At 34.5% G+C, this 72089-nt stretch overlaps 3 protein-coding genes across 4 annotated transcripts; all 3 read right to left on the bottom strand.

Moving 5' to 3' along the window:
* Positions 1–15965: 15965 nt before the first annotated feature.
* Positions 15966–17239, bottom strand: LOC127079104 (uncharacterized). 2 transcript variants are annotated; one of them, XM_051019522.1, is made up of 3 exons: positions 17079–17239; positions 16374–16998; positions 15966–16298 (listed from the first exon to the last, which is right to left on the bottom strand). In XM_051019522.1, the coding sequence occupies exons 2-3, from the start codon at positions 16989–16991 to the stop codon at positions 16086–16088; spliced, it is 831 nt and encodes a 276-aa protein (XP_050875479.1). In that variant the 5' UTR covers positions 16992–16998; positions 17079–17239; the 3' UTR covers positions 15966–16085. The 2 variants fall into 2 exon arrangements, with proteins under 2 accessions (XP_050875479.1, XP_050875480.1); XM_051019523.1 differs by lacking the exon at positions 17079–17239 and having other exon boundaries at positions 16374–17072.
* A 25705-nt stretch (positions 17240–42944) lies between these two features.
* Positions 42945–49031, bottom strand: LOC127079102 (beta-galactosidase 10). The gene is made up of 18 exons (XM_051019520.1): positions 48780–49031; positions 48609–48704; positions 48406–48518; positions 48231–48297; positions 48017–48113; positions 47796–47935; positions 47517–47605; positions 46916–47021; positions 46671–46758; positions 46472–46590; positions 45788–45952; positions 44974–45170; positions 44502–44611; positions 44093–44202; positions 43867–43974; positions 43627–43737; positions 43243–43457; positions 42945–43133 (listed from the first exon to the last, which is right to left on the bottom strand). Exons 1-18 carry the CDS (start codon positions 48945–48947, stop codon positions 43022–43024), a joined length of 2211 nt encoding a protein of 736 aa, XP_050875477.1. The 5' UTR covers positions 48948–49031; the 3' UTR covers positions 42945–43021.
* Positions 49032–64369: 15338 nt separating this feature from the next.
* Positions 64370–69211, bottom strand: LOC127079103 (beta-galactosidase 6). The gene is made up of 18 exons (XM_051019521.1): positions 68848–69211; positions 68230–68325; positions 67904–68016; positions 67742–67808; positions 67552–67644; positions 67310–67453; positions 67137–67231; positions 66947–67052; positions 66789–66873; positions 66511–66629; positions 66247–66411; positions 65973–66154; positions 65788–65879; positions 65600–65709; positions 65389–65496; positions 65178–65291; positions 64767–64912; positions 64370–64660 (listed from the first exon to the last, which is right to left on the bottom strand). Exons 1-18 carry the CDS (start codon positions 69025–69027, stop codon positions 64504–64506), a joined length of 2172 nt encoding a protein of 723 aa, XP_050875478.1. The 5' UTR covers positions 69028–69211; the 3' UTR covers positions 64370–64503.
* Positions 69212–72089: the final 2878 nt, after the last annotated feature.

Below are 72089 nucleotides of genomic sequence, written 5' to 3'. Positions count from 1 at the left end.
GGATTTGATGAACGGCGAGGTTGAAGGTTACCGGAGTGTTGTGTGTTTGTGGCTCGCGTGGTGGACGGATGGAGAGGGTGAGGAGACGGCGCGGCGGAAGGGTTATGAGGTTGTGAGGGTCGTAGAGAGGCGCGTCGGTGGTTGTTTCACGATGAAGGTGGTGCGGCGCTGAAGAAGAAGAAGTTTTGTTTCTTTAGTTTTCTTTTGACAGTGACTGAGTGGTGGGAGTGAGGTAAGTGACTGAGGGATGTGTTGGAAAAAAAAAAGAGAGATCACGTGTGCTTTTATTTCTCTCTCTTCGTTACCGTTGGAGTGTGTAGAGAGGTAACGTGTGAGTGTATTTATGAGTGAGCTGTCCAATTGCCAGGAAAACAGAAAGAATCCAATGCTGATAAAATATCTTTATTTGCAAGCATTTTTATTATTTATTATTAAAAATTAGTTATTAAAAAAAAAATTTAAAGAGTAATTTAAGTTAGATAATAGTAATAATAATAATAATGAAAACTCTAATTGTTTAATGTGATATTTTGAATAAAGAAATAAAATGATCTGATTAAAAATAGAAATTGAATAAAAATTGACTCAAAAAAATAGATCGAACACACTAAAATAATCAGCACAAAATATACTTATTAAAAAATACAGCGTTTTCTCAAATTCTAAAATAAATTTTCACCGGTTAAAAGGCTCAGGCGGGTCAAAACGCAACTGAAACAGCTTCTGAAAATTACAACGAGCACACCAGGTTAAACTACATGAACTGTAGATTAATAATACTGGTGTCTGTAATTTTAATTCTGAAACTTTTTACCCGCTGATTTTACATGTTCTTGAGAAATGATTTAACCAATTTGTCTGTATTTTCAATAAATTTATTCTGACTGATATTTTAGTTTTTATTCATGATGAAATGCATGTCATGCTGTGCGTATGATGTAAATTAAAAATAAAATCAGATTTACAAAAATTTAAATATGGCCGGACAAAATTGGGGTATGACAATTGTCAAAAAATAGGTGATGACTTTCTTAGAAAGTTTATTAATACCTTCGAAGTAATAAAATAAATATTGTCTCCACAAGGATTGTAAACTTAACAAGGTTGTAATCGTGTGATTTAAAGTACTTACGGGGGCTTTCCTGACTGGTTTTGTGGAAAATAATAACGCAAATAAAATTGATAAACGTTACGATAAAGAGAAAGCAATTAGATCTTATTTGAATCCCTTAATTTTTCCCTATTGACGATTGGGCATTACTTGAATCGAAGTGACATTATAATTCCATGGAGAATTAATAATACAAGTGTACCCAATTCCTTGGTGTACAACTCACTGGTTTATACAACAACTCCCTAATTCCTTAGCCGAATTCAAAGTAAAACTAGGAAATCTACGTGCGTTAATTATCTTGCCACGACTTATAATGACTTATTCCCAGTTAATTGCTAGGTTGAACAATTGCTCTGTGTTTGATCGTTAGATTTACGATTGATAGTCCCTGCTAATCTAATTTCCTTCGTGCGCTTGTCAACACCCAAAGAGCATTAAGAATAAAAGCAATTGAATATAAATTATTTAATCAAAATATTAAAATATCATCAAAAAATCATATGATCCAACAAAGTAAAATCAAGTTCATCTACTAAGACCTAATCAAGATAAATCTAGTTACTCATAGTTAAACAATGAAACATCATATGTTTAGATGAAGAGAACATGAAAATATATGAAGAATATTGTCTTCAATGGCTACAAAACTCTTAAAATCCTTGTGTTTTCTACTCATGGACGTCACTTTCTCTTATCAAAATTCGGAACCCCTGCAAAAAGTCCTTTTTTTTCTCCTTTAAACAACTAAACCGTGTCCATAAAGTAACTTATCGTCCACACGATTTCCAGCCAGCTCACCATCGTGCACACATTTCCTTATAGTATGCATACAATACCTTTTTCTTTGATCTCATCAATATCATATGCATGATACCACACGATTTTTCCAATAGCTTTCTTGCTTTTTGCTTTCAAATATTATACTTTTCGTCTATGTTCCTTTATTCTTCACTTGATCAAATATTGGTCATTTATTTTCCAATTTCCTCTTGATTAACTAAAAAACATATCATATTTATAACAAATGCTTATACAAATTATGCAACGACAGAGCTTCATCACAACCCCAACTTTTTATATTTTTTGACCTCAAGAAACTCATTCATGCATGTTAATTTTCTCAAATCTTTGCACCTACCAAACCAACGACAAATACTACTTATAGAACAATTAGGACTTCCATTCCTTATCTTAATTCAGATAATCCAAAGAGATTTCTCCAACTTCCCTGTGTACTCAACATGTCTCTCATCTCACCTTTTCACTTGAATTGACAGGGTAATCACACAATCAACATATAAAAGCATTTTACCATAAGTTTGTAAAATTTATAAAAAGTCAATCAAAGTCATATTCAAACACACACTCTCGAGGTATTTTTAAGGTTGTAATGGGCTTATGTCAAAGTAGGACATTTTGGGATAGCATGCTTAAATCTTTGGAGTTAGATACCTAGTTTTCCTTTTGTTACCTTGTTTCATTTATAATAATATTTTATCTGGTTAATTGCTACTAGAAAATGCACTTTGTTGGTACTGTTCAAACATTTTTCACAATTTTTTTGAAGAAGTAATTTTAACTTTTTATTTTCTTTATTTCTCTTTTCTTTTTCTTTATTTTGACCATTTTATTTTTCTAGTACCCCCAGCCCCAAACTTAAACATTGTTAACTTCTAAGAGCAGTCCCAAACTTATTCTTTTTATATTGGATAAGGAAACTAAACTTTCTACCTAATTCCAAAGAGGGTTAAAGATTTAATCTTTCAATTCAAATGGACATATAACAGGCTATGTCACCTAAAGAAAGGACTCAGACTCAAAGTAGTTAAACAAGGGATATAAACAATTCATACAAATTGGCTTGAAAAAGGCTCAGAATTTTCACAAACAAGTGCCTCAGTGTATAATTTATCATATCAATAGACTAAGTAGAAATAAAGCAAATTCTAGAAAATAACAATTGTACGAATACTCTCATATGAAGGAAAAGTAAACAATAGATTTTTTTTATCAAACTTTACTAACTGACCTGGAGATTGAGCACATATCAGTTGAATATTCTTTTCTTAATATTTCAATCAATTTCAAAAACTTCGGTCTATACTCTACTTTCTTTTTTTATGATTTTTCTTTATGCATGTCTTTCTTTTCTTGTCATTAGCAAGACAGTGAAATAAAGAAAGAAAACACTCAACAAATTCATTCATTGATTAAAGAACAAACAAACTACAAAAAGAGAAAGTATAAAACAACTACTTAATTCGTTAATAGAAAAGTACAATAAGCAATAAATAAAAACTATAGAATGATGTAATACATCTTAATCCATGTCATCTGGCTAAGGTGGTCGGTAATGGTGCATAGATTCCAACATATCATTTAGTTCTCGGTCTTGTATAGACCAAATAGCTCTCATATCATTCTATCAATTTTCCAATGAATGATTATACTCTTCAAAATAGTTATCCATGGACAACTATGTTGCAAATCCCATCTCTCTCTCTCTCTCTCTCAAACACACACACACATATTCTCTCTCTCTCTCACTCGCTCTCTCTCTCTCTCAGACACTAAGCAGGCATATGGTTGCAGTATTCTGCAAGTCACTCTTGGAAACCTTGACTGAATTGAGGTGGTTGAGCATAAACCAACTTGACATGCCCATTGGGTGATCTTCCCTCATCTGGAAGTGTTATTCAAAGCGTTGTTCAAGACTTTACTCTAGATACGGGTGTTATTGGCTTTGGCTCTCTAGTTGTTGTTCAGGTTGTTGCTCCACTTTTTCTTAAATCCTTTGGTTGTGACCTCCAGCTTCTTTGTTCATGAATCTTGCGTTTATTAGAGTTTTTTGTAGCTATTATTTTGTCTTTTGGGTGATTAGGTACACATGCAGCCCTGCATAATTCGTTTATAACACAAAAATGACCACAAGCCCTACGTGGTCCATCAGTCATACTCTTGATATTTGCTCAGTTCAAGATCCCAACATCAATAGGATCATCGTGCATAATGGTCATCACTTCCTGAGCTCTCTTCACAATCAGCTTTGATGTGTTGGGTGTTGATTCAAGAGTTTGGCACAAAAATGAAGCTCATGCCTTTGGAATTGGATGCATGTCTGTAATTTGTTACCTCTAAGGAATTCCCAACTTTCTAATCTGCTCTACCCCAAGTGGACACATCCCATCTCTCATTTCATCCCATTGCTCTTGAGTTGGTTTGGTTGCTCTCCTTTTTCATATTCCACACTCACATGAAGAATGCAAATCAAGCAATTATTTAATAGATAAGGGCCATAATCAATGTAGTTACCTCTGGCATATAAAGTGTAATAGCCTGCCACATAGTATGATGAATTGGCATAAAATTCTAAGCTAATTTCCTTGTTTCATTCTTTGAGCATAAAATTAACCTTCGTCCAATTCCTCCTCACCATATTTTCAAGAATTTATGGATACCTGTTCAAAATTTGGAAGATTCAGGCGCAAATGAAGTAGTTGTGGCAAAAATCCGGCTTCACTTTGGTGCCATTTCCTACAACATAATTAGCTCACACAAAAAAGATAGTAAAAACAAATTTTAAAATAAGTACAATGAGAGTATGAGTGCTTAATTTGGTAAAAGTGTGTGAGATATAGGATTGAAGTATATAAAAATGGTATGTTGTTGCTTTTATAGGTACTGCTACGCACCCATCATGCACACGATGCCCCCAATTATGCACACAATGCAGCATATATTTTCCAACAGTCATGACCAACAATCTCTTTTCATCAACAATCATAAACATTCTCATCGTGTGCATGGTGAAACTGATCGTGCACACGATGGCCACACGTTGCACACGATTTTCCAGAACCTTTTCTCTTCTTTTCTCACCTTTATTCCCAATATCTTATCCCATCCAACTATTTTAGGAATCTCATTTATTATTCATCCTACTACACAAAACCAAACAATAATCAAACATATCAATAACACAAATTCAAAATAATTTTTAAATGCATACGACTTAAAAAGATTTTTTTATGATAGGTCACCTCCCATTAAGCACTACTTTAAAGTCATCAGCTTGTCTTTATTCTTCTAAAGTTCTGTGAGTATCGGCGACACCTTTCTAGTTGTTATATCTCCTCCTAAATAAAATTTCAACCTTTGGCCATTCATTGTAAACGTGTGAGAATTTCCAGGATCCTGTATTTCTACCACACCACTCGCAAACACTTTAGTAATAATAAAAGGACTAGACCATTTAGATTTTAACTTACCTCTCAATCGAGAGTTGTAAAGTAAAACCTTTTGTACTGGTTGAAAATCTATTTTCACCAGATTCTTGTCATGATAACTTTTAGTCTTTTCCTTGTAGATCACAGAGTTTTCATATTCTCTAAGTCCCATCTCTTCCAACTTGAAAACATTTTCCTTCCAACTGCTTTCTCATCAAAATCCAAGAACTTTATTGCCCAATAACTTTTAGGTTCTAGCTTGACCGATAAGTGACAAGCCTTTCCATATACCAATTAATATGGAGATAATCATAATTGAGTCTTAAATGTTGTTCTATACGCCCATAAAGTCTCATCTATCTTTTTCGACCAATCTTTCATAGATGTGGCAATTGTCTTCTCCAAAAATTATTTCAATTGTCAGTTAGATACTTCTACTTGTCCACAAGTTTGAGGGTCATAAGGTGTGGATACTTTATGTTTTACATTGAATTTTGTAAGCAAGCCTTCTAGATACATGTTGCACAAGTTCGTCCCCTCATCATTGATCAAGACTCTATGGACTCTGAATCTAGCAAAACATTCTTTTTTTAAAAGTTAGAAAAAGTTTGGGCATCATTAGCAACATATGCAATGACATTAACCCATTTGGTTATATAGTCCATATAAACAAGAATGTATACCTGAGAGTTAGATGGTGGAAAAGGAACCATTGAGGCAGTTCCCCAACAATCAAAAGGTTCTATCTCTAACACACCATTAAGAGGAATTTCGTCTTGTTTCGAAACGTTACATGTTTTATGTCATTTGAGACATTCTTCAACATACAACTTACAATCTTTGAATAGAGTCGAAAACCAAAAGTCACTTTAAAGTACCTTCGTTGTTCTTTCCCCACTATGATAACCTTCATAGGTTGAGCTATGAAAGTGCCACATATTTAGGAAACTTCTCACTCTTTTAACATTTATGGGAGGGAGTAATTTTTCAATAACCTCAATCTTGGCTTGATCAACCTAGTCTCATTCGATGAGATTTTATATCCTAAAACGACACCTTTAGTGACATAAAATGACATTTTTTCCAATTCAAAACAAGGTTCGTTTCAGTATATCTCTCCAACATAACATTAAGTTGAGCCAGACATTTATCAAAATCACTACCAAAAATAGAAAAATCATCCATAAATACCTCGATAGAAGATCCAATAATATCAGAAAATATAGAAAGCATGCACCTTTAAAAAGTGGCAGGAGTGTTGCATATCCGAATGGCATCTTGAGATAGGAGAACACTCCAAATGGCATGTGAAAGCGCTCTTTTCTTGATCTGCAAGATCTACATCAACTTGATTGTATCTCGAATATCCACCCAAGAAACAACAATAAGCTTGACCTGCTAGTCTATCTAATATTTGATCCATAAAAGGTAGTGAAAAATGATCTTTTTGAGTTGTTTAGTTTAACTAACGGTAATCAATACACATACGCCATTTGGTAACTATTCGAGTTTGGATCAACTCGTTCTTTTCATTTCGAATAACGAACATACCTCTCTTCTCTGGGACTACATGCACTGAACTTACCTAAGAAATGTTAAAAATATGATAGATCATACCTCATTCAAGTAGTTTCAGAACGTCTTTTCTCACCATTTTTTTATGATAGCATTTAGTTTTCTTTGAGGTTGAACTACAAGCTTGAATTCCTTTTCTAATTTTATCTTGTGCAATAAGTTGGGCTAATACCATTCAGATCATTCACACTACAACCAAGTGCCTTCTTGTTATCTCTTAGAACTCTCAACATTTTTTCTTCCTCTAAAATTGATAAAGAACTATTAATGATGGCTGGTTGTAACGCTTTCTCACCTTAAAAGACATATTTCAGATGTTTTAGCAATTCTTTCAATACAAGATCCTTTTGAACTAGTATTGGACTTTGTTGCTCAGTACCACCTAATTCTTCAATTTTTCTTGTTGCTTTATCAATTTGTGTTTCCTGGAGTTGAAGTAGACATTCTGCTACCTTAATATTACATTCATCATCAAAATGCTTAACTGAATTAATAATAACTCAATCCATCGGTGGTGAAGGTGTTTCCGCTATAGTTGCCTCTTGAAAAAACTTCAACCACCATGTCAATTCTATAACAGTGAGGAATCTCTTTATGATTCATGTCTCATGGCTTCAAACACATTAAACACAACCTTTTCTTGGTTGAATCTCAATATTAACTCACCTAGTTCTACATCAATGATATATCTACCTATTTCTAAGAAAGGTTTGTCGAGAAGTAGTGGTGTTTCAGAGTCTTATGGGATGTAAATAATCATAAAATATGTGGGAAATAACAAATCATCCACTTTATCCAATACATCTTCAAGAACCCCATAAGAATAGTTAATTGAATGATAAATTAATGTCAAAGTCATCTGAGTTGGCTTTAGTTCACGATAATTTAACTTTCTCATCATGGACAACGACATCATATTAATGGTAACTCCTAAATGATACAAAGCATGAGCAATAGTTAGTGAAACAATAGAATAAGAAAGAGTAAACCTACCTGGATAAGTGAGTTTGGGTGGAAGCTTATGTTGAATGTATGTGTTGCACTCTTTCTCCAAAGCGATACTCTAATCATACTTCAATTTACACTTTCCCGATAAGAGCTCATTCATGAATTTAGAATAAACTAACATATGTTCAAGAGTTTCATAAAAAAATGAAATGTTAACTCGTATTTTTGTCAGCATATCCATAAACCTTTTTAATTGACTCACTTGCACTTTCTTCTTTGGTTTCTTTTTCAAGATCGGGTAAGGTGGTCTGATGTAGTCAGACAATTATGGGTTAGGTTCATTCAGGATTTGTTTCTTTGTCATCCTCAAAGGTGAGTTCCTATCTATGAGTTTGTCAAGGGTATCCCCCCAAACCTAGTTTTCACTTATTTCCTCACTTTTTTCTCCCTCTAATTTTTTCTCAACCTCTTTTTCAACTACTACCTCTTTTTAAATCTTTTCATCAACCTCACTTTGTTCTTTCGTCTCATCACTCCCCTTTGGTTTTGAAGTTACCACTCTATTTCTCAAATCAATGACTTTGAAACTCTCATTTTTCAAGTTGTCGAATGTGTTTCCAACAAATCCCCTACTTTAATTAGATTATGCTGCCATTTTTCGGGACAATTGACTGGTTTTCATTTATAATTTTTTTATTAAAACTTTGGTATTTTTTCTCATGGTATCTTTACTCTTTTCCATCTCCCTTTGGGTATTAAACATTTCTTCTTGATTCTTTCCAACTTGTTCAAAACTTGTTTTAGTGGCTTTCATGAATTTGGTTAAGACTTCCTCGAGTGGTGATGGTTTCCTTTGTAGTGCTTGAGGAACATATGAGACTCCCTGATTTTCATTAAAAGTCTGATTATTGCTCCGCCTAAAATTTGGTTGATCTTTTCAACCATAATTGTAGGTGTTGGAATAAGGATTATTTTCTGAAAGTTTGGATACTGAGCTTCAACACTAGCTCCCTCTTGTAGACAATTTTCATTTGCATGTCCTTCCCCATATAAATCCCACTTTAGTGTCTGAACTTGACTCACATTTTCCTGTTCGAGTGAGGATGCAACTAACTGTTTCAAAATTACCTCAAGTTGAGCTAATGTTATTGTATTTAAATCTATTGTAAGAATACCATTTGGTTTCATAGTTCGATCACTTGAGCGATATTCATTTTGGAACATGTTTTCAATCAACGCTTTTACTTAATCTTCATTCTTAATTCTTAAGGTACCTTCTGTTGAGGCATCCATAAGCATTATTGTTGGAGTTTTAAGACCGCTGATAAAGTGTTTCATCTGTTCCATAACACTCATATTATGATTTGGACATCTTCAGAGTAACAATTGGAATCTCTCCCACGCATCAGATAATGACTCAAATTCCCCTTGGTCAAAGTTGGAAATTTCATCTTTCCTCTCTATAAACTGAGCATTAGATAAATACCTCTCCATAACTTTGTCCTTTAATTCCTTCAAAGTCTGGATAGTACCATTCGGAATGCATTGCAACCAATCTTTAGCTCAACCTATAAAAGAAAAATCAAACAACCATAGTTTTACATAATCGTCGGTTATATCATTCGGATTGCAAATCAAACAAGTATCGTAAAATTTAGCCAGATGCTCCCAAAGATCTCTGATAGCTTTCCCATCGAACGAGTTATCTCTCAAGCCTGAAAGCACCGAATTTTCGATATCAAACATTACAAAGTTAGCTGGTTGAAAACCTAATTATATATGTCCAGCACCAGTCCTCTTGTAATAATCCCCCATCGTTTGTCATGGTGTATTTTCCATATCATGTATCTCTTCTTCTAGTTCTTCGTTAGTTTGCAATGCTTCTCTTTTTGCTTTTCGAATTGTGCATGTCGTTCTTTCAATTTTTGAATATAATGATATTAGTGTCTAACTCAAACATCGCATAAAAAAATAAGTAATACCTCAGTAGCACTGCACCAAATAGAACTGAATAAGTGTAGAGAATAAAAATAAAAATAGACAATAACAAAATAAACAAAATTTAAAATAAGTAAAAAAATGTCGCACAAAAATTACCTTGTTGAAATTATCAATAATCTCCTGCAACGACGCCGAGAAATTGATAACTTTCTTAACAAGTATACTACTATAGTTGATGTAATAAAGTAAAGATTATCTCCACCTGGATTGTAAATTTAACAAAATTCTAATCGTGCGATTTAAAGTAACTATGAGGGGTTTTCATTTGATTTTGGAGAAAATGATTACTAGAATAAAATTTGAGAAAAGTTACGTTAATGAAAAAGTGATTAAATCTTATTCAAATCCCTTAATTTCTCCATTGATGATTATGCATTAATTGAATTGAATTTACTTTATAATTCCATGGTGAATTAACAATACCACCGCACCCAATTCCTTGATGTACAAATCATTAATCTAGACAACAACTCCTTAGTTCCTTTGGAGAATTCGAAGTATAACTAGACGATCTACTTGCATTAATTATCTAGACACAACTTATAATGACTTATTCCTAGTTAATTACTAAGTTGAACAATTTCTCTATGTCTGATCGGTATACTTATGGTTAATAATCCATACTCATCTAATTTCACTTTGCACACTTGTCAACACCCAAAAAGTATTAAGAATAAAAGCAATTGAATAAAAATTATGTAATCAAAACATTCAAATATCATCAAACAATTATATGATCCAACAGAGTAAAATCTAATTCATCTACTAAGACCTAATCTAGAGAAATCTAGCTACTCATAGTTAAACAATGAAATACCATAAATTTAGATGAAGAGCACATAAAAATATATGAAGAATAATGTATTCAATGGCTCTAAAACTCTTAAAATCCTTGCTTTTCTCCATTTAAACAGCTGAAACGTGTCCACCAAGTAACCTATCATGCACACGATGCTCTAGATCATGCACACGGTGCTCCAAATCATGCACACGATGCTCCAACCAGCTCACCATTGTGCATGTGTTGCCTTATATCGTGCACACAATACCTTTTTCTTTGGTCTCATCATGTCCATGATGCCACACGATTTTCACATGATTTTTTCAATAGCTTTATTAATTTTTGCTTGTAAAATTTGTACTTTTTCATCTATGTTCCTCTATTATTCACTTGATCAAATATTGACCATTCCTTCTCCAATTTCCTCTTGATTAACTCAAAAACACATCAAATTGATAACAAATGCTTATAAAAATTATGTAATGATAAAGTGTCATCAACAAGACACCTACAAAAGTATTGCTATCAATGAAAAAGGAATAACAATAGTAAGAATGGTAAGTCTAAACAAAGGGATCATGAATATCATGATGATGATTGCATTATATTGCTACTAGTGATGATCTTATTATTCTTAATGATCATAAGTATGTTAATCTCATATCAGAGGAGATCATGTAGCTAGTTGATAGTGGTATTACATCTTATACTTTTAGTAACTTTAGAGTGTTAAAGATGGGTAATGATGACGTATTTAAGGTAATTGATGTTGGTGATGTTTGCTTTCAAACCAAATGAGAATGAAATTGTTTCTTAGATGTGTCAAACATGATCCAAATGCCCACTTTAATTTTATTTTTGTGCATATGCTTGATGATTCTGGTTATGACAAACACTTTGATTATAGAAAATGGAAACTCAACAAAGGTAACTTGGTTGTAGGTAGAGGGTAAAAACTTTCTAAACTGTATTGGACAAAAGTTTTGGTTACTAGGGATAATTTGAATGTTATCAACATGGAAACGTCTTTGTGGGACCGAAGACTTAGTCATTTTAGTGAAAAGGGTGGAATGTTTTGGCCAAAAAGGATGTGTATCCAGGATTAAAGAATGCAATTTTGGTTAAGTGTTCTCGTTTCATGGCTGATAAATAGACTAGAGTATCCTTTAAGATACATCCTCCCTCAAGGAAGTCAAAGTTGCTTCAATTGGTACATTCTGATGTTTGTGGTGCATTAAAGGTAAAATTCTCCAGTAGTGCACTTTATTTTATAACCTTTGTTGACGATTGTTCCAAAAAATTACGGGTTTATACTTTAAGGAGAAAAGATCGAGTTGTTAGAAAATTTCAAAGAATTTCATGCTTTGGTTAAGCGGCGAACACGTGAGAAGCTGAAATATGTTCGTTCTTATAATGATGGTGAGTATTGTGGGCCATTTAATGCCTATTTCAAGAAGTAGGGTATTACACATGAAAAGACTCCTAAAAATCCTTAGTTGAATGGTTTAGCAGAGAGGACGGATCTAATAATAATTGAGAGAGTGAGGTGTATGCTCTATAATGCTAAGTTACCCAATCATTATTGGGGTGAAAAACTTTACACAATGGTGCATGTTCTTAATCTCACTCCTAATGTTGCTTTGAATAGTGAAGTTTAAGATAAAATAGTTTAGTAGAGAGGATGAATGGTTTATCATAGAGGATCAATATAACAATAATTGAGAGAGTGATGTATATTCTCTCTGAATCTAAGTTGCCAAATCATTCTTGGGGTGAGGCACTTTACACAATGGTGAATATTCTTAATCTCACTCCTAATGTTGATTTGAATAGTGAAGTTTTAGATAAAATTTGGTTTGGAAAGAAGTAGAGTAATACACATGAAAAGACTCCTCCTAAAAATTCTCAGTTGAATGGTTTAGAAGAGAGGATGAGTCTAACAATAATTGATAGAGTGAGGTGTATGCTCTTTGAAGCTAAGTTGCCCAATCATTATTGAGTGATGCACTTTACACAATGATGCATGTTATTAATCTCACTCCCAATGTTGCTTTGAATAGTGAAGTTTCAGATGCAATGGTTTAGTAGAGAGGATGAATGGTTTAGCAGAGAGGATGAATCTAACAATAATTGAGAGAGTGAGGTGTATTCTCCCTGAATCTAAGTTACCCAATCATTATTGGGGTGAGGCACTTTACACAATGGTGCATATTCTTAATCTCACTCCTAATGTTGCTTTGAATAGTGAAGTTTTAGATAAAATTTGGTTTGGAAAGAAGTAGGTTGTTGCACATGAAAAAACTCCTCCTAAAGATCCTTAGTTGAATGGTTTAGTAGAGAGGATGAATCTAACAATAATTGACAGAGTGAGGTGTATGCTCTTTGAAGCTAAGTTGCCCAATCATTATTGGATGGGGCACTTTACACAATGGTGCATGTTCTTAACCTCACTCCTAATATTGCTTTGAATAAGTTTCAGATTAAATTTGGTTTGGAAATAATGTCAAGTATGATTATTTGAGAGTCTTTGGTTCTAAGGCTTTTGTGCATATTCCAAATGATGAAAGATCCAAGTTGGATGCAAAGTCAAAACAATCTATCTTCATCGACTATGGGCAAGATGAGTTTGGTTACATGTTGTATGATCCTGTAGAGAAGAAGCTTATCAGAAGTCACAATGTGGTGTTCATGAAATACCAAACTATTGAAAACACTGATAAGTTGGAAAAGACTACATCCAAGAAACATATTAGTTTTCGAATATTGATCTAGTTCGATTACCTATTCATAATCTGGATATTATTGGTGGTGGTAATCAGGATGGTGAGCCGCGTGATTATATTAATGATCAAGAACTTGGAGATGAGGTAAATATTCTAACTATTTATGATGAATAGAAGAATGGTATGTCGTAGGATGACAATCTTGGTGAAGCTCTATAATTTATATGAGTATGTGATCTTGATTGATGAGGTGAACCTGGGTATTTTCAACGGGCCATGAAAAGTGATGAAAATAAAAAATGGTTGGATGCAATGCATGATGAGATAAAATCATTGCATGATAATCACACGTATGATTTAGTGAAGTTTTCTGAAGACAAAAGGGCTTTGAAAAATAGATGAATTATAAAGTTAAACTTGAGAGAAACTCTAAGTCTCGAAGGTATAAAGCAGATTAATGGTGAAAGGTTTCCGTCAAAAAAGGGTGTTGATTTTAATTATATTTTCTCATGTTTTGTAAAGATATCATCAATCAAAACCGCATTGAGTTTGGCTGCTACTCTTGATTTAGAGGTTGAGAAAATGGATGTTAAAATGACTTTTCTTCATGGTGATATGGAGGAAGAGATCTACATGAAACGATCCAATAATATTCAAATTAAAGGCAAAAAATATCATATGTATAGATTGAGAAATAGTCTATATGGGTTGAAGCAAGTTCCAAGGCAATGGTGCAAGAATTTTGAATATGTTATGTGTGATTAAGGATACTAGAACACTACTTTAGATCATTGCATCTTTGTTAGAAATTTTCTAATGATGACTTCATTATCTTGTTGTTATATGTGATGGTATGCTTATTATAGAAAGACTATTTCTAACATTAACATGTTAAAGAACCAGTTGGGTCATTTGTCATAACATATATAGGAGCAGTTAAACAGATTCTTGATATTAGAATCATGCGTGATAGAAAGGAGACAAAAGTTTGAATGTCACAAGAATATTATATCAAAAGAGTGTTGTAGAGATTCCATATAAAAAATTCTAAGTCGCTAAGCATCACTCTTGCTACTCATTTCAAGTTGAGTTCTAAGCAAAATCATCCAAGAAAAGATAAAACATTTGATATGTGGCACATTCCTTACGCGTTTGCTACGGGTAATTTTATGTATACAATGATATGTACAAGACCAAATATAACACATGTTGTTGATCAATTAGTAGATTTTTGTCAAATCCAGATAAAGAGCATTGGAATGTTGTAATGGGTTTTAATTTATCTTTGTAGTACTACTTTTATGAGACTTTGCTTTGGAGGCGATAAGTCTAATCTAGAGAGGTACTCTTACTCGGATATTAGAGATATTGATTCCAAAAAAAGTACATTTTGGACTACGTGATTAAATTTACATGTGGAGTTGTGATTTGGTAGGCTAGACTGCAAAAGTGTGTAGCATTGCCTACTACATAAGTAGAGTTCATTGTCATCACTGAAACATGCAAAGAGTTACGATAATTAAAGAAATTTTTGCAGAAGCTTGTTGTATTTGTTCAAGAAAAATATATGTTACTCCCTCCGTTCCTTTTTAAGTATCATTTTTTGACTTTTTACACATACCAAGAAATCTAATCATTGTTGTTACTTTTCACACAATAATTCTTCTTTTACCTATAATATCCTTAATTATATATTATATTCATTTTACTTTTTCTCTTTCTCTGTAATAATTACCTAGGGGTAATTTTGACAAAAAAAACAATTAATACTACATTGAACTTAACAAGTGACAATTAAAAAGAAACATATTTTTTTTCAAGAAAGTGACACTTATAAAGGAACGGAGGGAGTATTTGTTAATAGTCAAAGTGAGCTAACTTATTGGAGCTAGATAAAATAACAATTTTGATATAATGACTAAAACAATTAGGTTTGTGTGAGAGAGAAAAAGAAGGTAGAAAAATCAGTATGTGACTACCTTTTGACCGTTGAGAACTTTAAAACAAAGTTTGACATAAGAGATATTTTCTTCACACTAAAACTTTTTCAACTTAGTTCTGACTGTTATTAAAATTAACTTTGTATCACTTTGGCATGTGATTTTTCATTTCTATTGAAGATTTTTCACGTGATCTCTTGTGTCTTTTACTACAATATATTTGTTATCCTCGCAAGTTCTTACGAATTTTAAGAATTTTGTTATAATCCCACGTTATTTAAAAAAGTGAATGTTAATACTTAATACTCTTATTATGTACGGAGGGAGTATATTTATATATTCAATGCTTTAAAGTTATTTAATGTCTCTATCTAGTATGTCTTTGCTCCTCCTCATGACTGTTCATCTGATGTGTCCAATCCATTAGTCACTTTCTTCACAAGTGTTGTCATATTGAAATAGTATTTGACGATTCAAAAGTTATAAAAAAAAGGATTTATAGCCGGATGGAATGAAAGACTATAAATCTTCTCTTCTCTTTTGGCAATGACCACATGTGAAAGATATAGGTCTTGGTTTGATATAATGTTTGACTATTTGTATAATGATATTTGTTTTAGCTAAAAGCGATGCTTGTTTTAGTTAAAAGACCAAACATAAAACTCAAAACCAAAGCTGCATATAATTTCCATATATTATGTAATGAAGTGCAACATTTAAATTCAAAGCTTATATATCATATACATCGAATAACATCATAAAATTGAATCTGCAAAACTAATCTATCTTCTTCTCAGACAATTGTGGTCTGTTGAAAGACACGGATTTCTTATCCTCTGCTGTCTTAGCATAAACCTCACCTCTCTCTTGGAAATACCTCTCAAAAGCTCTTGGAAGGAACCTTGGTACCAAGAAACCACATAGATTGATTGAGAAATAAGCCAGGTTTGCCACTGCCAGTCCCTTCCCAAACCAACACCATGCTGTGTCCTGCAATATCCAACAATAAACACACAAACAATAAACCAAAATAAAACCAGTAACAAAAAGTAGTGAAGAAATGACCTGAATGCGAGCATTGGCAGGCAAAGTCTTGTTGAGCCAAACATCACTGATCCAATCAATATCAACAAAGATTCTTCTAGTAGTATAAATCATAGGAACCAAAGCTCTAACAGGAGGTGAAAACAAAGACAAACCACTAATAACATTCTCAGTCAATATCTGAAAAGAAAGCAGAAAAAGATGCGGTGTCGCAGAACGCACTGCATGTTCATCACCTCTTGCAAATCCACCAAGAACATAAGCAAGTGGCAGAAACAACCCAATGGTTGTTCCAACAATAACATACATTCTAAACATGGTACTTCCTTTGAAAATCTCTTGTTGTGAATGTGAATCTTTAAAAGAGGCAGAAGAAGTTGGAAATGCGAAACGTGCAAGTGCTAAGATGTATGCAGAAGCAAGAGCTGGAAAAACTAGATCAAGAAGTGGAACAAGACCACTTGCGGATAAAACTAACACAAACGCAACAAGTTGAAGCTCTATTACACGTAATGAACCCATCATTCCACCTGCAGAAGGTACTTGGGTTTTCTGTTTTGCATTTGCATTTGCATCTGTGGTTGCACCTGGTCGTGCTGTTTGTTCTTGAGGAGCCGTTGCTAGAGATACACCAGACATTTTTTCACTGATATCAAAGGTTAATTGATTAATTAAAACGAAGAGAAAAAGAAGAGAAGATGAAATAAAAGAGAGAAGAGTGCTTACAAGTGAAAATGGAATGGGAATTGTTGGTTAAGAAAACAAGGCGTTGGAGAAGGAGGGTTTGTGATGATCCTAAATTTGCTGCACAAAAATAAGATAAAAACATTGCCGAACGTTGTAACGTGTAATGTAGCATGTAAAACACTTGTTTCACTTAGATTACTATGATATGCACGTGTTACGTTCTAGTTTCAGATGATTTTTGTTTGATAGCAACATGTAATTATCTTTGTGAGAAACATTTGATCCCGCGAGTTCTGATATTGCCGACTCAACCTGACACTATAACATGAACATCACTCTTAAAACTAAACATACAATTCATGATCATGTTCTATATTTAATATTTTAACATGGATCCAAAGACACAAATTAGTCTTTCTCTTCTCTTGTTTTTATTTAATTATTTATTACGTACTATAGAATAAAATATAAATAAGATATAACATGTCTTGTAGATTATGTTTAGATGGATGATTTGAGAATCTTTTACGAAAATATTATTTTCAAGAAAATTTTCAAAATAATTCTGTTTTAAAAAAAATTCAAAGTACCCCATTTTAGAAGGAGGCGACAATCCAATTAATGGCTCCTCTTAAAAATTAAATGGAAGCGTAAATTGGATTAGTTAGGGTACATGGTGCAACCAATCCAATTGACGCTCATGTGTATCAGTTGAGAGGAGACGCCAATTGGATTGACACCTCAGTGTAAAATGCAATTTCTTTATTAAACAGTCTACGTGATACATAATTTCGAAATAGGACCAATTGATATTAATAAAAATCCCCGTTGACACAAAAATGCCTAATGGTGATGACTAGGATCACCTAACCGACCTCCGGTCCCACATCCCCTAGCTACCCTAACCCGTGGTCCTAACCCGCGTTGATGATTCACCACTGATGTTTGAGCATCTGATATAGTCATACAAATCGGCATAGTCTTCAGTATGCATCGAAGGTGTACCGCCATAGCTTAGTTCATGACCCATGCCAGAGTAGTTGAGTTGTGTTTGACTTATTGGTGGGCGACCAGGACGGTTGAAGGGAGACATGGGTGTGAATGATGTGTCGAGGAAATGTTGAAAAGATTGTTGGGGTGTTTGGTAGAGATAAGGTTGTTGGAGGTTTTGGTTTTGTGAGGTTTGGGTTTCTTGGCTATGGTAGGAGGAGGGGCGGTTGGTGTTTAATGATCGTTGAGTGTTCTGGCTAAGGCGGTTTTGGTGGGGTGATGTGTTGGATGCGAAGCGATGTTGGGTCTCTGGTTGATGATCAATTTGTTGGTGGTGGTATGGGGTATGCTCTTGGTATTGGGGTTGGGTGTATGGCATGTTTTGGTTGTATGTTTGTGTGTTGGTGGAACGGAAAGTTTGACGGACAGGGGGTTGTGTGTATCCGGTCTGACAATGTTGTTAGGGGTTAGATGTTGAGGTGTACGGTGTGTAAGTTTGTTGGTGTGGGTCGTACAGGTACATCCTCGACGATGAACTGAAAACCAACCGATCTGTACCAAGCCATATAAGTACGACTTGGTTTTTCTTCATTTGGCATGACTGCGTCAGTTAAGACATGGTCATGGCGGTGCTTCCATTTGCGACACTCAGATCTTGTGAAGCTTTGCCATGGATTGAAGTTCCATTGGTCGTTAACTTTGCGTTGATGTCATTCTCCTAGGCTTGCTGGGGGATCTGGGATGTTTTGGGGCATACCGAACTGCAACTTCACACGGTCACTGTTGTGCATCTCCGCAGTTGTAAATCTTATTATCAGTGTGCATGCAGTCTATACGGCCGCATCTTTAGCGTTGACCTCATGGTCATGATCCAAATTTAGGTATGGACGCGCCAAATGAACTAAAATGTGAGAGTAACTTGGATTATAAACCTCGTAGAAGAAATTAACAAATTATAACGAAATAATGAGGTTATTATCCTTACCTCTGTCGGTCGAAGGTGATCCAACAGATTGCCATACTGAGTAATACAGTGTCTATGACATCTGTTATAACTTATACCACGTGCCGACCATCTGAACCAAAAAGGTAAAAATATTAGTTAGAGATAATAGTCGTTAAAGAAGTAAGTAAATATATAGCAATTTAAACAATTTACTTTTGTGCATACGGGAATGTGAAAAGGTTGTTCTTGACGGGTGCTAGAGACGGTAGTCTTGACCAACCCCATGCTTGGAGCAAAACAACACATCCAGAAAAGATAGATGTGTCTTTGTGTGAGTTTTTGCATAAAGAGCTATTGAGATAGGTCAGACAAGCGAATTCCTAACTGTAACTTCTTATTCTATCTACATGTCTTAGTAAAGGTAAATACATAATATGCATACTATAACCACTACCTTCGGGAAATAAAAAAGAACCAATTAAAAGCATAATGTAACACCTAATTTTTATTATTCGAGCATCTTCTATAGAATGCTCATCTAAGTGTAAACTGTTATAGTATGACTTAAGGTGTGAAAGGAGTATACCTTGACCTCTTGAGTTATCATCTAACAAATCAGTCTCCAAGAGGTCCATGCAAATTGAATTTGCATAGTTGGTTTTATCATTTACAGTCTTACCTTCAATGGGCAGTACCAAAAGCATGTAGACATCTTCTAACATCACGGTACACTCACCGGTTGGGAACCAGAATGTGTGTGTCTCGGGATGGCATCTTTCGCATAAAGCAAGAATGAGTTTATTATCCATCGACCAAGACATAATTTTGCTTATATGTCCAAAACCGGCGAGTTCAACATAAGGTTGAATCATCGGCCCATGTGGACATATTCATGGACCCAAGTACGGAACCTTGAAACATCCTATAAAAGAAGGAACAAAAAACTTTCCTAAGTTGATATGTTATTAAAAGGTACTTGTAGGTGTTTACTTGGTTGCATTATATGGTAAAACACTAGCTGGATTCTAATGTCTTGACTGATGTCATGACATGGTGTGTATGTGCGACTGCATTGTAGGTTAGAATATCTAACTGTACTCTAATGTCTTGACTGATGTCATGACACACTTGAGTAGTTACTGCAGGATTAGCTAATACAGGATTTATTGAATGTCAAACTGGAGTCTGTGACATTCATCCCTGTCAGCAGCTACTGAGGAATAGAACAGTTGGTGTTCTGTTAGAGCTCAGTATTCATTTGCAGTCTGGTTATCAAGGAAGAACCAGACCTGGCATAAGGCCTACTGTATGAATGTCAAATTGGATGTTATGACATTCATCATGGACAGTATATACTGAATAATAGACAGAGTGGGGTTCTGCTACACTTCAGTATGTTTCTTAGTTTGTTCTCCAAGAGGATAACAGAACTGACTTAAGGCTAAATGTGTAAATGTCAAATTGGATGCGTTGACATGTATTAATGTAAGTTGTTACTATAGAATGGACAGTTTGGTCCTGTACAGTTCAGCAAACTTGTACAGTCTGTTTTCAGGAAAAACAGACTTAGCATATGGTCCTTGATGTCAAGCTGAATGTTGTAACATTCATTCCTGACAGCATATGCTAGATTGTAGGTTGTTTAGTTTTTCTGTTTCAGCATTTTTCTCAGGCTAAAATCCAGGCAACCAACAACCAAGCTACAATTAAGGAACCTAACAACTAGCCTATTTGTTAGCACACTAATATGTGGAAATTAGTTAGAATCCTATGTGGCATTATTTGTGGAGGTCTTGAGATATTTTAGGAACTAAATATGGAGATATTTTAGGAACTAAATATGGAGATATTTTAGGAACTAAATATGGAGATATTTTAGGAACTAAAAGATTGAAGACCTTGTTTGTAGCAGAAAGTTTCTGCTGATGTTGTAACAGCAAAGGAGAAGTTTGCTGCGATTTCTGAAGGCCCAAATCCACTTGGGTGATTAGGTTATAAATAGCATATTGTAACCTAGTTTTTGTAAGCCTCTTAGAATGAAAATTTAGGGGTGTGCGTGAGGTAAACCTCCCAATCTGTGGGAAGGTTACCATATGTTTCTCAGTGGTAAAAGCTGAGAGTTTTGTAACTCAAAGCCTGTAGGCAAGAGTGATTTTGTTCTTGAATGAAGCTGTGAAGCAAGTTCAAGGTGTGTTAACATTACATTGTATTTGTAGTGATAGGAATGGAAACTGGAGGTTTCTATCTAGGAGTTCCTAGGTATAGATTGCATTGGGTGGGGATTAAGTGAGGAGTTGTAAACGGGTGAGTTTAACTCTGAATTGATACTACTAATAGTGGATCTTCTTCCTGGCTTGGTAGCCCCCAGATGTAGGTCATGTTGGACTGAACTAGGTTAACAATTTCCTGTGTTTGTTTTCCTTCTGCATGTGTTTTTATTACTATCATAACTCAGTAGGTATTCCAGTCAGCTTATCAAGATGATAACAGACCTGGCATATAGCCTTCTGTTTGAATGTCAATCAGAATGTTGTAACATTCATCATGGACAGTAGATACTGAATGATAAGCAGGTTAATTTCAGTTCAGTATTTATTTAAGTCTGTTCTTTTCAAGGATAACAGACCTGGCTGAAGGATCAATCTGAAACTGTCAAACTGGATGTTTTGACACTTGATACTGAAGGTTGATACTGAAGTAGAGACTAGTTAGTCTTTTACAGTACTGCAAACTTAGCACAGTACAGTTCCAAGAACATAACAGAATCAACATATGTTCTGGATGTCGGACTGAATGTTGTGACATTCATTCCCAACAGCAGGAGCTAAAGTGTAGGATGATTGGTTTTTCTGGGTCAGTATTTTTCTCAGGCTATTCTTCAGGGATTCAACAGCTTAGAGAAAAACCAGGAAACCAACTACTAACCTACAATTAATGAACCTAACAAGTAGCCTAGTTGTTAGCAATCTAATAAGTGAAAATTAGATTAACGTGTTCAACCTTTAATTCAGGAAATACAAGTAAAATACAAACACACTAGAACAATGTAACAGCTGATCAACAGTAAGACATCAGACTGATAACTGTGGAAGAAAACAACAGAAGTGAGTGTTAGGATTGATTTCTGTTGAATCTGTATTCCTGATGCACAGCACCAGGTGTTCATACATTCTAGGGTGACATAGAATGAGATGTCGTGACATCTGTGAACGTGTGCATATCAGTACAGTGATTAATAACTATCTTGCTGTATTAGTTACAATGTTAGATCAGATGTCATGACTTGGAGTAGAACATCTGAATTCTGACTACACCAGAATTTCAAATGGTATCAGAGCAGGCATCCTGTTCTGCTTCTGGATGAGATCCATGGGTGATACTTTCTAGTATCTTGCAAGAAGTTATGTTGGAACCAGTGGAAGGTTCTGTAATTTCCCTGAATGGTCCCTTGAAGTAGGTGGATGGACTGTTCATGACAGGAATAATGTGTACCTGTATCTGGAGGTTGGCAATTGGCCTGTGTGTGGGACAGTTGTGCCAGTATTGAATCACATTCAAACTTGGTATGGTCTTTGAGGCTGATCTGGTGAAAAGTGTGCTCCTAGGTTGAGTTGTATTATGATTTCCGCTGCATAATACCTGGCAAAACTCAAACTCTGATGTAGTTTCCCCTCATGTGGATGAAAGGCTGCTGTGTTCAAGAGTTCATCAAAACCTCTGAAGATGTCAAAGCTACTTGAGTCCCCTCAAGTCCACTCATCATGATGTCCTCACGTCAGGATGGTAAGAATCACCTGATCACTGATTCTTTTACACTCTTGGGTAGTGTATATGAAGACCTTGAAGTCTTTCAAGGAGGGTGTGTTCCAAGGAGGTGGAACCAATGTTCTATGTGATGTTAGAACATATTGTTCAACAAGTATGCAGCTGCTGGTTGAAGAACAGATGTTTTTAGGTGTCAAACAAAGGGATACTCTTGTTTGGAACCTACTCCTGACCGGGAAGAGGAGACACCTGTGTGGGCTAAGTTGACAAGGGTAGGGTCAACTGTGTGTATGCTCAAGAAGGTCACATGTAGAGGTCTGGTCTCTAGAAGTGGAGTTGGGTGAGATGTGACATTGAGCAATTTCCTGCTGCTTGTCCTACTCCTGTAGATTGATCAGGGATGGATGGATGTTCTCTGGAGTACTATGGAGTATTGGAAGACAAGTCCTCTGGATGTTAGCAGTCAACAATGGGGTAACCTGACTGCTGCTTCAACTCAGAGGATTGGGACCATGAATCTTGTTATTCAAGCACCACGATCAGAAGTGGCAGTTCTTTCAAGGAGTGAGAATATGAAGATTCATGGGTTGGTTGATGAAGTATGCTCTGGCAATGCATATCTGCTATTGACTGGTGTTCCTCTAGTACTTATGGTCAGCTAAAGTCTGATTGGTGTGGTAGGAGTATGCGTAGGTAGGGACGGAGTATGTCTGTACAATGCATGGATAGTGGTGTGAAGTTTCCATGATTGTTAATTTGAGGGGGAGTTTTGGTTAACCTCCTCACATTTGGTCAGCCTAGGATCTGGTTGGCTGTTGACCCGTGTCACATGGGTTCTGGTAGTTGTGTGACACAATTTGCAAGGAAGAATTCATCTCTCTCATTCCTAAGGGTGAATTTAATCTGGGAAGACTATCAAAATTGTCTAGGTGCTTGCAAGCAGAAGATGTTGACACAAGAAGAGTACTTTCAAAGTAGTCGTATGGTGGAAGTATCTGAAAGGATAATTGGGAAAGGATTTAAGATCAATGTCTACTTGTGCCAAGTACAAGTGTTTAATTGATTATCCTTGGAGCTCAAGATAACTGATGTTATTAAAGATGTTGGAACATCACTTCTTCAAGACCCTGTGCAGAATCACAGGAAGGAGAGTACATTGGCTTATGATCTATCTCTTTGGTGGCAGCAAAAGCATATGATCTCTGAAAAGGTTTCCTGGCAAGAAACATGTTCAGCCTTGGTATGTACAAGAAGAAGAAGACATCATAGTCTTGATGGTGGTTACTTGGATCAGTTTATTTCTGATCTAGGTAAGGAAGTGCATTAGCTTATGCACACTGTGGAGTCAAGATCAAGTGGTAGCAGTCTTGACATCATGGTAACAGCCTTGCCTTAGGATATGGATTCCTTGGTAGAGCTGAAGGGTTAGTTTCTAACTGGTCCTTCTGAAGACTCATACATCAGAGTGTCTGATGTCTTTGGAGAAGAAGCAGGGATTCATCAAGGTGTGAGCTTGGATGACTTAACTGCAAACCTGCAGGATGGAGGTTGTTTACTCAAACTTGGTTCCACAATCAAGTCTATGAGAACATTGAACTCAGTTCTGTGAAGGGAGGAAGTTCTTTCAAGTGGCAGAAGAAGGAGCTGAATTCAACAGCTAGATGTCAAAACACAATGTTGTGACATTTGGTTCAACATCAGATTCTTAGTTGGTGAGGTGGCACATCAACTTGAGATAGAAAGGTCTACAGGGTTGTAGATTGGATACTTCAAAAAGCTTGAAGTTCTAGTCTCACTTGGAAGGTCAGAATATCTTTGGGAGAAGTCTGATAAACTTGGGGAGGTCAAAAAGCAGCTTTTGACATTTTCATATGAGGATTCATGAAGGAGGTAATCAACCAGTGGCAATTGGGTTACCTCAGAAGTGAGTTCGAAGAATCAAGATAATCAACATATGGCAGCTGATTATTCTTGAGGAAAGTCTGAGACAAATTACTCTTGAGTAGAAAAGTAGTAAGTTGAAGACTAAAGGAGGTGTTTTCTATTCATCCCTTGGAGCTTGTGGTAGGAGTTCTGAGCCATCTATGGAAGATTATCTCTTGTAATGGGACGAAAATGTATATGTCCCAATGTATGTCTGGGTTCCTCTTGATCAAGTCGGTGACTCAGTGATATCTGAAGACTATCAGATGGTGTGCCTTGTCCTGTTATGAAGGATGTCCCAGCTGATGTTAGAACATCTTGTGAAGTGGTCTTCTGTTCTGGTTAGAAGAGAGATTGACACAGAGTGTGAATGTGTTCAGCTAAGAGGGTTGAACAGAGGGTGTGCTCTTGAAGACATGAAGATGCGTCTTATGTTTTCCATTCATCAAGTGGTTTGGATTCTCTTTGAATCAGGAAGTATGTGAAGGTCCAACCTTGGGATGTTGGATATGATCATGTATGATCTCCCAGTTTTAAGAGGAGAGTGGGTTGTTCATGACAGGGGGAGAAGAAGTACCCTTGTGCATTGTACATTTGTGTGTCTTACTAGTTGCATCCATAACTAGTAATTCTGATTGTTGCAAAGATTTAGGGGGAGGAGAAGTACCCTTGTGCACGTGTGTATTACTAGTAGCCATAACTAGTAATCGTTTTTGCTTCTGTTGCTGATTAAACTACTATTATGTGGTTTAAACTGCTGATAGAACAAAAAGGACAGAGTATTCACAAGATGTCATATGTGATGTCTTAACATAAGATATCTTATGTGCCTGCTGGAGTTCAAGAAAGTGTTCATTAAAGCAAAAGTGGGTCAAGATGTCAGACTCAAAGTCATGGAATCTGATATGGGTGTACCTACAGTAAAGCAAAAGTGGGTGATTACTTGATCAAAGTTGTGAAGCAAGATCAAGGGGGTGCTAACTTGGTTGAAACTGTGAAGTAAAACCAAGTTTGTAAGTCTGTCAGTTGTTTTCTGTTTATGTTGTTGTCTTTGGCAACATTTTTGACAAAAAGGGGAGTAACAGGTGATACCCCAGACAACAGATTGTTCTGTTAAAACAGACGTTCATGACAGATTCGAAGATTCCCTCCCCTGCAGCTGATGTGTGTTGAAGTTTTGTAATTAACTTCTGCTCCTCTGTATGTGTGCTGCCACTCTGAGTGTATTAGCTAGGTTTATTTCCTGCTAGTTGTGTGATTCCGCTGCTATGAACTCTGTTATGGGGATCAAAGTGTTTTAGCCAAAAATTTGCCAAAGGGGGAGTTTGTAGGTGTTTAATTGGCTGCATTATATGGTAAAACACTAGCTGGATTCTAATGTCTTGACTGATGTCATGACATGGTGTGTATGTGTGACTGCATTGTAGGTTAGAATATCTAACTGTACTCTAATGTCTTGACTGATGTCATGACACACTTGAGTAGTTACTGCAGGATTAGCTAATACAGGATTTATTGAATGTCAAACTGGAGTCTGTGACATTCATCCCTGTCAGCAGCTACTGAGGAATAGAACAGTTGGTGTTCTGTTAGAGCTCAGTATTCATTTGCAGTCTGGTTATCAAGGAAGAACCAGACCTGGCATAAGGCCTACTGTATGAATGTCAAATTGGATGTTATGACATTCATCATGGACAGTATATACTGAATAATAGACAGAGTGGGGTTCTGCTACACTTCAGTATGTTTCTTAGTTTGTTCTCCAAGAGGATAACAGAACTGACTTAAGGCTAAATGTGTAAATGTCAAATTGGATGTGTTGACATGTATTAATGTAAGCTGTTACTATAGAATGGACAGTTTGGTCCTGTACAGTTCAGCAAACTTGTACAGTCTGTTTTCAGGAAAAACAGACTTAGCATATGGTCCTTGATGTCAAGCTGAATGTTGTAACATTCATTCCTGACAGCATATGCTAGATTGTAGGTTGTTTAGTTTTTCTGTTTCAGCATTTTTCTCAGGCTAAAATCCAGGAAACCAACAACCAAGCTACAATTAAGGAACCTAACAAATAGCCTATTTGTTAGCACACTAATATGTGGAAATTAGTTAGAATCCTATGTGGCATTATTTGTGGAGGTCTTGAGATATTTTAGGAACTAAATATGGAGATATTTTAGGAACTAAATATGGAGATATTTTAGGAACTAAAAGATTGAAGACCTTGTTTGTAGCAGAAAGTTTCTGCTGATGTTGTAACAGCAAAGGAGAAGTTTGCTGCGATTTTTGAAGGCCCAAATCCACTTGGGTGATTAGGTTATAAATAGCATATTGTAACCTAGTTTTTGTAAGCCTCTTAGAATGAAAATTTAGGGGTGTATGTGAGGTAAACCTCCCAATCTGTGGGAAGGTTACCATATGTTTCTCAGTGGTAAAAGCTGAGAGTTTTGTAACTCAAAGCCTGTAGGCAAGAGTGATTTTGTTCTTGAATGAAGCTGTGAAGCAAGTTCAAGGTGTGTTAACATTACATTGTATTTGTAGTGATAGGAATGGAAACTGGAGGTTTCTATCTAGGAGTTCCTAGGTATAGATTGCATTGGGTGGGGATTAAGTGAGGAGTTGTAAACGGGTGAGTTTAACTCTGAATTGATACTACTAATAGTGGATCTTCTTCCTGGCTTGGTAGCCCCCAGATGTAGGTCATGTTGGACTGAACTAGGTTAACAATTTCCTGTGTTTGTTTTCCTTCTGCATGTGTTTTTATTACTATCATAACTCAGTAGGTATTCCAGTCAGCTTATCAAGATGATAACAGACCTGGCATATAGCCTTCTGTTTGAATGTCAATCAGAATGTTGTAACATTCATCATGGACAGTAGATACTGAATGATAAGCAGGTTAATTTCAGTTCAGTATTTATTTAAGTCTGTTCTTTTCAAGGATAACAGACCTGGCTGAAGGATCAATCTGAAACTGTCAAACTGGATGTTTTGACACTTGATACTGAAGGTTGATACTGAAGTAGAGACTAGTTAGTCTTTTACAGTACTGCAAACTTAGCACAGTACAGTTCCAAGAACATAACAGAATCAACATATGTTCTGGATGTCGGACTGAATGTTGTGACATTCATTCCCAACAGCAGGAGCTAAAGTGTAGGATGATTGGTTTTTCTGGGTCAGTATTTTTCTCAGGCTATTCTTCAGGGATTCAACAGCTTAGAGAAAAACCAGGAAACCAACTACTAACCTACAATTAATGAACCTAACAAGTAGCCTAGTTGTTAGCAATCTAATAAGTGAAAATTAGATTAACGTGTTCAACCTTTAATTCAGGAAATACAAGTAAAATACAAACACACTAGAACAATGTAACAGCTGATCAACAGTAAGACATCAGACTGATAACTGTGGAAGAAAACAACAGAAGTGAGTGTTAGGATTGATTTCTGTTGAATCTGTATTCCTGATGCACAGCACCAGGTGTTCATACATTCTAGGGTGACATAGAATGAGATGTCGTGACATCTGTGAACGTGTGCATATCAGTACAGTGATTAATAACTATCTTGTTGTATTAGTTACAATGTTAGATCAGATGTCATGACTTGGAGTAGAACATCTGAATTCTGACTACACCAGAATTTCAAATGGTATCAGAGCAGGCATCCTGTTCTGCTTCTGGATGAGATCCATGGGTGATACTTTCTAGTATCTTGCAAGAAGTTATGTTGGAACCAGTGGAAGGTTCTGTAATTTCCCTGAATGGTCCCTTGAAGTAGGTGGATGGACTGTTCATGACAGGAATAATGTGTACCTGTATCTGGAGGTTGGCAATTGGCCTGTGTGTGGGACAGTTGTGCCAGTATTGAATCACATTCAAACTTGGTATGGTCTTTGAGGCTGATCTGGTGAAAAGTGTGCTCCTAGGTTGAGTTGTATTATGATTTCCGCTGCATAATACCTGGCAAAACTCAAACTCTGATGTAGTTTCCCCTCATGTGGATGAAAGGCTGCTGTGTTCAAGAGTTCATCAAAACCTCTGAAGATGTCAAAGCTACTTGAGTCCCCTCAAGTCCACTCATCATGATGTCCTCACGTCAGGATGGTAAGAATCACCTGATCACTGATTCTTTTACACTCTTGGGTAGTGTATATGAAGACCTTGAAGTCTTTCAAGGAGGGTGTGTTCCAAGGAGGTGGAACCAATGTTCTATGTGATGTTAGAACATATTGTTCAACAAGTATGCAGCTGCTGGTTGAAGAACAGATGTTTTTAGGTGTCAAACAAAGGGATACTCTTGTTTGGAACCTACTCCTGACCGGGAAGAGGAGACACCTGTGTGGGCTAAGTTGACAAGGGTAGGGTCAACTGTGTGTATGCTCAAGAAGGTCACATGTAGAGGTCTGGTCTCTAGAAGTGGAGTTGGGTGAGATGTGACATTGAGCAATTTCCTGCTGCTTGTCCTACTCCTGTAGATTGATCAGGGATGGATGGATGTTCTCTGGAGTACTATGGAGTATTGGAAGACAAGTCCTCTGGATGTTAGCAGTCAACAATGGGGTAACCTGACTGCTGCTTCAACTCAGAGGATTGGGACCATGAATCTTGTTATTCAAGCACCACGATCAGAAGTGGCAGTTCTTTCAAGGAGTGAGAATATGAAGATTCATGGGTTGGTTGATGAAGTATGCTCTGGCAATGCATATCTGCTATTGACTGGTGTTCCTCTAGTACTTATGGTCAGCTAAAGTCTGATTGGTGTGGTAGGAGTATGCGTAGGTAGGGACGGAGTATGTCTGTACAATGCATGGATAGTGGTGTGAAGTTTCCATGATTGTTAATTTGAGGGGGAGTTTTGGTTAACCTCCTCACATTTGGTCAGCCTAGGATCTGGTTGGCTGTTGACCCGTGTCACATGGGTTCTGGTAGTTGTGTGACACAATTTGCAAGGAAGAATTCATCTCTCTCATTCCTAAGGGTGAATTTAATCTGGGAAGACTATCAAAATTGTCTAGGTGCTTGCAAGCAGAAGATGTTGACACAAGAAGAGTACTTTCAAAGTAGTCGTATGGTGGAAGTATCTGAAAGGATAATTGGGAAAGGATTTAAGATCAATGTCTACTTGTGCCAAGTACAAGTGTTTAATTGATTATCCTTGGAGCTCAAGATAACTGATGTTATTAAAGATGTTGGAACATCACTTCTTCAAGACCCTGTGCAGAATCACAGGAAGGAGAGTACATTGGCTTATGATCTATCTCTTTGGTGGCAGCAAAAGCATATGATCTCTGAAAAGGTTTCCTGGCAAGAAACATGTTCAGCCTTGGTATGTACAAGAAGAAGAAGACATCATAGTCTTGATGGTGGTTACTTGGATCAGTTTATTTCTGATCTAGGTAAGGAAGTGCATTAGCTTATGCACACTGTGGAGTCAAGATCAAGTGGTAGCAGTCTTGACATCATGGTAACAGCCTTGCCTTAGGATATGGATTCCTTGGTAGAGCTGAAGGGTTAGTTTCTAACTGGTCCTTCTGAAGACTCATACATCAGAGTGTCTGATGTCTTTGGAGAAGAAGCAGGGATTCATCAAGGTGTGAGCTTGGATGACTTAACTGCAAACCTGCAGGATGGAGGTTGTTTACTCAAACTTGGTTCCACAATCAAGTCTATGAGAACATTGAACTCAGTTCTGTGAAGGGAGGAAGTTCTTTCAAGTGGCAGAAGAAGGAGCTGAATTCAACAGCTAGATGTCAAAACACAATGTTGTGACATTTGGTTCAACATCAGATTCTTAGTTGGTGAGGTGGCACATCAACTTGAGATAGAAAGGTCTACAGGGTTGTAGATTGGATACTTCAAAAAGCTTGAAGTTCTAGTCTCACTTGGAAGGTCAGAATATCTTTGGGAGAAGTCTGATAAACTTGGGGAGGTCAAAAAGCAGCTTTTGACATTTTCATATGAGGATTCATGAAGGAGGTAATCAACCAGTGGCAATTGGGTTACCTCAGAAGTGAGTTCGAAGAATCAAGATAATCAACATATGGCAGCTGATTATTCTTGAGGAAAGTCTGAGACAAATTACTCTTGAGTAGAAAAGTAGTAAGTTGAAGACTAAAGGAGGTGTTTTCTATTCATCCCTTGGAGCTTGTGGTAGGAGTTCTGAGCCATCTATGGAAGATTATCTCTTGTAATGGGACGAAAATGTATATGTCCCAATGTATGTCTGGGTTCCTCTTGATCAAGTCGGTGACTCAGTGATATCTGAAGACTATCAGATGGTGTGCCTTGTCCTGTTATGAAGGATGTCCCAGCTGATGTTAGAACATCTTGTGAAGTGGTCTTCTGTTCTGGTTAGAAGAGAGATTGACACAGAGTGTGAATGTGTTCAGCTAAGAGGGTTGAACAGAGGGTGTGCTCTTGAAGACATGAAGATGCGTCTTATGTTTTCCATTCATCAAGTGGTTTGGATTCTCTTTGAATCAGGAAGTATGTGAAGGTCCAACCTTGGGATGTTGGATATGATCATGTATGATCTCCCAGTTTTAAGAGGAGAGTGGGTTGTTCATGACAGGGGAGAAGAAGTACCCTTGTGCATTGTACATTTGTGTGTCTTACTAGTTGCATCCATAACTAGTAATTCTGATTGTTGCAAAGATTTAGGGGGAGGAGAAGTACCCTTGTGCACGTGTGTATTACTAGTAGCCATAACTAGTAATCGTTTTTGCTTCTGTTGCTGATTAAACTACTATTATGTGGTTTAAACTGCTGATAGAACAAAAAGGACAGAGTATTCACAAGATGTCATATGTGATGTCTTAACATAAGATATCTTATGTGCCTGCTGGAGTTCAAGAAAGTGTTCATTAAAGCAAAAGTGGGTCAAGATGTCAGACTCAAAGTCATGGAATCTGATATGGGTGTACCTACAGTAAAGCAAAAGTGGGTGATTACTTGATCAAAGTTGTGAAGCAAGATCAAGGGGGTGCTAACTTGGTTGAAACTGTGAAGTAAAACCAAGTTTGTAAGTCTGTCAGTTGTTTTCTGTTTATGTTGTTGTCTTTGGCAACATTTTTGACAAAAAGGGGGAGTAACAGGTGATACCCCAGACAACAGATTGTTCTGTTAAAACAGACGTTCATGACAGATTCGAAGATTCCCTCCCCTGCAGCTGATGTGTGTTGAAGTTTTGTAATTAACTTCTGCTCCTCTGTATGTGTGCTGCCACTCTGAGTGTATTAGCTAGGTTTATTTCCTGCTAGTTGTGTGATTCCGCTGCTATGAACTCTGTTATGGGGATCAAAGTGTTTTAGCCAAAAATTTGCCAAAGGGGGAGTTTGTAGGTGTTTAATTGGCTGCATTATATGGTAAAACACTAGCTGGATTCTAATGTCTTGACTGATGTCATGACATGGTGTGTATGTGTGACTGCATTGTAGGTTAGAATATCTAACTGTACTCTAATGTCTTGACTGATGTCATGACACACTTGAGTAGTTACTGCAGGATTAGCTAATACAGGATTTATTGAATGTCAAACTGGAGTCTGTGACATTCATCCCTGTCAGCAGCTACTGAGGAATAGAACAGTTGGTGTTCTGTTAGAGCTCAGTATTCATTTGCAGTCTGGTTATCAAGGAAGAACCAGACCTGGCATAAGGCCTACTGTATGAATGTCAAATTGGATGTTATGACATTCATCATGGACAGTATATACTGAATAATAGACAGAGTGGGGTTCTGCTACACTTCAGTATGTTTCTTAGTTTGTTCTCCAAGAGGATAACAGAACTGACTTAAGGCTAAATGTGTAAATGTCAAATTGGATGTGTTGACATGTATTAATGTAAGCTGTTACTATAGAATGGACAGTTTGGTCCTGTACAGTTCAGCAAACTTGTACAGTCTGTTTTCAGGAAAAACAGACTTAGCATATGGTCCTTGATGTCAAGCTGAATGTTGTAACATTCATTCCTGACAGCATATGCTAGATTGTAGGTTGTTTAGTTTTTCTGTTTCAGCATTTTTCTCAGGCTAAAATCCAGGAAACCAACAACCAAGCTACAATTAAGGAACCTAACAAATAGCCTATTTGTTAGCACACTAATATGTGGAAATTAGTTAGAATCCTATGTGGCATTATTTGTGGAGGTCTTGAGATATTTTAGGAACTAAATATGGAGATATTTTAGGAACTAAATATGGAGATATTTTAGGAACTAAAAGATTGAAGACCTTGTTTGTAGCAGAAAGTTTCTGCTGATGTTGTAACAGCAAAGGAGAAGTTTGCTGCGATTTTTGAAGGCCCAAATCCACTTGGGTGATTAGGTTATAAATAGCATATTGTAACCTAGTTTTTGTAAGCCTCTTAGAATGAAAATTTAGGGGTGTATGTGAGGTAAACCTCCCAATCTGTGGGAAGGTTACCATATGTTTCTCAGTGGTAAAAGCTGAGAGTTTTGTAACTCAAAGCCTGTAGGCAAGAGTGATTTTGTTCTTGAATGAAGCTGTGAAGCAAGTTCAAGGTGTGTTAACATTACATTGTATTTGTAGTGATAGGAATGGAAACTGGAGGTTTCTATCTAGGAGTTCCTAGGTATAGATTGCATTGGGTAGGGATTAAGTGAGGAGTTGTAAACGGGTGAGTTTAACTCTGAATTGATACTACTAATAGTGGATCTTCTTCCTGGCTTGGTAGCCCCCAAATGTAGGTCATGTTGGATTGAACTAGGTTAACAATTTCCTGTGTTTGTTTTCCTTCTGCATGTGTTTTTATTACTGTCATAACTCAGTAGGTATTCCAGTCAGCTTATCAAGATGATAACAGACCTGGCATATAGCCTTCTGTTTGAATGTCAATCAGAATGTTGTAACATTCATCATGGACAGTAGATACTGAATGATAAGCAGGTTAATTTCAGTTCAGTATTTATTTAAGTCTGTTCTTTTCAAGGATAACAGACCTGGCTGAAGGATCAATGTGAAACTGTCAAACTGGATGTTTTGACAGTTGATACTGAAGGTTGATACTGAAGTAGAGACTAGTTAGTCTTTTACAGTACTGCAAACTTAGCACAGTACAGTTCCAGGAACATAACAGAATCAGCATATGTTCTGGATGTCGGACTGAATGTTGTGACATTCATTCCCAACAGCATGAGCTAAAGTGTAGGATGATTGGTTTTTCTGGGTCAGTATTTTTCTCAGGCTATTCTTCAGGGATTCAACAGCTTAGAGAAAAACCAGGAAACCAACTACTAACCTACAATTAATGAACCTAACAAGTAGCCTAGTTGTTAGCAATCTAATAAGTGAAAATTAGATTAACGTGTTCAACCTTTAATTCAGGAAATACAAGTAAAATACAAACACACTAGAACAATGTAACAGCTGATCAACAGTAAGACATCAGACTGATAACTGTGGAAGAAAACAACAGAAGTGAGTGTTAGGATTGATTTCTGTTGAATCCGTATTCCTGATGCACAGCACCAGGTGTTCATACATTCTAGGGTGACATAGAATGAGATGTCGTGACATCTGTGAACATGTGCATATCAGTACAGTGATTAATAACTATCTTGCTGTATTAGTTACAATGTTAGATCAGATGTCATGACTTGGAGTAGAACATCTGAATTCTGACTACACCAGAATTTCAGTACTCTATTAAAACAAATAAAAAAACAATAAAACGCTTACATAAGTTGTTATGTTTTCAACTGTTCCTCTGTGCGATTCGCCCATTGTGAGGATAGACATCTTGTCGGAGATGAAAGCGGTTGGTGCAGATGAAAGAGGTTGTTGCAGATGAAAGATTTGATATTGTAGAATAAGTAGTGAGTGATGGTGTGGAAGAAGTGTTGATGGTGTGGATGAATTTATAGGCAAAAGTTTGGAGCATAGAAAATTATGTTTGCATGTGGTAGTCAAATGAATTGACGCCCATGTGCATTTTGTATATGGTGTCGCCATTCAAATTGGCGCCTCCATAGGGACATGCATGACACACCTAGGTCTGAATGCTTGGTTTTGAGGTCTTCATGCATGCAAGACATGGTGTCGCCAAATGGATTGACGCCCATGTGCAAGGATTGTAAGGAGGCGCCAATTCATTTGGAGTGTGTACTTGCATATGTGACACATGGTTGTCCTCTCTCTTGCATGTTGGACATGTCACTTATGACTAGCTTGCATATTTGACACATCATTTGGGACTAGCTTGCATGTGTGACACATCACTTCGAACTAGCTTGCATGTGAGACAAATCACTCACTAATTTAAGTGTCTTACTATCAACATCCAACACTCAACCCACATTCATCTGCAGCAAGAAAATAATTTTCATCTGCACAATGTCATCTTCACCGAAATATAGTGTCAATGTTCACTGCAATGGTGAAACATACGAGTCTGAGTTATACGGATTTTGTTTTCGAAACACCGATATCATTCGACTTACAATCAAGAGAAATGCAACCTTCTTGCATTTGAAAAAAAGAATACAATCTTGTATATGATCAGGTATTGTGTCAAAGATCACGTATAAAAATCCAACATTTTTTTAGAACAGTCAATGCAAGTTTTTCCCGCTTAAGGTACGGGATGATGAATATGTTGAATACATGTTTGTTAGTCATGAACATTCAGGTTGCAATTGTATTTTGTTGTATATTACTCTTCAACCATGTATACCATCTCAGCAGTCTCAAATAACCAGTCAGGATGAATCTGGTGAATTTGATCTACAATGCTCAGATGACGTCAACCCAGAAGCAGAAGCAGAAGTGAACGTCGTTGATGAAGAAGAAGAGGAGACCGAGATACAGGTCGATCATATGCTGAACAACGACATTGAAGATGATGATCAACCACCGCCAATACCTCCTAGTCATGTCTACAATCCGCCTCAACATATGACAAACATGCATCTGCATGACGATGAAACATACAAAAGTGTTTCCTATAACCCGTATCCACGATCAGAAGGCGAATTAAAGGTGGGAGACATGTTTCGTACCAAAGAAGAATGTGTACGAGCTATCAAAAAATTTCACATGAACAACTGTGCTGATCTTACAGTGAAACACACTGATTCGAGAAGGTATATCATCGAATGTCGTAACATCCTTTATAATTTTTTGTTGGTTGCGTCTTACAAAAAGAAAAATGACTCTTGGGAGATAGCTTCAATAGACCCACCTCACAGTTGCATTGCAACTAACGTTGAACAAGATCACCGTAAATTAAGCGCTGCATTGATATGTCAAGACATTCTTCCATTGGTTAATAAAGACCCATGAGTGAAGGTGAGTATAATTATATCCCATATCAGAACAAGATATAATTATACTCCACCTTACAAGAAAGCCTGGATTGCAAGGACAAAGACTGTTGAACGGGTATTCGGCAACTGGGAGGATTCATACAAAGAATAACCACGGTTTTTATGGGCACTAAAAACATATGTCCCAGGAACTGTGGCAATTATGGAGACATTGCCAACAATGATGCCAGACGGAACCTGTGTTACAGGTAATATAATCTTTCACTGTCTCTTTTGGGCGTTAAAATCATGCATCAAAGGTTTCGCATTCTGCAAACCTATTATTCAAATTGATGGCACTTGGTTATACGACAAATACAATGGTACTTTGCTTATGGCAGTTGCACAAGACGGCGATAACAATGTCTTTCCCATTGCCTTTGCTCTGGTTGAAGGTGAAACGGCTGGTGGATGAGGTTTCTTTCTTCGACATCTAAGAACGCATGTGGCTCCACAAGCCAATCTCTGTTTGATTTCTGATAGACATGCTGCCATTGATAGTGCCTACAACAACCATGACAACGGATGGCATGATCCTCCTTCTACCCATGTCTATTGCATTAGACATATTGCACAAAACTTCATGCGTGTAATAAAAGATAAGAATCTTCGCAAGAAGGTGGGGAATGTTGGGTATGCTCTAACTCAACCGTCATTTCAATATTATCGTGATGAAATTAGACTATCTAATGAAGACGCAATAAGATGGCTGAATAACATACCAGTAGAGCAGTGGACAAGGGTATTTGGCGGAGGTTGTCGATGGAGCCACATGACAACAAACCTTGTGGAATGCCTGAACGGGGTATTCAAAGGAGTTAGAAATATGTTAATAACCGCCTTGGTAAGATCGACCTATTATAGGTTGGCTTCTACGTTCGCAACCAGAGGTGAAATATGAAGTGCGGTGTTAATGTCTGGGCAAGTATTTAGTGAGTGTTGCATGAAAGAGGAGAGCATCAAAGCTAGCACACATGCTGTAACAGTCTTTGACCGTCATAGGCAAAATTTCAGTGTCCAGGAAACAATGAACCACAATGAGGGGAGACCAAATTTAGCCTATGCTGTTAGACTAAATAGAAGTTGGTGCGACTGTGAAAAATTCCAGGCCTTCCGCATTCCTTGTTCCCATGTCATTGCAACATGCGCATATACTCGTCAAGACGCTTACAACCATTTATCTGATGTGTACAAGGCCGTCACCGTCATGAATGTATATAATAAAAGCTTCTCGGTGCTATCAATGGAGGAATATTGGCCTCCATAAGAAAGTGATATAGTTTGGCACATCGACGAGATGCGTAGAAAGAAAAAAAGGAAGGCCAAACAGCACACATATCAGGACAAAAATGGATTCGACAGATAAAATGATAAGATTATGTAGTATCTGTCGTCAACCAGGACACAACAAGAACAAATGTCTCAATCGAGGAGCATCATCTGGGTCATAAGCTTTTTGTAACATTGTATTTCTGTAACCTTCAATTATTATATATCATAAAGTTTTTGTTACAACGACGTTCACAACAAACATCAGTACAAAATAAGCTAGCTGAAAACAAAAATATTTCTAACTGATTACAACAATCAAAGTGATGTCATCTCGACCGAACATCATTTCCCTAGCATCCTTATCAGTTTTCATTCGCATCCAACCAAAGATACTGTCGAGTCTCTCAATACTTCTAATTTTTTCTCCTTCTGGTATTTTCTCATCTAACCAACGAACCAGCTCCATCTTCAGTTGATCGAACATAGTGATGTTTCAGAACAACATCAACATCTGAGGTTTGTCTCTCGCATAAATCATGTTTCCGTATCGGCGACGAACACCAAACATGATTGTCGAATGATGAAATGAGATGTGGAAAAATGATTCACACAACACGTCTATTTATAACCAAAAAAATTGTATTTTACACTGAGGTGTCAATCCAATTGACGCCTCCTTTGTAAAAATACACATGGACGCCAATTGGATTGGCTGCACCATGTGCCCTAGCCAATCCAATTGGCGCCTCCATTCAATTTTTAAGAGGAGTCGCCAATTGAATTGACGCCTCCTCCTAAAAGTGAGGTACTTTGAGAATTTTTTTGGAACCAGTTATTTTAGAAATTTTCTTGAAAAATTGGGTTATTTTAATAAAAATTTCACGATTTGATAGAGTAAAATGAAGTGATAAATAATTATATTATTTTGTCTAAATTTATAGATAATTAATGAAAAAAATAGAATGAAATATAATGGAATCAATTCTGTTACGGTCTATCTAATAAATAATTTGTTTTATTAAAATATTATTTGTCATCTATATTTCTATTTTATAATTGTATAATACTACCTCCGTTCCTATTTGTAAGAGACAAACATAAGAAATCACACAAACCAAGGAATATTTTTTTTAATTAATTTTTCTGAAAAATAAACTTGTACTTCCAAAAATACCCCTAAGTTAAACATTTAGTAGTATTAATGTTATAATTAAGCCAAATGTTGATATAATAAAAATTGGTCAGCATTTATTCTATCCAAAAATAATTACAACAAAAAAATTGGCTTTCCACATTCTCATCGTGAAAAATTAGATGCAAATTAAATTTCCCTCTATTTTTTTTATACATCTTCCCACTAAATTTTAAAAACCAAAATAATCTTCCCACCAATTTTGGTAGTATATTTGTCTTTTTTATATAAAGAGAGTTGGTGTTTCATTTCAATCATACTAGAAATTTAGTTTTCATCTACTAGAATTAAGTCCATGGCAGATGAAAATGGTGAGCAATCTCTTTATATATTGATTACTGTGTGACACGTTAATATACTTGGTTAACATATATAGTTTTCACTTTTCTTTCATGAGATTTTTCAATCTTACTTTCATAGGTGTGATGAGAGTTCATACTCATGGTTTTCTTTGAAATATGAGTAAGATACTCGTAGTAGTTCCCTCCTTTATAACCAGTGGGAATTTTTTTCCCTCCAAATCATTAATATCAATGGAAACTGAATAGGTTTGGCTTTAGATACCCATTATGTGTATGGGGAATATACATAGCACGTTCTTTTCAAAACATTAATGTCCAATGAATAATAAATATTGCATTTTGTTTACTAAGGGTATAAATGAGATTTCTCAATTAATAAAATTTAATTTTATAATGTGTCTCTTATAAAAAGGACCAAAAGAAAGTTACAATTTGTCTCTTACAAATAGGAACGGAGGTAGTAGTATCTTATTTGTCTTAAATACCGCACATTTTTTTATATAATAATTTATTTTTTACCATTCACTTTTATAATAATCAATCTTTTTATATTGAAAGAATATACATAATTGGTCTTGTTTTTTTCTTAAATTATTTTCTCTATATTATAGCTTAGATATAAAGAGATTTAATTTAGAAAGCTATAAGCATCAACAAATTTTTATCACGGTAACTACAAATTAGTTTTATATTATATTAGTGTTTTCTTTAATCAAAAGTAACATTCATTAGGCTAACCTCATATCCAAATTGGAATGAGTTTGAATACAACTTGGAAACTCATCAATCTAAACCATATTATTTTTAGAGATAGGTAAATGTTCATTGCAATTCATATACTACTCTCAAATACTATGTAAATTTGAAAATATAATTTTGCATTATATAAAGATTGAATATGGACGCATCAAAATACAATAAATCTTTTTATTAGAAATGCATTCCATCGAATAAAAAGTATGCCAAAATTACTTAGTTCAAAATACAAATTTTGGAATACACTCCAAGAACAATATTACTTAGTTCAAAATAATAAACAGGTAAATTCAGATTTTAATCCCCAAATATTGTAGATAATAAAGAGGTGAATTATGTGTGTAACAAAAGGGGCAAGTCTGAATTTTAATATCTGGACAAATCCTTGAGATTGTATTGTATGTGTATTTTATTTATATGTGATATCATAAGGTGAATCCAAATTTTAATATTCAGAAACCCCTTTAAATCAACAAATGGATGAATCCAGATTTTAATATTTAGACAAATCCTAATACAATATTATAAATACTTGAACATTATTATAGATAAGTCATTAGTCACTCAATCATACATTATTCACACAAATCATACAAAAGTCATTCATTCACATTGTTTATATCAAACTATACATTATCCATACATTAGTCTTAAACCATGCATAATTAATAAACCAAATCATTCAAAATATTTATATCAAAATACAATTATTAGGTATATCTAACATTCACGTTCCTTCTTTGCCTCCAATACTACAAAGCAAATTATGCCTCTGATAATATTGCATTCAAAGTGACCCTCTTAAAAGTGTTTTCCTGAATCTCTCATCTAGCTATATCATCTCTTTCAATCACAACAATACGGTGACATATAGACAATAAATCAACGACATGGTTCTCCATTGCACGTTCCTCTTCTAGTATCTTCTAATGAGTTAGCCTAGATGGATCTCTTTCTAGAAGTGGTGTGATATAAGGCTGGGAAACTTATAAAACCAATAGATGTCTATATATTGTACTCCATGGACGAGTAGTTGGCACACTACGTACATCCTCATGCATCAAAGGAGATATGCTATTGAGATAATGAAAAAGTGTGAAATGGAGTATTGAATGCTACCATTTTTCCAGATGAATCAAGATTGCAATTGTCTAAGAATGAGGATGAGGAAGATGTTGATCCAACTCAATATAGGAGGTTGATTGAATCTTTGTGTTACTTGCGAAATATGCGACCAGACTTAGCATTCAGTGTCAGTATTGTGAATAGATTCATGAAGAGACCGAAGATGTCTCACTTGGCAACAGTCAAGAAAATCCTACGCTATGTCAAAGGTTCTGTTGGCTGTGGAATTTTCTTTCCCGCAGTGGATACGGGCAGAAAATGCAATTTGCTCGGTTTTACCAATTCTAACTGGTGTAAAGATAAAGATGATCGAAAGTCTATAACTAGATACATCTTTATGTTCGGTGCGACACCAATCTTTTGATGTTCGAAGAAGGAACCGGTAGTTGCACTCTCATCTTGTGAGGTTGAGTACATTGTCGTTTTGTTATGTGTGTGCTAAGTCGTATGCCTTAGGAATCTATTGGAGGAGCTGGACAACAGTGAGGGTGAGGCTGACATACTCTTAGTCGACAATATTTCCGCGATTAATCTTGCTAAGAACCCAATTGCACATGGGAAGCAATCACATTGAGATGAGATTCCATTATTTGAGGGAACTCGTTAGCAAATGGAGGTTACGATTGGGATATTGCAGGAGTGAGGACCAAGTTGATGATTTGATGACTAAGGTAGTCACAAATGATGTATTCAAGAGGTTGAAGATAAGCATGGCCATGGTATAATTGCAACACTTGAATTAAGGTGGTGTGTTGAAGTTTGAGGTGTAATTCAAGTGTTGTAACCGGTTACCACAGGTTGTAACCAGTTACAGCTGGTGCTGATATGCTTTCCTGTTGCAGAAAAATATGTTTTTCATGGGTGTAACCGATTATCATAAATGGTGTAATTGATTATCACTGAAGCTGAATTAATTACTTATTTTTCAATGTCAGGTGTAACCGGTTACAAGCCCGAATTTTTGTATTTTCTGCTATTGTACTTGGCCAAATTATATTCCACTTTATTTGTAACATCTATATAAGTGTTTAGGATGCAGTCTCATCCTAGTTAATGCAAGTATAACATCTCACTCTCAACTCTCTCTCTCTCTCTCTCTCTCTCTCTCTCTCTCTCTCTCTCTCCACATATATATATATATATAACATGTTTGGTTGTAGGGGCTTGCTCACGACGGCGAGAAGTCATCTGCGGTGGTGTTTAAGGCTATTTAACGGACCAACTCACGTGAAGTGAGAGGCCTTGTTGGTGGTCAGCGTAGCTAGGATCGCAGGCGGACGATTAGGTTGATTGTGTATGTTAAGACGGTAACGAGCGTGGTGCTCTTTGAGTTGTGGAGAGTGAGTGTGACTTAGAGTCTTTCCCTTTCCCCTTGAGAGGTGAAATATTTATAGAAGTCTCAAAGACCTAGGGTTTCCACCTCTTTCGTGGTCTTAATTGGTCCCCTCTTACTAGGGGAAGTTATTGACTACTTATCTTCTATGAGCCACGAGAGACTTTATTTTTCTTGACTCCCACATTTGTGGATGCTTTTGGCGTGTCTCGTAGATTCCACCTGGACAACACACTTGAGGGGCAAGGGCGTCCTATTTTAGGACCTCTACAAATATAACACTACATAGTCTCTCAAGCACTATCATTTTTTTTAAGGGTGGAGTGTTTAAAACTCCTCATCCTTTTCTGGATTACGACCCTCGCCTAATCGATGAGTTTCTTACTTAAGTGCCGTAATATTCATTGGGCAAGTCCCTCAACAATGGACGAGTCTCTCTACTTAAGGCATTTACATTAGCAGGTGAGTTCCTTAGCGAGAGGAAAGTCTCATTGCTTTGTAGGTGTCTTTAATTTTCCAGATTCTCGTCTATTAAGTCAGCTACTAAGTGTCCCTTACAATCCGCGGTTTGGGTTGGGTGGAGGTTTTGGACTCGGATCCGCCTAACCCCTACCCATTATCCAACCCTACCTTGTAAAACTATCTTTTAACACTTCGAACATATCATGTTCTAATATGAAAACTCCCGAAAAGAAATTTTCACTGCTTAAAAGACAAATATTTGTATTTTCTAAGCACTATTTCCTACCCATTTTATTCACAATAACTATCATTATTTTATTTGTTTTGATAAACTCATATTATGAGTAATCATTTTAATCATCTATCTACCAACAAACCATTTTTCAATAAACTTTTGATAAGCTCATATTATGCATAGTTATTTTCGGTGATTTCTGAAAGTATACCTCCTTTTTGCTTTATTACTAATTATTATATTTTTATAAAAATTGTAGCCAAGCAATATCTATAATTTTAAATTTAAAGATAGTCTCTTCTATATATAGAAAATACGTCACTGACAAACGGTAATGTTGCTTGGGGCACACACTACACTACTTTCCTTCTCACGAATGTAATCTTTGCTGGATCACCACCTTTCTCCTCAAAGAAAACAAGAACATTTCCAGATGGCTTGAACCAAGATCGTGGAACATGATACCTGATCCATTGAAAATACACAAATGTTTATTTTATCATAACAAGAATTAAAAGAATACTCTACAAAAGGAACAAAATCTATTTTAAATTATTATGGCCTATAATCTTACCATCTTTGTGTAGGTTCTCCACAGCCAGTGACACATTTATCTGGATTGAATTTTCCTCTGTAGTCACATTCTTGAACACAGTCTTCCTTCTTAAATTCACTTATCCTAGGCCAATATCTTCCGATTTCTTCTCCATTTAACCAAGCTAAACCTTTTCCCATATACAACATATCCAACCCAACTGGTTCATCCCCAGGCGGGGCATCCACAATAGCCTGAAAAATCATGAAATTTAAAAGACACTTCAGCAAAGAAAAAACACATTGCTTGAAAATAGATCACTTTTTTCTAGGTGACCATCTCTGTGTTCCCGAGCAAGAACAATATTAAATGAAAAATGCTTTGATAATTTCAATCATTAAAGAAGAAAAAACAAGGAATTACCTTGTACCATGTCAGTGCCTGACCTTTTGGTGGTTCTGAAGTAGATGTCCATTTCGTATTATTCAACCCATCTCCCTGGGGTAACCTTAGATGTTCTCCTTGTACTCCAATCTGAGAAAAGACAAAAAAAATCATTGTTCACGTCTTATACAATGGTCAACTGTCTTTAGAAGATTGAGAATGTAATAGGAGCTCCAAATTTAAATCAATTTTAAGATGATAATGCAAGAGGAAAAGTACCTTGTAAGTCCACGCATTAGAAGACAGGTCTATCGTCCTGTTGTTAGGTCCATTAATCTTTACACTTGTTACTCCTGCCCCTACAAATTCGTAAAATGGTCCAGCTGTCTAAACATAAAAAAAAAAGTAACAAGAGTTCAAATCATTTAAAGGGTAGGAGAGAAAACAACAACATTATGGAGTCATTTTCAAATCTCTGGTTTTACAATATATCAGTGTAACTCACCTGCAAACCAACAGTCAAGCTCAATAAAGCAATTTCATTCTTCCCTGCCTTGAGAGAGATGGGATTCTTAAAAGTGAATGCTGAGTGTGAACCATTTCCATATGCAGTGCCTAAACGATAAAGAGTTAAAATTATGAAAAATAATTGGAGAAAAAAAATATTGCTAAGAGTCTGTGTCCATCTTATTTTATGACTATAAAGTGCTGCAATTCAATACTTTCATAAGTCCGCAAACATAAAAGCATGTAACAAAATTGTTCCCAATGTGAACAGGAATCCCTGTAATTTCATTTTATTTCTAGAGGCATAAGCTTAAGTTCATAATGATGGGCGATTCTGAATTGATTACACTGATGATATTTGTTTAACAAATAAAACGCAAAGCGATTACTATCAATTAGAGGATAACCTTGATATTTCTGATTCACAAAAGCATGGAGAGCATGACCCTTGGATTCTATTAGAAGAACTGGTTCGCTTCCTTTCTTTAGGAACTCTTCATTTTCGCCAATAAGTACACTGCAATCAACAGAAAGATGAACTTTAATTGACAGCATATATCTACTTTGAAAATAGTACCCTTCAATTCATTGTACATGTTTATGTATATTACACTATATATCAATGAGCCTTTCAAGAAAGAAGGAAGGGAATATTGTCAAATATTTATGGAAAGATGTTTGGGAACAAATCTAATTTTCATTCTAAGCTCTACATAACAATCCTACCGATATATGAACATAGTGAAATACAAAAGGTTCCAATATTTCCACCAAAAGCAAACAACAGCCAGAAAAAACTTTCAAAAGCATTTTAAAATTATTAAAATCAACACAATCAAGTTCAGGACACAAAATATGCATAAGACATCAATGACAAACCTTGTTGTATGCCACAGGTAATCAGTGGTATCCTTGGTGGTATTGATGTGGTCGACAAAGCCATTTTTGACGAAGTCAGCCTTCCCCCAGATCCCTGGGTTCTCCTTCAACACATCCCATTTAAAAGTTTTTTGACCTTTATCTGATTGCTGCAACTTCTCTGGAACCATTGCAACTTTGTTTGTCGGGGAAGAAACCTGTTGATTTTCATGACTAAGTGCAAGAACTGGGAAAAGTACATAACCAGATAGACACAATCTTTATTTTTTATCCCTTTATTATTAAATTAATGCTTCAATGCATGTTTGGTCTCCTATTTTACAGGAAACATAATTTTAGTCCCTCTATATCTAAATCTGAGTTTTTGTTCCCCCAAAATCACCATTTTTAGGTTTAAAATGTGGGTTAGGACCAGAATTGCAATAATGTGTGAAACTTGGAGACCAAAAACCCGAATTTTGAAATAGGAAGACTAAAATCCTGTTTTAGGCAAAATAGGGGGAACAACGGTGCATTTAAGCCTTAGATTAATTATGAATAGTAACATGAAAACTTCCATAGTAGAAAAATGTGTCATTATGTTATGACGGTGATTTTGGCCATGATTCCAGTTTCATTGAGTTGCCTCTAGCATAAGTATAACTTTATATAGGTATGTGTGAAACAATGTTCTTATTCCTGAACTGCAAAAATTGCATTAATTTTCAAGGAGCTCATAAGTAAGCTCTTATGAGATATTCAACAGCATTTGAAATTTTATTGTTAAGGAAAGATGTAAGTTGGAATGCAGGAATAAGAAACAGATGTAACCCACCTTTGCTGTGTTGAACACTACATTCTTGCAATCAGGAAGAATGCTAACTGACCATGCTGGCAGGTGATACGATGCATTCCGAAATTCCACTGTCTTATCATTTTTATCATCGGCATTAGAAATGAAGGCAGCACATGCTCCAGTTGAGTCAGTATAGACACCAGCCTGCAATACAGTAATTACCACATTAACCTATGCAGAAATTGCCAATAAAAACGACTACACCTTCTCCCATGTTTAGAGTCTCACATTAGTTGAAAACGTATTTAAAAGCAAGATGCACACCTCACATTGGATGTGATATGGCTTGAAAAACTGTTTGAAAGTGGGATGTATCCCTATTCTTATAAACATTTTTTTATGTTATATCACATTCAATGTAGGACGCTAGACGTCCTAGAAAGTCTTTGTAGTAATTTTAACCATTTTAACCATATTGTTGAGTAAAAGGAGAGGAAAAAATTTCCAATCTTCAGAAAAAGAAAAAGGGCCACGATAATAATTTTAAATTTAATTGTATTTTGTAAACAGGCTGTCAAAGGATTCCACCCTCGAGGCAATAAGGCTAGAAGATAGAGCGAGCAACAATTCAAAATCATTAAATGTTTGGAGGATTGCAACTAAATAAAAGACAATCTATTTGAACAAGCCATGAGAGTCAAATGTTTAAGGGAAAGAAAATACCTCCACAGAAGGACCAAGGGAGATATTAACCGATTTCCCATGAAGCAATAAATGCTCACATAACTTGATAGCTTTGTGAAGTTCCTTAAGATGTCCCCATTTTGGAAGTCTAGGCAACCCTGTGGTTATATGATATATTTATTATTCATAAAACTAAAGCATATTACAAAATAGAAAAACTTCAGTTTAGATGACTTACCATACTCATCTATTGGGGCATCATAGTCATAACTTGTAGTAATGAATGGACCACCTGCTGTTCGGCCAAAATTTGTTCCTCCATGATACTAACACACAGTGATATAAAAAATTTAATGAAAAAAACAAACAAACAAACATGAAGATGGCATGTCATTTAGATAAATGTCTTTATTGATGGTAGATTCTAATACATAAATATATGTAACTCCCACAAAAGTCATAATTAAAACACATCATCTGTACCATGTAGTAATTATGTACACTTCCACCTTTCTGGAAGAATCGAGCAACAGAAAAAGCAACATCTTCTACTGGCCTGTGAGGATCTCTGCCTCCGAAAGTTTTAAACCTAGTAGAAAATCCCAGCAGAGAGTGATATAAATGAGATACATTCCCTATTGTAATGTAAGAATAAAATGCTAAACCTATGCACCCTTTTCACTGCTATAATCTGAGAGGTTAAATGGGGGAAGAAGGGAAAATAAAAGTGCCGTCACAGTTTAGTCTATACAAACTGCAACAGATAAATTTCCTAAAGATAATATCTCTGGCCTTTTGCAGATGCGGAGAGTTTAAAATCCATTAACTGTTATTGTCAATAGTAAGCAATTGCTAAAACTAGCATAAAATATTTTTCAGCTTTAACTATCAAAGAAAAATGGGTGAAGACTGAAGAGTATTTTTGAGTTATGTCCAAGAAATACGAGAATTATCAGAAGACATTCACCATAAATACTCCCATGAGTCATGATAGATACATTATTACAAGGAGAAATGAACATTTTGATGCAAAATGTGAATAATGGGCTGTTATGAGAAATGGTTTAGATTGAATTCATCCTACCATCCAGGCCAGTTTTCAGTCCAAATTTTGGGCCTGTTTGGAGAAGTAGGCGTAAACTGATCACAGTAGAATGAATTGCAAGTGTCGATCTGCAAATGAATCATAAATAACCAGGTTGTCATCTAAATGTGAAAGAAAACCTTTAATAAAAAATAGAAGCATGTGTAATGATTGAAGATAATGTATATTATGACTTATGATCCAAAATCCAAAATTTTCAACATCTTTTGATAAGCACATTCACAGTCTAATAACAACTTCTAGAAATTATCCTCTTACTACAGGATCTGGAGCATCCCACTGTTGGCACATTATCCAAGGGACACTTGTATTTTGAGAAACAGCCATTTTTGCAGCCCATAAGGCATATTTCTTACCATCCTCTTTATAATAGTTTTCATAGAATCCATACTCATTTTCTATCTGCAATGTCATGAAGATCCAAGATGAAGTCATGAGAAAAAGGAACTAAAAACAAATTGACATGTTTAAGGTTACACTTGCCTGGGATAAGATTATGGGACCCCCTTGTGAGGCAAAAAGCTTCTCTTGTTTCATAAGATTCACTATGTATGTTGTAAATTTCTCCATATGATACTGAACAGAAAATCAGAGCCAACAAAGTTAGAGTGTTCATCACAGTTCATTTACTCAAAATAATAAACAAAAAAGGATAGCACAAGTTATACTCAAAGTACTACATTATTTACGTACCATAAAAGGTTGATTGTAAGTCCTGAATACAGTGCCTGGAATATAATGCAGCCATACTGGTACTCCACTGTAATATACAACTATGGTTAATCAATTTTGTAATCAAGTGGTTAACAAGAATTGATTCCTCTAGAGGCTAGGAAACAAAAAGTTAGCAAAAATAACATTAACACACCCAAAATTCCATTCTGCAGCAACGAATGGGCCGATTCGGAGAATCAACGGCATTCCAGCCTCGTGCACAATCTTTGCAAACTTGACTAGATCGAACCGTCCTCCAAAGTAATACTAGAATTTCAAAATCGAAAGTGAAAGTATAAGATTTTTCATAAATCAGTGTAAGCTCTCCTAGTCTAAAAATCAGTTAATCTTACATACATTTCCTGGAGAAAGTTCATGACCATTCCAAAAAACATAGGTTTCAATGACATCTACGCCACCTTGTTTGGCTAATTGAACAAGAGCAGGCCACATCTATAGCATATCACAGTGTGGTTAGAATAGCAACAATGGCAAAAGTAGACAGTATACAAGTTAGAAGTTACTGACGGCAGGGACGCTTCGAGGGTAATGAATCGAAGCAGAGATAAGAAGCTTTCGTTGACCGTCAATAATGAGTGAACGGCCATCGTAAGTGACGTTACCGGCATAGATGAAGTTGAATGTGAAGGAAGCTGAAACGAAACACAGGAAGCAGAAAATGAAAGATAGCTTCATTTTGCAGTGACGGTGTGAAATGTGATTCAGTGTTTGGGGTTTTAAGAAGCTGAAGCTAGTTTAGTAAGTTAAGTGCGATAGTGTGATTAATTTGTATTCGGTGGATAGATAACGTGCTTTTTTTCTATTTTGGTCACATGATGACAAAGATATTCGGTTGGGATACTCCTATTGCCAGCTATTTTGGTTTTCTTTACCTTTTCTTTAGCTTTTACGTGAATTTTTTTACACATAGTTTAAAACTTCATCCATGATAATATTACGTTTCTTAAAATAATAAATATGTTTTTTTTAGTTATCATAAAAAAAATAGTGACATTTGTGACTTTTTTAAATAACCATTTTTTTAAATTAAAATTCTAAAATAATTATTTTTTAAAATATTTATCAAAATAATCACTTTCCAAAAAATATCTAACATAAGTGTCAGTTGTATGGACGCATCCAATAAAAATGGTATTCATTGACGCCACATGCAATGGTGCATGCATGTGAAGGCGTCACATGCAATGGCGCATGCATGTCTAAGTCACGTGTAGACGCCACATGCAATGACACATGCATAGTGCACTCTATGTGTGGGTCAATGCATATGGCTACTGCTCCACCACTCCATCTATAAATACAACATCACCTTTCCAGAATTTTTCACACAACTTCTTACCTTCTCCTTTCATTTTCCTTCAATCTCTTTCAATTTTCTTTAAAATGTTTGCATATTCATACTTGTGTCCTTATATTCACAAGAGAAATGTTGATTTAATCTTTTCAGTAGTGCAACTTCCAATGAAGATCCGACTTTGGAATGTAGATACGTTCAAACATCTTAACAGGACCTTGAACCGTTGGTTAGGTGAAGACATTGCAGATGGTGAGAGGATCAGAAAAATTCAATGGCTTGATACAACGTTCAACCAAAATGGAGAAGTTCGTTTCTAGGTCAATATTAAAACAGACAGAGACGTTCACAAGATGATGTATACTTCTCACAAAATTGTTTTGATGGTTGTACTCGCATAGTTATGTTGTTTATGTGTTGTATTTGTTTGTGATGTTATTTTATTTGTTGTAGTTTCTTGTGTTGTTGTTTAATTATTGTATTTGTTTTGCGTTTATAGTTGGGGGTCAACTGTTTTGTCCCATCTATATAGTTCGTTGTGTAAAAATGCCAAAAAAAAACACTTGTACGTTTTATTCTTGCGCCTATTTGCTATAAGCACGAGGTTGGTCAAGAATGTTGTCACTCGCCCCGGTCAACGAGAAGTCATTCACATTCCCCTATGCAATAAAGTAAGTTTATCTTAAATCTTCTAATTTCTTAGACTTTATACTACAACTAATTGTAACTAATATATTTTCAATCTTTTTGTAACTAATATATTTTCAATATTTTCGATCTAGGTGGTCAATTAAAAGGATGAACTATAACAGGTGTCACAAACACGCTGAAGTAGTTTATCGCAATCTTTTTGACCACATTGGATCAGACAATGTATTACTACTAAATAACTCTACTTTTGATTTTAAAAAGTTATCCAATTACATATCCTCTAATCATGTCAAATTCTTATACAATCTATCTGGATGTCGTATTTTGGTCTTGATCATCAGGGTAACCATGATGATGATGCAGTTTGGACAGCAAAAACATCAATCATCTGGTTCACTACTGTGGAGATGCACCAGAGTGACCGTGTAAAACAGTAGTTCGACATGTAACAACAAATTCCAGAACCCCCGACATGTTTGAGAGATTGGCATCAACAAAAATTCGATGGTCAATGGGATTATTCCGATTGGAGAGACTTTGCAAAAGAGATATGTTGTCATTGGAGGAATCTACGACAACACATCTTAAACGAACCAATCATACTTGGTGCTAGATCAACTCAACATTATATGACATGATTTACGTCGATTACAACGCCACAGTTTGTGTCTGAGCCAAGGTATTTGATTGATTCACGCCAACGAGCTTCGTCATTAAACGCCCAACAAGAAATCCCCGCCCAAGAACAATGTCAGCCCATCCAAACCCAACGACCAACCTCACACCATCGCCCTACCATATGCATCCAACCATTAAACACCCAACCACACAATCACTTCATGTCACACACTCAAACTCAAAACCATGAACCAAACTCTAACCACCAACAACCAACCTCGAAAGCAGGCTAACACACCGGGATGTGGAACAGATGGCGTTTCAATCGGGCGGTCATTGATTTTCTTCTCCATTGTTATGTATTTTAACTTTATATCATAATATTATTAATTATTTTTTATTTACCTATTTATTTATTTTATTTATAAATATAAAATATAAAATTAAAAAAAAATTACATAAAACTTGTGCCACATGCAATGGCGCATGGACATGTTTTATAGTAAGCATGCATCAATTGCATTGGCTACATTACATGCATGCGTTAATAGTGATGATGCCTCTCTTCAATGACAAAATGTCTGCGCCAGTCTAACTGGTGCATGCTTTAAACGTGTGCATGAAACATGATTATTTTGATAAATAAATTAAAATTGTGGTTATTTAAAAAATTAAATTGAAATAGTTGGTTATTTAAAAAAAATCATTGATTGTTTGTTTATTTTTTATATATAAACATTAAAAATAATATTAATCATGTTTAAAACATTAAAAATAAGGTACACAAGTGTAGAGGTTTTGTGGTGAAACTAATGAATCAATCAATATTAATTTCTAAAATTTGTATTTTGTTTCTAAATGAACCCTGTCATTAGCCAACTCTAACACCCTCACTGATAATCCCTATTCTATTAGATTCCAAAAAATTTATTAATTTATTTATTCCAAAATTAATAATTTATTTGATAGTTTCATATATATTACGAAGAACGTATAAATATTTATAAGACTTGATTTTACTAATGAATGTCAATATTATTAAGTTTGTATTTAGAAACTTCCACTTATGTGCGATGAAAGATATTAACTTGAAAATGATTTATGTGATATTAATTAGATGCAACAACTAAAATAATACTAATAGAAACTAAAATAATACTAATAGAAAGTTATCATGAAAAATAGGTTGTATTTTTTATTGTTTTTATTACACATGACATATTTTTATGTATAGGTTGATGATCTATTTTCCAGAACTTTGAAAATAGGATCAATTCTAACAAATCTAACAAATTCTAATAAACTAATAACAAACTATCACAACTTTGAAAATAGGATCAACCGTAACAAATTAATAACAAATTTAACAAACCTAACAAACTATTAAATTTATCTCTAATACTCCCCCTCAAGTTGGAGGATGAGGATTAGGAACACCAACTTGAACATGAGGTCTTGAAAAACACTCACGCCTATGGACTTAGTAAAAATGTCAGTATTTTGTTGTTTGGTGGACAAGTAAGTTGTGCTTATGGCACCTGGTTGTATTTGTTCTCTGATAAAATGATAGTCAATTTCAATATGCTTTGTTCTTTCATGGAAGACCGGGTTTGCAGCTAAATGAAGAGCTGCTTGATTGTCACAATGTAGTGTGTGGGTTTGATGCATGGAACTTGCAGAGTCTCTAACAAATTACATAGCCATAATTTCTCATTTGTGTCATGTGTCATTGCATGATATTCATCCTCACTTGATGATCGAGAGACTGTGGCTTATTTCTTTGTTTTCCATGATATTAGAGCATTGTCAAGTTTCATTAGATAACCTGAGATGGACTTTCTGGTAATGGGACACGATGCCTAATATGATTCACAGTAGCCAACCAATTGTAGATCATTGTGTTGTGGAAGAATGATACTTTGACCAAGAGAAGAATTGAGATATTGTAAAACTCGCATAGCAGCATCCCAATGGTCTTGGAGTGGAGTTTGCATGAATTGAATTAGAATATGGATTGAGTAGGTTAATTCAGGACTAGTGATAGTTAAGTAAATCAGACGTTCAACTAATCTCTTATACCATGACGGTTCTAATAGTGGAGGTTCCTTGGTCAAAGCAAGTTTGTGATTTTGTTCCATTAGAAACAAAAAAGGCTTACAATCAAGCATTCCACATTTTTGTAGAATGTCTAAGGTGTATTTTCTTTGACAAAGGAATATCCCTTCTGAACCTTGTGCTAGTTCCAGGCCTAGGAAGTATTTAATCGAACTAAGATCCTTCACGTGGAAACATTTTGCTTTAACTAATCACATGCCTCAAGGTTATTACTAGCAATGATCAAATCATCAACATAGATCAAAACAACAAGAAAAATTGATCCATGTGAATAAGTAAATAGACTATGATCAGACTAGTTGTCTTGGAAACCATATTTTATTAAAGATTGAGATATCTTGTTATACCAATTTCTAGATGTTTGTTTCAAGCTATACAATAACTTCTTTAATGTGCATACCAAATCTTTGTTTGAAACTTCATATCCTTGTGGAGGACTCATATATACTTCTTTTGTCAATTCTCCATGCAAGAAGGCATTGCTAACATCGATTTAATATAATTTCCATCTTTTCGCCACTGCAGCTGTTAACGAGCATCTGATTATGGTCATTTTGACCACTGGTGCAAAAGTTTCATTAAAGTCCCCACCTTCTATTTGTGTGTAACCTTTAGTAACTAATCTGACCTTGTACTTTTCAATCTCACGTGTAGCTTTATGTTTGATTTTGTACACCCATCTATATCCTGACAATTTTCTTCTTTGCAGTAAATAAGTTGGTTCTCATGTATCATTGTCTTCTAAAGCCTTTATTTCTTGAGCCATGGCATCCCGCCAAACTGTGTGCTTGAATGCTTGGGTATATGATTGAGGTTCTTCATCATTAGTGAGGGCTACAAGGTAAGCTCAATGTTTTTGTGAAAACTTATCATTAATTTAAAAAAATTGAGATGGGATATGTGATACCTAAAAAGGATTTTGAAATTGATGCCATGTACTTGGGGATTATGTTTAATTTGCCACAATCATAGTCTTTTAGATCATTTTGAGGTCGTCTTATGTGTGGCATGTTCAGAGGCTCCCCCTCATTTGAGATTTCTCTTTCACTTTCACTTGATGGTTCTTTTTTAGAATCATTGGTGACTTCCTCATTCACATCATCTATGGATACATCTTCTTGCTCTATAGACTCACTCTTAGTTTAACTTGTGTATTCAGGCTCCTTAATGAGTAAACTTTCTATAGGACCTGATGTTTGGTCATTATGAGGAATTTCTCCAAGGCTTGGTACTTCCAATTTCGCATCATTATATAGTGAATACTCATCGTTGAGGTTATCACTTGATGAGTTATTTCAAAAATTAGTAGACATATTATTGTCTTTCACATGGTAAGGAAATATATGCTCATAAAACATTACATCTCTCGATATGTAGCATTCACAAGTCTTTGGATTGTAAACTTTTCATCCTTTTTGTCCTCGTGGGTAACTAATAAAAATAAATTATTCAACTCTGGGGTCAAATTTATTGATTCTCTTTGAGTTATTTTTCTTGTAGCACAAGCAGCCAAAAGTTCTCAAGTGTTAATAGTTTGGTGTTCTCTTAAAAATTAATACGTATGAAGTGATTCATTTATTTTCCAGTGTTGGGGTTTTATTGATTAGATATGTTGATGTCAATATACAATCTCCCCAAATAAGCAATGTGAGATTTGCTTGAAAATGCAAGGCTCATTCTATTTACAAAATTTGTTTATGCTTTCGTTTCACATATCCATTATGTTGAGGTGTGGCAACACAAGAAGTTTCATGCATGATCCCTTTCTTTTTAAGTGAATCACTTAAAATTAGAGTTAGTAAACTATGTTCCATTGTCACTCCTAATCCTATTGATATGAATATTATACTGCCTTTTGATTAGATTGCTAAAACTAATCAAATATTGTAAAGTTTCTCTCTTGTGCTTCATTAAATATACGTAGTCATCTACAATGGTTAGAAAGTAATGTGATTCATTGTTTTTGGCAGTATGGTATTTCTCCCATAAGTCACAGTGAATCAATTCAAAAGGTGCTTCAACTTTATTACTACTTACAAGGGAAATGGTTTATATATTGTTTTTCCTTGTGGCATACGTCACAATATTTTGCTCTATCAAAATTGCATTTGGCTAAATGTGAAATATGTTGAAGGACTTGATTTGAGGAATGTATGATTCTGATGTGTCATAAGGTTGTCATGTCCTTTTTAGTTGCATCTATGAAGGCGTGTTGATGTTTCTTTGTGAACACATAAACCCGCTCATGCAGATCACCTGATCCAATCTTCCTCTTCGAGGCTTCAGCCTATATTGTGCAAGAATTTTGATCATAAATCACATAATAATTTAAATCATATGTTAGTTTATGAATTGAAATCAGATTGCATTTAAAGTCAGGAACCAATAACACATCTTTTAACGCAATGAAACTTGATACATTCACATCTCCCATATTTCCAATCAAAGTTGAAATCCTTATTGGTGTAGTTATGTAGAAAGGTTTATCTAATTTTCTGATTTTCTTCAATATTGAGGTCAAAGGAGTCATGTGGTGTGAAGTACCACAATTAAGTATCCAATTGAAACAATATTCAAATTTACCAGTCATGTTTTCAGGTTTTGAGATATTTTTCTTCTTTAGTATCTCTTCCAAATCGGAACCGTGCTCGGATGCCATAATAGAAATTTAACTTCAAAAATATGTTGTATTCTTACTATTTTTGATAACACATGACATACCTTTATATAGGCTAACGACCTATCTTTCAGAGCTTGAAAATAGGATCAATCATAACAAACTCTAAAAAGCTGATAACAAACCTAACAAATCTAACAAACTAATAACAAATTATCAAAACTTTGAAAATAGGATCAACTTCAACAAACACTAACAAACTAATAACAACCCTAACAAACTCTAACAAACTAATAACAACCTATTAAATTTATCTCTAATAAATATTAATTAGATTTAATTAAGTTTTTTTTTTATCTTTTAACCTCTTTATTAATATTATTATGTGTCATACTTAATTAAGTTTTTTTATCTTTTAACCTATTTATTAATCTTTTAACCTAGTTTGACGATTAGTTTTTTAAAAATATATGAAGTGGGTCTATATTTAATTAAATATTAGATTCACATAATGCCCTTATTTAAAATTTTAATTATTTCTCACACTTTTCTATTTAAAACTGATGAATGTTACTTGAAATGTGATAAATTATTAATATAAAATTTTTAAAAGGTTTAAATAATAAAAATATAAGTTAATATAATTTAAATAAATATGTTATTAAACTCAAATAAAAAAAATATAAAATTAACGGTTGGTTGATAAATTAGTTGATAGTATAATTTATGACTAATAGATTATAATTTCTAGTTGATAATTTATAATAGATAAGTTAATTAAATGCTTGATAAAATTAGTAGTTTAATTAAATGATCTATTTAAATTACATAAAAAGCATTTAGTATATAATTATTTTATTTTAAATTAAAATATAATTATTAAGAATAGTAGTGAGTTTAAGTTAAAATAATTAAAGAAAATTATAAACTATTAAAATAAATTATAAATTAGTAATGAAACAGGGTTATTAAATAAATTTTTTAGACAAATTTTTAAATATTCATGATAAGTAGTTGAGTATCTAAACTAATTTAAACTATTAATTAGTTTATAAATAAAATAAATATAAAAAGTGGCATGATGTTGAATGTAATTTTTTATTGGATAAGAATACTAATACTCAACTAAATTTAAGAATATCATGTGTTCACCAAATTTTTATTAATATATAAAAAATCATTTAAAGAGTGTCCGACGCATTCTTTAAAGATATCAAATAAAAAAATTATTATTTATAAAAATCAATTATTTTAATTTTTAATATATTAAATACATGTATTCTTAAAAAACTTTAAATATCTAGAAAACGGTTTGAATTTAAAAGTGAGATAGAGTTCTAGAGTTTCATGAACAAAGTAATTAAGTCAAATAATAAATACGGGTCAATTAAAATTCTAGAAAAAGTGTAGCAATAGATTGAGAGTATAGAGATATAATAAATGGATGTAGTAAAAGAAATTGTGTAAAACTCTATCGTGAAGTTTATAAATATGAAAACTTATGTAAACCAAGCCATTGAATAAAAGTTAAAATATTTTCTCGTATATTTTGACTAGTGTCTTTTAGAAAATAACATGGGGGTCAGGACAGCATGTGCATCATTAATTTATCATTGATCCAACATATCTCTGTTGTTCAACCACCTGACCAATGTTTTCGCAACTCATACTGCACCACGTTCATGTGTTTTTATCTAGAATTGAATGGATTTTCCTTCGGATTAAATATTAAAATTCCCAATTTTAGTCACAAGACATCAAGAAAGGTCAATCAAATGAGATTCTTTTGCCTAATAATTAACAATATCAAGTTAGGTAGGTAGATCCAAAGAATCAATTCAGATCTGCATAGGTTTCAATATAACATCTATTTTTTTCATGAATAATCAATATATTTTCATGTGTACAAGCCAAGTAACTTAAAATGCTAAGGAAATAGATTCTCTATATATTTGTTTTATATTCTCTATGTAATACTCTATTAAGTAAGGTGTTCTCTTGCTACGATCATTTATCCCAAGTGGTGTGTATCAATTAAATTTTGTAACATAAAGTATATATATATATATATATATATATATATATATATATATATATATATATATATATATATATATATATATATATATATATATATATATATATATATATATATATATATATATTAGTTTTTAATTATAAGTAATTTTTTATTATTAGGAGGTGTTGAAATTGTGTTAGAATTGCTTCCTAAAGATTTTAGCACAATTATTGATGTTGTTGGATTCCTCTTTGATGATCAGGTTTCACCTATTGCTGCAGAAGAATTAAACTAGATATCATCGCAACCATAACGAAATGCTCTTTCCTTGATGCCTACAAAATGTTTGTTAAAACTCCTCAATCAGAATTATTTTGCATTGAGTAGGGGAGAAGCACAATTTGGCATTGTCCTATGGTTTTTACTCAGATAGGAGGTTCATATTGTCCATTTTGTGAGTTTCATTGTTGCCCTAAGGACAAGGATGTGAGCAAGGATATTTCTCGCAGGATGTCTCATCTTAAGACACTACAATTATGCATTGATGAACGCAAAAACACAATTTGGGAAGCTATTGAGAGTGATCCAGATTTATTTATGGTATTCGAGGTGACTTTAAGGGGGTTGGGAAATAGATATGTGGAAGGTGTATGAGCATTCACACCATGAGTCGGGCATGTCATCATCTTGATGGTCTGGTTCTGGTTACTCTTGGGACATGGGAGGTCAAAGTCACATTATGGGTATTGTAAAACCATCTATAATAGACAATGATAACCTTGATGCAAATGAAGGGATTGTATTTGAAGCAAGGTTGGTATAACAAGTCTTTATAACACTTATATTCAATGTAAATAACATACCTCTTAAGTGTTGTCTTGATTTCTCTCACACATCGAAAGATGTGCTCCTCAAGGTCATTGTTGAGCCTAGATCTGTAGATGCTTGGGTTCAGTTGTTACTTCTTCCTCGTTGCACATTACAGGTAGTCAAGCCTTATAATAGGCAAGATCGTTAGGAATCAGAAAGCCTTGCAACAACATCATATTTTGGAGTGCTTAACTACTTGGAGGGATGGAAATGGTCTTTCCAAATTAGTTAATAGTGTGTTGTACATCTCTACGCGAAATAAGTTAGGCCACGAGGGTGTTCATATTGAGGAGAAAGATGCAAAGGTGAGCTATAACATTAAACAATGCCTATGTAAGATTGCAGATGGTCACTTCACAACAGTTGTGAAAGTGTATGGGGCATATGATCTAACCTCATATAATGCACATACTATGAGTGCTTTGGATGCTAAACACATGTTCAAACAACCTCCCTCCATGTTGACCACTTTGTTCTCTGAAGCTCCTCTAGTGGTTGAAGTTGATATTGTCTTCAAGTGCATTAAGTCATTACCCAAAGGGACTTCATGTGGTAGAAATGGTTTACGGGCTCAACTTTTATTGGACGCATTGTATGGAGAAGGTTATGATTTGTCTAAAGATCCCATATGTGTAATCACTCGAGTTGTTAACCTATGGTTATGAGGGATATTCCCAATGAGTTTGGCAAAGTTCATTGCCTTAACACCTTTGACACCATTATTGAAGCTTGATGGTGGATATGACCAATTGTTGTGGGTTTTATTTGGAGGCGATTGGTATCCAAGGTTGCAATGAAAGGGGTCAGTAAAGATGTGGCACATTATCTCAATGACTTCCAGTTTGGGGTTAGGGTATCAGGTGGTGTTGATGCCATTTTTCATTGTGCCAATAGGGTGTTAAGTAAGCAACATAGAGATGGATCTTTGACTATGCTCACGATAGATTTCACGAATGTTTTCAACCTGGTAGATTGATCAGCTAGTTTGTGAGAGGTGAAGGTAAAATGCCCATTTATTTCCTTGTGGGTTGAGTTTCTTTATAACTAGAAAGCAAGATTATACATTGGGGATGGGCATATTATGTCAGCCACTAAAGTGCAACAAGGTGACCTGTTAGGCCCGCTCATCTTTGCCCTTGTGTTACTGTAACACCCCAAACCCCGAAACTTATATAAGAAGCATTACTTGATAACTTAATGTGTCGCCAATGAGAACCCAACAAACTTTTCAAAATGTTTATCAATATGCAGCGAAAAAATCATAACAAAATAACTTCAGTAGTACTCGTAAAACACCAAAGTCAACATCAAATCAAAACATAAAAAACTCTCGTCTTTGATGTTACATTGTCAGAGCACTACCACCACTAAAGTACAATAAGACGATAAATGAAAATGAAGAGTAGCTTCAACATGCCACCTTCCACACACAATAATAATGCTCACTCCCGATTATCTGCAGTATGTTCATGGTGGAAAACATGAAGCAAAGTGGTGAGAAACAACATTCAATATGAATAGTGTAAAGAATGTGAAGGTAGAGAATCATATAACACAAGACACATTCAATATGCAATCAACATCACTGTAATCTCACACTCATTCACAACATTTATAAGTATGTAGTGACTCATGACACAACGTGGCACTTATGCATGTGGTACCAACCCAACATTTAGTTTTCTCTAGAACCGGGTTCCCCCTTCTGAACCCATGACCCCCCCCCCCCCTTTGAGCTCCAAGGCCCCCTTATGAACTTGGGACAAGCCACTAGTCCCTCATTATGAACTAGTAAAGATGTCTCTTTCAACGATACGACACAATGATGCATGTCCATATAAATCAATGCAACAACATAAGCGCCTATCAACAACAGTGTACATATTTACATACCCGAAAAGAACTACAATAAATGGCACAATATATACAAGGGTTTCTAAAATAAAACTAAGAGCTAGACCATTCTCTGAATAATCTCAAAATAGATATCTACACATCGAAAATACCATCCAAAATATCGAGTAGTCAAGGACATCAAGCCATCTTGTCCTTGTCCTTCACCTATTCAGAACTTCCTGAAAAATAACAACAATCATGGGGTGAGATAATAATCCCAATGAGTTTCTTATCTTATGGGTCCACTCGGTTCTACAGGGTTTCTAATCAATTCCTAACTTAAGTCAACAAAGAGAAAAGAAGACTTAAGTAACGGGGAATTCTCGCATTGTATGAAAATATGCCACTTGAGTCCTCATAACTCAAATAAATCACTATTCATATTCACGAAATATCAATCCCCGAATGGACCTATATCTAGGGCAAGCTCGATTCGCGCATGCTTATATGATTCAACTTTCGCTGTGGATATCGGGCCCTATTGTTGGTGTAAGCCCTAGAGGCCAATACTTTTGGTACTTGTATCGAATTATTTATTAATAATAAAAGGCTTTTTCTTTATTATGTTTGTTTAATAAAGTCCCTAGAATAGCTAGTCTGTTTAATGTATCAAGTGTGACTTAATCATGAGATCACATTAAACATAAGGACACTATTCTTAAAGTATCCGTAGTCGAGCTTTATTGGGAAGTGGGATAACATTAAAGCATTAAGACTATTATGTATATAGACTGATGATCACATCTCATGGATCATGGATAATGAGTTATCAAGTCTTAAACATAGGTATGAATATTAAGAGTAATATTTATACTGGATTGACCCGCTATGAGAATACTATATAGAATGTTATGCAAAGTGTCATAAGTTATTCTCATGGTGATAATGGTGTATACCACCCTTCGACCTGAAACCACTATGGACCCTAGATGTAGAGTCGAGTGCCTTATTGCTGATCAAACATTGTCCGTAACTGGATGACCATAAATATAATTGAAGGGTACTCCACGAAGCATGCTAAGGGACATGAGTGACCTAGATGGAATTTGCCCATCCTGCGTAATAGAATAAATGTATATGGGCCCAATATCGAATTGGACAAGGATGACACGGTCTATGCCTTGTGTTCAATATAGACATAAGGGAAAAATGGTAATTGTACACATAAGTATTATCACAAAAGGATTTGTCAGATCATATGACATTTTCGTGTCTTGGGTAGCAGTGATGTGTTGCTAGATATCGCTCACTATTTATTATGTTAAATACGTGATTTAATATAATTGCCAATGCCGCGAGAACCTACAGGGTCACACACAAAAGGAAGGATTGATGAGAGATAGATTAACTAAGGAATACCGTAATGTACGGTGCACTTAAGTGAATTGTAGAACATCGTAAGGTACGGTTTACTTAAGTAGAATATGAAATATGGTAAGGTACCACGCGCTTAAGTGATTTTGGCATATTATAAGATATGGGCCACATACACTTGAGTGGGCTTTTTAGCTTGCAGCCCATACAAGCGGTTCTATAAATAGAACCCTTGTGTAGAAGCATTTGTGTAATTGCAATTTTATTTCTCTCTCTCTCTCTCTCTCTCTCTCTCTCTCTCTCTCTCTCTTTCTCTCTCTCTCACTCACTCACTCAAAGCCTTCATTCGTAGCAGCTAGCACTGAGATTGAATGAATCCATTTGTGTGACTGAGTAAAGGCGTTGTCATCGTTCAACGTTCGTGATTGCTCCGTAGATCTGCATCAAAGATTACAATCGCCACAAGAGGTAACGATTCTATCACTGATCATGCCCATTCGTAAGGATCACTAAAGGAGAAATTTTAAATTCCGTTGCGTTTTGGATCGCTCTTCTCCTTCACCTATATGGGACTCAAATCCAATTCAAGCGACCATAACTCGTATGAGACTCGAACCCACTTAGAGTATCTTTCACCATATGGGACTCTAACCTACTTAGCTACCCATGTCCGCCATGGTTGGGACTCAAACCCAATTGAGGCACGAATCATTGGTGTCACATCCCATTTCCTACTTTACATAAGCATCTCAAAAGGGGATATGCACCATCAAGGGAAAACCATTTTAATATGTGATTAGTTCCAAAAAATGTGATTGAATTTGTCAACCATTAGGTGACCTCATTCACCAATACTCACATTATCAACACATGTTCCATACAATGCCTAACCTTCCTAATTAAACAAATACTCACCCACGATACACACCAAAGTATCATTGTGTACAAACATTTCCGTCTAAGTTATCTATATAATCTAAGTTATCTTTCTAACCTAATAAAGACACTAGGTTAACTCATATCATTTATCATAAATTTCATTCAATTATTGTTAATTCAATGCATATATGTCACGGTAGGTGTTTAGAAGTTATTTTAGTGCATTAAGAGTCATCAAAACAAAGTTATGAAACAAAAGCATATAAGCCAATTGATTGGTTAGGAAGGTCTAATCGATTTGATGGAATCTTTGTCCAATATTTTCACAAATTTTGCAAGGAGCCAATCGATTATGGGTGGCAACCAATCGGTTGGTTGAAGATAATTTTGCAGTTCTTCATAAGTCAGTGAGTTTATCCAATCGATTGACCTGGAAATGAAGCCCATGACCAATTGATTGGTCCATGTCTTTTTCCTTAAAATTCATACTTCTAACCTCCTTTCTTCCCAATTCATTTCTTTTTAACAGATACCACACCAAGTGCACAAGCAACATATACCACAACTTTATCAAACAACATACATATACTTCATGGTTCTTCAACTTTGTGAAACATATGATCATAATAACAACAACAACATTCAACCATATGAAAACACAACAACCATGGAAAAGCATGAGTAAATCATTTGTTCATGGCAACTTTCATGACTAAGATAGAATACGCGTCATACTATCATGAATCATTATCAACTATCCTATGATTTCAACACAAACCCTAGTTTCTATTCCATGAAAGTCCTAACTAGAATGCACCTTAGAGATGGAGATGTTGAGAGATGTTAAAATGAGATGATGAATCCAAACTTATCCTACTTCTTCCTTCAAGTTTCTTCTTCTTCTCAATCTTTCTTCATTTTTCGAAGTTTCTCTTCTTTCCCCAAGTCTCTCTTTTACTGATATGTAGGAAAAATGAGTGAAAATAAGCATGTGGTGTAAAGAATAAATGGTTGGATTTAGTGGCCAAGAAAAGAGAAGGAATTTGTGTGGTTGGAATTGAAAAAGAGTAGTAGAAAATGTCTGATGTAGTGATACACTATATTATTTTCTCTATTAGAGTAATTGACTCATTATTAATGCTATTAAAATGTCTCTTCTTGTACCAATTAATAAAATGTCAGTCTTAAAGAATATTAATTAAGTTAATATGAATTCTTTAATTATTCTATTTATCTCAACTTACAACTTTCAAAACATATAGGAATTCAGTTGATATTAACTAATATGAAATTAAATATTTAATGAAACATATGATATTATAGTGGATCTTAGATCAACTTCAAAGCCTTAAAATATTGTTGAATGAAAAAAGAGAATGTAATTGTTTTTGGATTGAGCAGAGTGAGAAATTGATTTTGGATTAAAAAGTGAAAAATGTGACTTTAAATTTGTATGGTAAATTCGTGAATGTAATTGTTGTATATCTATTAATTATATATTGAAGAAGTGGAGATATATCAACAACTTGTTTTTAAAATTAATTTTTATAAAAAATTATTTAAAATAACTTCAAATTTAAGTTTTTTTTAATTTTAATATATAAAATATTTATATTATAATAATTTCAAAATAATATTTTAAGAAAAATATTTAAACCAATTTTATATCTATTTATTTTTGTAAATAATTATTTTAATATTTATTTAACCAAAAACTTGTAACACTATAAAAAAAATCATTTTAAAAATAACACGGCATCTTGTCCAATAAGTAGATCCAAAGAGTATTTGGATTACAAAGAATTAATCCAGATCTGCGTAAGTTTCAATATAACATGTATTCTTTTTTTTCATTAATAATCAATGTATTTTCATGTGTACAAGCCAAGTTAAAATGTTAAGCAAACACATTCTAAATGTATGATTTACTTATGTGTTTTATATTCTCTTTGTAACGTTAAGTAAAAGTGGGGAGTGATAACTTAGAAAAGTCATCTTGTAAATCTGTGACTGAAACAGTACTCAATGATATGCCAAGAGGATTCCCACCACCTTCCTCAAACAAAACCAAACTGTTTTCACTGTCTTTAAGGAATGAACGAGGAACATGATACCTGTAGCAACATAACACATTACATTAATTAGTATCCAAAAGTCATAATTGCAGCTAATTCCTTTTCTTCCTAAGTAAAAAATTTCAAATATATAATAAGAACTCACAATGATTGTGAAGGATTGCCTTTGGAGTTATGAAACAAAATCCAATACCGACCAATGCTTTGTCCATTTATCCAAACCTCACCTTTCCCCATTGAGCTAAGGTCTAACACAACAGGCTCATCTCCCTTAGGTGTGTCAAATGTTGCCTATAAAAATTCAAATTTAAGTACTACTATGTAACAAAACTAGAACTTCAAATATGCTAACTATTGCATTAACACTATTAATATTACAACCACTGTGTCCGCAAATCCGAACTCAACTGACAGAAGTCAATATTATTAGGTTGAACGTCATAATCAAGATTTGAATTCTGATAATCACAGTTATGTGTATGAGTTTTAAGTGGTTATTACCATTTTGTCTGCAGACTAAAAAATTTTACAACCACTTCTTCATATTCTATTTTACCTTGTACCAAGTGAGAGTAGTTTCATCAACAATGATATCCCCTAGTTGAGTCCATTTAATGTCTCTGCTATTTTGTTCATCATATACTTCTAATTGTTCTCCAAGTAATCCAACCTATATGGTGTACAAGATTGAAGAAAAGTTACATGTGGGTGAAAATGACATGTGTAGTATATACATTGTAAAATTCATATGATCAATTATAGGTAACCTGATATCCCCATGTAGAATTGTTCAAATTAAGAGTCTCTTCTTCACTGCACTGAAGTTCTACATTCATTATACCAGCAAGTCTTCTTTCAAGAAACGCCCCCGAATCCTTTTAAACAACGCGAAAAATCTCAAACTTCAACATTTTTTTAGAATAAATTTTGCAAATGGATAGATAGACTTGATCATTATGTGCTACTGGAGAAACATACCGGAAGTCCAACCATAACGCTGAGAATAGAAATGTTGTTTGTTCCTTCGTTTAGTATAACCGGGAGCTCTAATGTAAATGACTTCGCATCATGGTTTCCATGCACACCTCCTAGAAAATTTGTTTAGATTAAGGTAATGGCAGATTAACACTTAAGATAAGTTTTTTGTTAATTGCGCATTTACGTACCAATGAATTCGTTGTTCACAAAAGCATGAGCAACATGAGCAGCAGAATGAACAAGAAGTATTGGAGCACTGCAAGATAAATTGTTTTCAAACCTGTTCATAAAATCAATCAATTCAGAGATTAGTCCAAAATCATCACTATATAGCATGATATAATTAAAAACCGGATCATAACTCGTAACTCACCTAAGAGTATACCAAAGGTAATCCGAAGTGTCTTTAGTTGTATTCATTTGCTCGAGTAACGAGTTTGATCTTAACGAAGTGTCATCGAAAGTCGGAATCACATCTTGAAGTTGTTGCCATTCATCAACTGAGCTGAAGTTTTGTCTTGAAGTTATGATCCTTCTGTTGCTGGTTGTACTTACCTGTATATTCGTCCTATAATTAAAACAACTAAAACGAAACAGAGAAATCAATTTACACAAATAATTGATTCTGAAAAAAAGTTATAACTTACATTTGCAGTATTGAAAGCCACGTTTTGACAATCTGGTAAGATACTTATTGACTTGGGGAGCAAGTCATATGAACTATTGCGAAATTGGACAGTAACATTGTTCCCTTTATCATTGTTTATAAGCAATGCAACACATCCTCCATTTTCTTCTTCAAAAACATAACCCTGAGGATCGAAATGAAACAAATGCCTACGAATAAGTATAATTGAATTGCATTAAGTGAAAATGAACCTGTTGCAGAAAGAAAATTAGACATTACTCACTTCCTGCAATTCACCTAATGAGAAATTCCTCTGCACTCCTTGTAATAAAGTGGTTGAACAAGACTTGATTGCAGCATGCAACTCCTTGAGATGTCCATACTTCGGTTGTCTGAACAAACCTAACGATAATTTTTGCAAAATTTAAATTTAATATTATAAGCTTAACCAGATGATTGTGGTCCTCCCTGTCTCGAGGGATTAGTCTTTTCAGTTGCACGCAGAAGATACATGATTTCTAGCACACACAAAATGAATAAAAAGTGATGTTATACACTTACCATATTCATCGAGCGGTGCTTGATCGTAATAACCTGTTATAGTATAAGCAGAGGCAGTTCTCCCAAAGTTTGTTCCACCATGATACTAAATTACAAACAATGTTAATTACATTTGTATAGTATTGGATTGATTTTAGATAATTGAAATGAATGCATACCATATAGTAATTGATAAAGCTTCCGTTTCGTGCTACAAAAAGAGCGACATGAAACGCAATGTCTTCTGCCGATCGTATATACGGCAATCCACCATACACTTGATAGCTTCAACCAGAAAAAGAAAAAAAGGCAAATAAATATTTGATTTAGTTGAACATAGATGTCTATTTTTGCAAATCATGAACTTACAATGATGTCCAATTCTCTGTCCACATTGCAGGCTTATTACGAGAGTTTGGTCCTGTAAAAGTTTCTCCACATCTCATACCATTACATGTGTTGATCTGCATCAACATGTAGAAAATCCATGCATTGATTTCAAAAAATTATAATCAAAATAGTTTTAGCTTAGTGGAACTAACCACAGGATCAGGAGCATCTGTTTGCTTGCACATAACCCACGGTACGCCTGTATTAAGGCCTACTGCCATTTTTGCAGCCCATTCAACATACTGCGAACCTGCCGTACCGAATGCTCTTTCGACGTTTTGATATTCATTCTCAATCTATATATTATTCCACTTATAATGATTAACCATTCAATTCAATGGTGATGGAAAATTTGTCAAATTAAACTAATAATTGGATTTCTATATGTATATACCTGTGACAATATAATTGGGCCTCCTTGTGAAGCATATAAACCCTCTTCTTTCAACATGTTGACAATTTTTGTTGTAAAATTTTGCATGTAGAACTAAACATGTATACATAAAAGAGTGATATAAATAACATAGATAAATAAGTGAACATGTTTTATATGACAGACAAAAGAGTGTAGAAAATGAATGTACCTTAAATGGCTCATTGTCTGTTCGGTAAACAATGCCAGGGACATCATGCAGCCAAAATGGGAATCCTCTTCAAGTTTATCCAATTTTGAATTAGAAATAAAAAATAAAAAATAATATTTACTACATTTTTATATAAAGTTGGTAGGGTGAAAGAGAAAGTACCCATATGTCCATTCACTTTCAATGAAGGGTCCAATTCTGAGACAAACATACAGTCCTTGACTTTGAATTTCTTTTATGAATCTCACCAAGTCATATCTTCCACTAAAATCATACTATTATATGTATATATACATCAGTATATATTACTATAATTAAAATTAAATATTTATAATTTCATTTAAAGTGTACAAAATATTTATTTACTGTTGTATACCAATTAAATTTTGTAAAATATATGCATTATCACGGAAACAAAATATCTGCAATATTTATCAACATAAAAACAAGGTTGGAGAAACCTAGGAGATTCAGAAATAGACAGGTACCTTGCCGGGTTGAGGTTCATGAAGATTCCAAAACACATAGGTTTGGATAACATCCAATCCTCCTTGTTTTGCTTTCGCTATCAAGTCTCCCCACATCTGCACAAACGTTTCAAATATTTTCAATATCAAGTCACTATCATCTTGTCTTGTTCTTCCTTTCAAGCAATGCATGACTATGTGTAACCGTAAAGTGTTCTCCACACAAACTTACTCATTCTTATTTTTATTATATTAATAATAGTAACACCAAAACTTATAATAGTACGCTGTTAGGAAGAATAGACACAACACAACATATCTAGAAATTGATGTCTCGTGAGTCCAATGAAACTGGACTATCCAAACAAACCATAAAGTTTAAGACACAACATTCTCTATCATACCCGTGATGCAATAGTGACTATGTTACCTACAAAGTGCTTTCGTAGAACCTTACCTACCACAAAACACAAACAAACTATGAGCTTTTCTTTTCTTTCACAAAGTTGGTTTTCTGTGTTTTCTAACGCCAAAACTGTTAACTAAACTGATATAAACTACTAAGTTCATAGATTAAATGGATATTGAATCAGAGACTATGTACATTGCAGAAAAGCTATGATTATATAATATATATACCTGAGGGGTGCTGCGAGGGTAATGAATAGAACCAGAGAAGAGAATATTTCTGTGGCCATTGATGATAAGAGATCTTCCATCGTATGTTACTTCTTCTGCAGCTTTAACTACAAAATTTTGTTCTATTGTTTTCAACGATATTAACAACAGCAGCATCACCAAAGACATCCATTTTTCCATCTCTCAACTCTCTTTCTGATATCTTTATATTCTTCTATCACCCTTGTTCCAATTATGCATTTGTGTATATAAATAATACTATGAATCCGTGACAAACAAGAATGAAATCTTTTATACCTGTTATAGGTGTACAAAAAACTCAAGCCTCTTCAATTAGATAACTTCTTTTTTTTATCCTGGCCCCTAGTGTTAGTATTTTTTAAGGGGTTAAGTAAGAAGGCTCAATATTCTACTGTTTTGAAAAATTTATTTAGAAAATAAGATTTAAGTTTTTTTTCAAAAATTATATTAAAAAATAAAAAAAATCTAATTTTCTAAATCTAATTTTAAAGATACCTTTTCTAATACTTCTTTTTGAAAATTAATTTTTGAGAATAATTTTTTCCCAAAAATAAAACAATTATCTAAATATATAAAATAAAATAATCTAATTTTTAAAAATAAAATACTTTTAAATACAAAAAAAATTAAATTAACTTATTTTTGACAAATAAAGAAATTGAGTGAAAAAGTGGAGACTTGAAACCTAACTTTAATTTAAACTAATAAATTACTTGTGTCTACGACTACTGATATGATAAACGTATTTTATTTCGAAATGTAATAAAAATAAAGTGAAGAAAATATAAAATAATTTAGTCAAAAGAATTTTTTTATTTTTAAAAGATATTATAAATTTGTGACTCTAACTTTGTCCGTATATAAAAATATTTGAGTAACGGTATTTTTTTACATATATAAATAGTATTTTTATTTGATATTATTTATAAAAAATATTTGAATCAATAGTAAATTTATCTCGTTTATAAAAATAACACATTTAAAAAAATATTAAAATCAATTATGCATTTTTTACTGTATAAAAATATTTGGACCAACAATCCGTATTTGTAATGTTATCTTTTTAAAAAAGAATATCAAATAAATAAATACTTTTTATTAAAGAATATGGACTAAAATATTAAAAAATATTTATAAATGCACCATAGTTAAATATAATTAAAATTAATTATACAATCTAATTAAAAATAATTAAATGTGAGCAATAAAATAATAGTTAAATAAATTATGACAGGTTATAGAAAATATATTATTGAGCTGCATAAATTTAAGATCAATACATTAATTAATTATGAAAAATAATTCTAATCTTATACACACGCAAAGTGCATTTGTAATAAAATATTTATCAAATATATACTATAAATCACATATTTCTCGTATTTGAATCAATCATATATTTTTCTCTTATATTTTCATATATAATAGTATATATAATAGTATAAACGTGTTTATCTAAATGAGAAAATATACTACTTACTGTATTTTGATCAATAGTTTAATTTTTCCATTAATTCTTCTTGAACACAAAAAATCGTATTTAAATTTAAAAGTTATTAATTTTAATTTAAAATTATTTTTTTAAAGATCTACTCAAATCTATTTTAAAACAAAATTAAACACATTAAAATTAAGTATATATCTTTAAAATTACTTTTGATTCTTTTATAATAAAAACTAAAGATACATTTATCAAAATTTTAAAATATACATATTTTATAATATATTAAAAATAATTTTAATACAACATAATTAAATATTAGGTGCTATTGAAGAATAGGTGTTTAGGCAGAAAGCAAAAATAGAGTGGCTTAAGCTAGGGGATGGGAACAATGCTTACTTCCATGCTTCTTCCTTGAAAGCAAAGCAAAAGCAAACCGGTATGAAAGCTATATACAAGGTGGATGAAACCATGCTAACAAATCAAGAGGATGAACACTGTGAAGCTATGAAGCTAAAACTATAAAGGATTACAGGCCCATCTCTTGTTGCACAACTATATACAAAGTAATTTCTAATATAAAGTATATAAAGGATTACATACATTATGTTATATCATATTCTCGTGTACAACTCGTATCTTTTGTAACTTGTATATTATTACTTAGCTGTCTATCAAATGTGAATTATTTATATTAAAAAGAAATTCATAAAAGTTATTATTCAAATAATAAACTTCTAGATGATAATGTTAGATGAGATTTTGACGCCAATGTTGGATTAAGTATGATAGGTAAAAGAAAGATTTTTAAGATGTTTTGACTTCGACAAGAAGTATTTTGGGAGATCTTAGTTGAAGAGGTCCTTTGTATAAGAGGGAAAAGTTGGTTTTAGGATTTAGAAATAGTTCTGAGTTTTGACTGCGACTTCGACAGAAGGAATACTTAGGTTGCGTTCGACGAAATGTTTTAAATTTTGAATGAGGATGATAACTGTCTTTTGTCCTTATCCATTTATCTAAAATGACGCGTGTAAAGCTACGTCAAAGTGGAGGCATGCAAGCGAAACATGTCATTTTCTGGAGAAAAGACCATTGATAGCGGTTATTTTCGACTTAGTATAAATAAGGGTCTTAGTGCATAGGATTTCCGTGTGTTCAATCATTGTACAAATACTCACAAATTACTATAAGCATCTAAGTGTGTTTGAGAAACGAGTTCGTTGAGAATATATGTATGAATCACCATATTTTCATTTCAATTGAAGTCATTTGCAGTTTGTCAATTATTTTTTCTTATTACAATTTACTTTGAAATTCTTTATTGCAACTCCTTTACAAATTATGCATTTACTTTTAAACTTTAAACAACATTCTCAAATCATGGGCATTGTTGAAGTGTTCATAGACTTTCAAATTTAATTTAACAAGAGCACATGTCATAGGATTCACTAGTTGATCCTGTAAAGTAAATCATTTTTGGAGACTAGAGGTTGTTTACAAATTTTTACGGTAAACAAATTGGCACGCCCAATGGGACGGTGCTATTGTTAAAATACTTTTCTTTTTGAATTTTTTTGTATAAGCTCTTCATTTTACTATCTCTCTAACTTTGTTGCATGAGACTAAAAAGTGGTAAAATAGCCACAAACAAAGAGGAAAGACTAAGGAGAGGATACATAAGAAGGATGGTGAATCAAAATACACCAAAAAATCAAAATTCACCAAATAATAATGGAGAACCACCCCCTTCATCTTCGACAGGGGGAACTACAGTTGCAGT

The sequence above is a fragment of the Lathyrus oleraceus genome, chromosome 5, assembly GCF_024323335.1.
Source record: "Lathyrus oleraceus cultivar Zhongwan6 chromosome 5, CAAS_Psat_ZW6_1.0, whole genome shotgun sequence".
Taxonomy (NCBI): Eukaryota; Viridiplantae; Streptophyta; class Magnoliopsida; order Fabales; family Fabaceae; genus Lathyrus; species Lathyrus oleraceus.
This window is presented reverse-complemented; position numbering and strand designations above follow the sequence as displayed.

Excerpts from the sequence above, each read along its gene's own strand:
- LOC127079104 (XM_051019522.1), bottom strand. The coding sequence starts at position 16,991 with ATGTCTGGTGTATCTCTAGCAACGGCTCCTCAAGAACAAACAGCACGA. Across the intron at positions 16,299-16,373 it reads CTGCCAATGCTCGCATTCAG|GACACAGCATGGTGTTGGTT; the intron begins GTCATTTCTTCA and ends TGGATATTGCAG.
- LOC127079102 (XM_051019520.1), bottom strand. The coding sequence starts at position 48,947 with ATGAAGCTATCTTTCATTTTCTGCTTCCTGTGTTTCGTTTCAGCTTCC. Across the intron at positions 48,705-48,779 it reads ACCCTCGAAGCGTCCCTGCC|ATGTGGCCTGCTCTTGTTCA; the intron begins GTCAGTAACTTC and ends GATATGCTATAG. Across the intron at positions 47,022-47,516 it reads ACTGAAAACTGGCCTGGATG|GTTTAAAACTTTCGGAGGCA; the intron begins GTAGGATGAATT and ends ATTTTCTACTAG.
- LOC127079103 (XM_051019521.1), bottom strand. The coding sequence starts at position 69,027 with ATGGAAAAATGGATGTCTTTGGTGATGCTGCTGTTGTTAATATCGTTG. Across the intron at positions 66,874-66,946 it reads GCTTTATCAATTACTATATG|TATCATGGTGGAACAAACTT; the intron begins GTATGCATTCAT and ends TTTGTAATTTAG. Across the intron at positions 65,710-65,787 it reads TGTGAACAACGAATTCATTG|GAGGTGTGCATGGAAACCAT; the intron begins GTACGTAAATGC and ends CAAATTTTCTAG.